Consider the following 59,883-nt stretch of genomic DNA (forward strand, 5'->3'; position numbering starts at 1 on the left):
AATTATACGTCACAATATCAATATTTGATGCACAATCATTCATTTAGCTAAATTAGGATTTGTGGTAAAACTCATAGCATTTGCACTTTTAACTCTTAATTATTACTTTTATTTGGAAAATCCATAATAATACGATGTTTAATCAAGTTTGACTACCAAGTGGTTCAATTTCCGTGAGATCCCCCCCCAAAAAAAATAATAATAATTAAGCTTCAATCAAATGTTTCAGCATCAACATTATGTAAGATCTGAAGGCTTTTGCTAAATTATGAAATTAATAATATTTAGTTCAAGCTGAAGATGCTCCACTTGGATTCTGCAAAAAGAATCTCACCTAAGGCATCCTTGGATCACTTCTATTTTTCCATCCGGAACGAGTCACAATTTTAACTTACTCTCTGTCTCTCATTGCTCGAGAAAATTTTGAACATATAACTGTTTTCTCCCAACTTAACTAGCATTTTCAATAATTGGTCACAAATTGCGTTCTCATATCTTGCATCATCTTATGGTACATTGTCACTATATGTTTTCTATACGTCTGTTATGTGAAGGAAGATATTAGTGTATCATGTCTGCTCTGATATTTTACTGGTATTAATAGGTTCCAAAAGATCTTTACTATTCTGATAAAAAAAAGAAAAAAATCTTGGCCCCCCCACCCAATAATCGACTTTTCATTGTCATTTACACGTCTATTCGGGCATCCAAGCTGATGCTCTGCATCAGTTGCAATTTTGTAAGTTTTTTTTAACATCCTGTTTACCAGATAGAACAAAGTAAAAAGAAAAATGCAAAGAGATTCTAGGGGGATTTGAGTTTCAGTTTGTTCCCAAATAAGTATAACTAAGTTACTTGAGAAGAATTTCGAAGTCGGTTAAAGATTTTTTGTAAGTATATGTTTCACTTGGATTAGGAATTTAGGCATTTGAGTTTTAGATAAAATTTATAAGTCGGTTATAGAATACTGTTCTTGCCTCTTTTTGATAGAGAGGTTTTATAAAAGGAGATCAACTCCATATGGGTTTCATAAAAGGATACTATCTCCAGAAGTTAGAAATCAGGTTAAAACTCAAACTAAAAATTTAGAAAACAAGTTTTATAATCTTCGAGGAAAACAAAAGTTGAAACACGATCAAGTTTTAAAAAGCTGGACTTAAAAGGTATTGGTGCAATACTGGGGGTGAGTTATTTCTCCAAACTATCGAATAAGTTAAAATATGTAAAATCAATTTATCTCTAGAGTTATCTCAAAAAAAATTATCTCTAGAAAGCGTGATGACTAGTTTTGAACTCGATTTCAGTTTCTAAATATTACTTATTAGCACTTCACTTTCTCTATTGTAGGAAATTTGTTATGTTTTGATGGAATGTGTACCAAAAGTAGAGCATAATTGATATGGAAGTGGGGAACTTTATGGCCTTTTGTTAATTTCAATAAGAGCCCTTTTTTGACATAAGATTAGAGAACGAGATTATCATATGCTACAAGTTAGTTTTTTTTCTCATATTTTTATTTCATCATACATATATGTTAAATCTTCTGTATATATATTTTGTTTCGCGAGGGGAAGATTTTATAAGTATATTGCAAAATTGTTATTGATTCTCCGTTCTTTTCTAAATATGAACGTAAATTTAAGGCCTTCTTGTTTTTTTGAATCTATGATCACATTCGAAAAGAACGATAATAGTATTCGGATATATATTTAAAAATTTGATTTTTATGAAGATAATAAAACCATATGCTTACAGCTACAACTGCAATTAGGTAATATATTTGATTATTTAATATCAGTTGTAATTGTACTTGTAAGCTTTTATTATCTTCATTAAAATCACGTTTCTTTAAATTTTCTTAATTTTTGTATCAATTTAAATTATTATTATATCTAATAGATTTAATTATAATGCAAAATTTTAGACGCAGGACTTATAGTTTAGGGATTCCGGGGGAATTGATTGAAAATTTGTATATTTTTTTTTACAGTTGTAACTAGACATGCATTTGTTTTCTCATGTACAATATATAAGGTTCCTCTTTGAAATGCTAAGATTTATGTATGTACTTGGTTAAGATTGGAAGTCCATTAAGTTGCTATAAAAATATTGCACTAGTTTATATTTATGTTAAATAAAATAAAATAATATAAAGTTCTCTTGTTATTAAAAATTCAGAAGCAAACTGATCGGCACTTTGAAAAACCGATGGGATTTTATTTTATTTTTTGCGGGTTTGTATAGATGTGCATTGGATGGTTGGGTTTTATTTATTTAGGAGTACTTAAGCTCACTAAGTTGGAGTCTACAAGATTTGGTCATGTTAGTTTGTATTTTACACAGATGAAAAGTTTGAAGATTTAAAAGTTCGCTGACGGTTAGAGATTTCATAAAAGGAGATACAAGGAGAATTAGGATAAACTTTTTTAACATGTGTTGTTTAACTCGTAGAAGGATAAAAGGAGATACAAGGAGCAAAATGAGAAGATGTGAAAAGAAGATACAACACATAAGTTTGGCTAGAGCTTTGAAGGTGTGGAAATGATAAACTTTTTTTTTCCATCATTCTAAATAATGCAATTTTTTCGAATTTTGTTTTGGATCTTGTTTGTCTAGTGGTTATCCAGTAATTAATTGGGAAACTAGTTAAGTTAGGGTCAGGAACTTGTACAAATATTTGAATAAATGTCCCAAATTGCACCTAACAATTATATTAGCTAGATGAAACCCGAGATCTAAAAGAAAGCAGCTGAGATATTCATATATCTATTTAATGATATTTACGTCTATACAAAGAAGTGTCATGCAGATAAATAATTGCCACAATTTAAATTATCCACAAAGGTAAAATGTATAAGCTAAAGTAACCAAAATCTCGGAATAACAATTCTGTGTGTTGACCACAATGGACAAATGCTATCATATAATGAAAAGTTTAGAATAAGGCTAAGGATCAATTTGAAACGTAGGAATATATTTTAGACATCATCAACATCGATGTCTTAAACGCCGCATAATGTTTTAATACATGTAGTGTTTGAAACACTGTACAAGGTTTTTAGCTACTGAGTATATTAGAGAGGTACACAAGCTCGTCAACGCTATTAGATTAGTCAAGAGACGTCTTAGCCGCTAATTACTCGATTAGTTTAACACAAAAATTAATTAATAGGAAATAATCTAACAACGATTTAGATACGAAATTAGTATCGTTAGATAGATCTCGAAAAGTTATGTGAAATGGACTACTCGAACGTGTCATCGGATATGGACGAAGAAGATATCGTCAGACTTGTTGGGTGCCCTTATCCAGCAGAGTGGGTGTATCAGCAAATCTCTTTGGTATTATCTTCACCCGGTCGAGAAGATAAGTCTTCTTTTCTTTTCATTCTTCTTTCTGATTCTTTTTCGTTCTTCTTCTCTCATTTTCCTTCTTCTCTGTTCTTCTTCTTCTGCGATTGTTTGAGAAAATTATTTGTTGAAGCTGAGATGATGAAGATGGTGTGATTATAATCTATAGAGAAGATCAATTGAAGATTGATTTAGTTTCGAGATAACCTGAGAAGAACGATATTAGGGTTTGCTGCTTCTTTGGAGATTAAGTGAGGTTGATGGTAGAATCGATCATTTGATGATGGGTTTTGTTTATTTAAGACAAGGGAGAAGAATTAAATTTTGATTCAAGAATTTTAGTGAAGAACTGAAGAGCTAGGGTTTCTATGTTGAATCTGAAGTTAGGTTCATCTGATTTTTAGATAGTTTGAAGTCGGATAAGCTTGCTGTTTTGACGATTGATGAAGAACAGAAGCGGTTGTTGTTGAATCAAAATTCTAAAGTTGTCTTGATGATTAATTGAGAAGTTAGGGTTCATAAGAAGAACTCATAAAATGATTAGAAGATGAAATTGACGTTCTAGAATAATGAGTTGAAATGGATAATGAGTGAATTGAGGATTTGGAGTGTAATAAGATGAAGCTAAAATCAATGATGGTGATTGAATTTAGAGTTCTGGATGGAACAGAGTTTTGGGGTTCATGGGTTTGAATATTAGATGGTGATGATAGAATTGGTGAGGAGAAATTAAAAGAGGAAGATCTCTGAATCAAATCAAGCTACAGAAAAATCTAATTCAATTGCAGAACTGAAATTATATTGAGGTAATTATTCTTCTCAAGGAATTTGGTAAAGTTAATTCTTTCTGTTGTTTCTTATGTGTTTGTTATGCAACCATGAGTTGAGATGAATACTGAGAATAATGCAGAAGTGGTTGAAAAGAAACTCATATTTGAATGAATGGGTTTGTTGTATGTATATGATATTGTTATGGAGATTACGGGTGGTAGTAGTGGTGCTGATTTGAGATTGAGGTAGGAGGTACGTGATGAGTTTTTCTCAGCTGATGATGGTGATGTTGTTGCAGTAAAAGAGCTGAGAAGTTACAGGTAGCCGTGAATGGTGAATGGTATTAGGACTGAGAGATTGTTGCTAAGCTGAAAATTTGGTGTTGGTGTGGGTCTGTTGAGTTGAGGATTAAATGAATGAATTTTGTTTCAGTTGAGTTGTTGAGATTGTGTGATTAAAGAAGAGTATTCTTGAAGACAAGAACTTGTTATGTAGTTGATCAGAGTTATTTTTGATGTTGTCGAGGAAAGATGGTAGTTCTCAATGGATTGTGGCTGAGCTATGATGGTGGTTAAGATGAAGTGTTGGAGTTCTGGCTATGGAATGATTGCAGGTGCAAGGGAAGTGAATGGAGAGGATAATGGAGTTGGGGTATTGCAGCTGAACCTAGAATAAGGATTGTTGTGTAGTGGAAATGAGAAAATGGAAGATATGTGGAGTTCAGGTTCAAGGGGTGGTGGTTCAGTGAGTAGCTGTGATGTTTGAGTTGATTTTGATGTTGCTTAAAGCTTCAATGCAGGTAGGCATAGTCCTTAATTGTATTCAGATTTGATGTCTGAACTAGAATGATTGATTCGCCGTTGTTTAGATAATAAATGAAAGAATGCTTGTAATAGAGTTTTGGAGTTAGGGTGATGCACCATTATGATGCAACAAAAGCTTTGGCCTGAGCAATGGCTCTGGCCTGCGCAAGAGTTTTGTCCTTGTGCCGTTCAGCCTAGTTAGGTATCTGACTCTAGCTGACTTAGTCCATCTGACTGAGTCAAATCAGTTTGACTCACTGAGTCACTAGACCTGAGTCAGTGACCAGTTGACTCATCTGACCTTGGACTTTGGCTGTTGATCCGACCTTTAGATGTTGACCGTCAGTTGACCCCATGGACTGTTAGTGACCGTTAGTTGACCAGTTGGACCAGGCCTTGTGCTAATGGGCATTGTTTAGGGGACTTGGGATTAGACCTAGTATTCCTATTTTGATTGTTTGGATCCTTATGGTCCAAACTAGCCTTTGGTTTCTTCTACAAGATTGTAGATATTCTTAAGACTTATCAAATGGACTATAGATTCTACCTAATTGAATTAATAAACCTTTATTATGCTAAAGATAGATAATGAAGAGGTGTAGAACATAAATGGGCTTGGAACCATTAGATAATTCACTTAGCCTAAAACTAGAGACTTGTACGAATTTATGTTATGAGCCTGGTGTGAGCCTATTGGCCAAATTTTTAGCGTGCTGGTGTGACTAACAACTACTCTTTTATTAACTACGAACGATTCAAATGATGATCTGGTGGATCGCTGATCTCGAGGTAGAAGTGGTTTGCCTTCAAATCAGGTGGGAACTGTGTAACCTTCTTGTGATCATTGAGTTTTCTTTTTATCTGCGAGCATGATGTGCTTTTACTTCTTGTGGGCATATTTGTGTTTAGTTGAATGAGTATGTGGTGTGATATGCGTTGTCTAAAATCCCCGCAAGGAGTGTCTGTGTATCCCCAGATTCTTGCTAAGTCAAGTAGCGCGAGATGTGCATTATTAGCTAGTAAATCGAGATGTGTGGTATTATTACTTTTTATTTTATGCCTTATTGTTGTCTTCAGTAGCGCGAGATGTGCAGTATTATAAACGAATATATCTGGGGAAATTATGCAAGTGCATGTTTTACTTTATTATTATATTTATATGAGATCTGTGATTGGTGTGAAAGGTGTTGAATATTTTCCTAGATTGTTGTACTTAAATTGTTATGCTTATAGTAGTTTGTTAGTGATTACTTGAGAGTGTTATGTACATAGATGTACAATAACATGGTTGGATCATAAATACTGATAATATCTCAATTATCACGAATCAAGCCTATCGGTTCTGAAGAACACGACCAAAATCGATTAAACGATTCAATTGATTATAACTTGCTTAAGGTTTTCATTACAGGCTCTCACACTTTATAGCTAGGTTTCCCTAACTAAATCCAACGATCACCGACCACACAGATAAGTTACATATTAACCGTCTATTACAATTACTTATTAACTATTAATTAACTCCAATTAAACTACTAATCAATAATTAAGATTACAGACTAGCTAACACCATGATTATGATAAGGGGCACCCTCTTCTTTTATGCAGGTACATGACAATCCCCACTCCTTGGAAACATCCTTGTCCTCAAGGATGTGAACTTTGCAAATCTGTTTCAAAACTAACGAGTAATTTGGCTGCAACACGTTCAGAACTGTCAACTTGATCCGCGCCAAGTAAAACAACTCAGGTAGCATCATCCTTGAACTTGGGAGTAGTGGAACAATGTAGATAGCAGCTTGAATTCCACAAAATGTTACCCTGGGGCAGCTGGCTGAAAAGGGTGTTGACCCAATATAAGAAAAAGTATCGCATGTCGGACAACAGATGGCTCTTCCTCGGCAGTGGGACTCGCATGAAAAGTTGTAGCGGTAGGCCCTTGGTTGAGAATGTAGAATATACATCCGTTGATTGCTCTATAAATGATGTTGGATACCCACTTGTCATCACAAAGTACTTGTTATTACCCTTGCTTCTTACAAACAAACAGAACTGATGAAAAACATGCAGGTCTGGTATACCACCAAAGTCCTTTGACATTGCCCTATGTAGTATCAAAATAGACCAGAGAATATAATCTTGTTGCGGCATTTCAGTAACCAGCTGACTAGCATCACATCTTTCTCCATTTATATCAAACTCGAATACATGCAAGATTCCAAGCCACAGAACCAAATGGTACTCAAATTCCAAAATCATCTCATGAGCAGATTTGCCATCATAAGCATCCGTGAAAATCAACCCCTTACTAGCAATCAAACGAGAAGTAAAGTAGAATTTGGAATTATGTCTATCAAAAATAGAACCTCTTGCTACAGGTGCAATTTCTTTCCCACGATCAAATATGATGTGAATAAACGCAGCAGTAGGTAGACAAGCACATACATATGTAAGCAAAATTAGGTGCATGAAGAAGTATACCTTGCTGAAATCAATTGTGTAGGCTGGAGTATGTGTTAGAAGCATACAGGCATAATCGACATGGAAATTATGATATCTTTTGTGGCAATGCTTCCCCATATAATATGCAACGCTTTCACTAATAAAAAATCTCCCATAGACTGCGATAAGGTGCTGAGAAGCTTTAGTTTCCTGTAATGGAGTACTTCGCAAAAACCCGATGGTGGCAAGGTACTCAACTAAATCAAAAGCTACATCAACCCCAGTAATTTGTTGCGCACTTCAGAAACCAGTTGAATGAAATTTAGTAATACACATGAAATAAGCCACCATCATCCATACATTTAGAAATTGAAACACTATAAACAAGAATTGAGTTTCCATGCTCCGTATGAAAGATATGGTACAACTATAATGCACCCTTGCTTGATAATCCAAGCCCCACAAGTAACGGAAACCATGAAGGAAGTAGATTGACGAATGAGAAAAGTATATTCCCACCACATGGTTGTAACCAGAAGGCAGACAAGGAATGCAGTTAAATTGTCTCAAATAAATTCAATGGGAATGCAAAGTTTTCGTCAGAAGCGTCAGAAAAACATAAAAACTTGCATAGTCTACCATAGGTTTTGGCAACCATATCTCGTGCCCCTGTGCACCTGCACTAACCTCCAAGAAGTCAACAAGTACGAATGTTGTAGCCTCACTACAATTTAGTCTCTCCACTACATTCTCAACCAAGAGAAGTCCAATTCTCGCAGCCATTGTAATAGTCAGTTTTCTCTCCTCGAAAATGTCAGTATCAGTAACACATATTAAAACAATGAATTGTATAGACAAAAAGTCTGAGTGATAGCCCAAGCTAGGAAGCCACAGAAATATCAAATGCTCATAAGAGAAATCACCAGCTGAACTGACGACGAGAATTATTTGCGAAGATACATGCAACAGATCAAACCAACTTATACTAATCTGGACAAACCAATTACCCTGAGCCTTATGAAACAACAACGCAAGATGAAAGAGATCCCGTAGTTGCAGATATAAGAACCCATAGTGAAGTATGATTACAATATTGAACATAATAAACTCATAGATACATGCAAAACTCCCTAAATGAATCTGAGTGACTACCAATAATCCGAGAGAATAAACTGCAATCCCATGACCCAAACCACACTTCAGTTGCAAACGAAAAAATACTGGTTTCCACATCTCAAGCATTTGGACCAACACTTGAAAATCCATTTGAAGAGTAACTACTCTAGCCAACAAAATTTTATCTGTCTCTGTCACTTGAACAAATACCCACCGCTCACAATGAATTTCAACAAAATTAGCACAGAAAAGAGCAACCGGATTTATAACCCTAAAATCTAAATCATACCCAAGTTTATGAATCAGTTGAAAAATAAATTTCTCAGAAGAAATCGACGAGATAATTGCAGATTTACCTCGATCAAATAAGCATCGAGTATCATCAAGATGGATAAAAAAGCAATCCATAGAGAGTAACTTGTTGTGATGCAAGAACAACTCCTTCAAGTACTCAGGATTTTTGCAAAGCTCCTCAAAAAAATTGAAGCAATTCAGCATTTCAAAATCTTTCACGTCGTCGATTTTGGCTTGAATCAACTTGGAGAAGACATTCGTATCTGATTTTGCAATTTCCTCAAATTGTACCCTCACACCTTGAAGTGAATCAACACCTTCGTTTTCAACAAAGAAAAATTGGAGAATTAAATCCAATTGGATAGAATCATTATCTTCTTCAAAGAAATAAGAAGTAATTAACTCCAAATCTGAAGATTCATCACCATCTGTAGAAGCGAATTTGACTCGGCAGGGAGATGGAAGAGATGGAGCAGTATCCCTAAGGAACAAGATATGCTCCAATTTCTTTTTCTCCATATCTAACCATTTAATCCTTCTCCCAAGCCAATAATCACGAGATGGACAGTTAGTCGTTTCCAACCACAGTTTATACATCCTCCTACACATATCTAAACCTTCTCTTGCTAACGTTTCTAGCTTCATAATTGGAACAATTTTTCCATTCATTTCTACCCATTTTTCACTTGACAAATTCTGAATTTCAGAGATCTGTTGAAGTTCCGCCATTGATAAATGATACTCAGGAAAGTGAATCTGATACCAAATGTTATGTACCTAGATGTACAATAACATGGTTTGGATTATAAACACTGATAATATCTCAATTCTCACGAATCAAGCCTATCGGTTCCGAAGAACACGACCAAAATCGATTAAACGATTCAATTGATTATAACTTGCTTAAGGTTTTCATTACATGCTCTCACACTTTATAGCTAGGTTTCCCTAACTAAATCCAACGATCACTGACCACACAGATAAGTTACATCTCAACCGTCTATTACAATTACTTATTAACTATTTATTAACTCTAATTAAACTACTAATCAATAATTAAGATTACAGACTAGCTACCACCAGGATTATGATAAGGGGCACCCTCTTCTTTTATGCAGGTACATGACAATCCCCACTCCTTGGAAACATCCTTTTCCTCAAGGATGTGAACTTTGCAAATCTGGTTCAAAAGTAACGAGTTATTTGGCTGCAACACGTTCAGAACTGTCAACTTGATCCGCGCCAAGTAAAACAACTCAGGTAGCATCATCCTTGAACTTGGGAACAGTGGAACAATGTAGATAACATCTTGAACTCCACAAAATGTTACCCTGGGGCAGCTGGCTGAAAAAGGTGTTGACCCAATATAAGAAAAAGTATCGCATGTCGGCCAACAGATGGCTCTTCCTCGGCAGTGGGACTCGCATGAAAAGTTGTAGCGGTAGGCCCTTGGTTGAGAATGTGCAATATACAGCCGTTGCTTGCTCTAGAAATAATGTTGGATACCCACTTGCCATCACAAAGTACTTGTTATTACCCTTGCTTCTTACAATCAAACAGAACTGATGAAAAACATGCAGGTCTGGTATACCACCAAAGTCCTTTGACATTGCCATATGTAGTATCAAAATAGACCAGAGAATATAATCTTGCTGCGGCATTTCAGTAACCAGCTGACTAGCATCACATCTTTTTCCATTTATAACAAACTCGAATACATGCAAGATTCCAAGCCACAGAACCAAATGGTACTCTAATTCCAAAATCAGCTCATGAGCAGAATTGCCATCATAAGCATCCGTGAAAGTCAACCCCTTACTAACAATCAAACAAGAAGTAAAGTAGAATTTGGAATTATGTCTATCAAAAACAGAACCTCTCGCTACAGGTGCAATTTCTTTACCACGATCAAATATGATGTGAATAAACGCAGCAGTAGGTAGACAAGCACATACATATGTAAGCAGAATTAGGTGCATGAAGAAGTATACCTTGCTGAAATCGATTGTATAGTTGAGTAACACATACATATGGGTTACTCAACTCGATAATGATTTAATTTAAGTAAATTTTGTTTTATGCTTTTTTTATTTTATACAAAATAATAATAAAAATGTTATGTAGCATAAACTTAATCATGATCTTAATTTTTATGTCTAAATGCAGTCAAAATTGGCACCCAAGTTTGAAAATAAAGAGAAATGACATTAGACACTCATTAAAACATAAAGTGATTCAGGTCCATAATGTATGATCAAATAAAGATCATATCTTTCAAATTTTTTTTAAACATGTGAACTCAGATCACCTGTGGGTAATTATTGTTCTAATACGTTTAAGCAAAACAATATTATGAGCACTTGACAATATAGTGATTATGGCTCGAAAAATTATTTGAAATCACTGTGGTGAACAAATTAACAATAATTTCATCATCATAGAAGTTCTCATAAAAATTCGATAATCGTTAAACCTTACCCTTACGGTTTGGCGAATTTGTGCTTAAAATAATATTATGATTATTGCTATGATAAAACACTCTAGTATCACTGTGGTGATAGCTAAAGAGTCTCGACATAATATCTTAAGCACATAATCTTATTATCAAACAATCAACACCGAGGGAGAACAAACTCAAATCATTTCATAATACATACACAAATTTAATGGTTTAAAAATTAATTTGGATCATAAAATTTGTCATAAAATCATTCGATAAAAATCGGCTTGGATTGTGCATTAATATTTTCGATAAAGCGAAAGCGTAAGTTAATTTACAATAAAAATTGGTTCCATTAGTTTTAAACTTAATACTGTCTCATTATCTTAACATTAACTAGCACATATACATGCCCAGAAGAAAATATTAATGTTTCCATTTTTTAATGTCTTAATAACCATTCACGTGACTATAGAAATATTATGTTTATCTTCATTTTCTTTGGAGCACTTATTGATTCACGTCATAAAGATATAATGCCTTTAATAAATATTTCCTCATTTATATCATATCTCCAATTTACCTCCCTTTCACATACAAGGTAAGTAGAATATGGACTTTAGTGAAATAATTATGCATGTTTATGATTACATGATGTCGACATTCTTCCATTTCAGTTATCATCATTATTACGTTGATTATTACCTCATATGCTCATTATATGCCATTATTAAAAAAAAATATTCTTATAAAGATTTTTCTATTATTTACATGCCAAAAATAAACTCATTAGGCCAAAAATAAACTCATTTGGCAAGAAATGTTAATTATTTACATGCAAGGATAGGACATTAGTATTAAATTAAAATATATTTTCCTACAAACTAAGTAGGTCATTAATGTTGAAATATATTTTCTTCCAAAATCAAGAGAGAGTAATATAAAAGTATAAAAGAAAATCATAAGCAATAATGACCACACGATCTTAAATTTTATAATGGTGCTGCTTACAAGATAGCTCTTCAGAAATTTACTCAGGTATGTGATTTTCCTTCTACTTATTGCTTCGATGACACTGCCCCCCCCCCCCTCCTCTATGCACTCTCTGGCAGTTACTTATTTCGGCGCGGTCAAGAAGCGAATCCCTATCCAGTTTACTTTATCTGCTAGAGATTCAATGTTATGGCAGTGTAACCAGATCAAGCATGCTCGGGATTATCTCTTGGCTGTCCCTATTAGTGGACTTGGTCAGTGCCTTGGTCCCCGACAGTTCAGGGCTGTAGTTTTTTATCGTCCTGGTATTCCATTGTTCGTCGAAGGTGGGTTATGCTCTTGTTGCAATAAGCCTATGGATATTTTCGGCGATCATGCGCTTCATTGTGCTAAAGATGTTGGGATTAAGTTCCGTCACGACTTAGTTCGTGATTTAGCTAGCGATATCTGCTACAAAGCTTGTGTACCTGCACGCAAGGAAGCAAACCTGGGTATTCTATCAGATGATAACAAGGACTTACGCCCAGCCGATATCCTTGTACTCAATTGGGAAAACACGCAAGATGTTTGTATGGATGTCACAAGAGTCTCTCCCTTCACTGGTGATGGTGTTCGTGCCTTTATTCCGGGGCAGGCTATTTCGAGAGCAATCTCGCGTAAACGCACCAAATATTTGTCTGATTGTGTTGCTCATGGTTATGGCTTGGGTGTCTTAGCTTTTTCTACTTTAGGAGAGCTTAGTGATGATTTTATTTCCTTTTTCAAGCGTCTAAAGAATTATTTGGTTAGCAATGACGCTGGTAGTGGTTTAGGCAGCTTTATTTTCCATAGGTTGGGTGTTGTTATTCAGAAAGGGGTTGGAGCTCAGCTTGTTGCTCGGCTACCAACCAAAGGTGATGTAATCTAATTAAATTCCATAAATATGTAAACAAAATCTTGGAAAAAAATTGTATAATATATCATAATTTTCAACTGATTTAATTTTGATGAGATAATGAAAAAAAAATCACACATGAACATGAAGTGTGAGCATGATATGGGTCATGATAGTTAGATGCGAAAAGTAATGCAATTCCATAAGAACGATTATGTTCACAAAAGGAAAAAATAAAAATAAAATATCAAACCCAATTTTATTGTATTATTGCATAGATTAGCGGACGATCATGAGTTCTAAACACAAGCTCTAGATGCCAACTATAAGTTGTAATTTTATAGATACTTAATTACGATCGTGAACTTCATGATAATCACAAAATAAATATGAAAGAATTGTATATGAGAAATACCTTATAGCGCAATCCTTAGATTGTGATCAATTAATCAATCTGGAACAGTGGTAATACCTTGTGGATGTCATGGTTTCTCTCTCTTGACCTTAAGCATAATGTGTAATTTCTTAGATACAATAGTAATGGTTATTGTTTCCCTTTCATAGGTAGAGAGAGCACCAAGTTCCTAGGGTTTTAGTATTAGACATTAGATCTCGACCGTCCATCAAGGAAGAGCATATTTAGGAAATAACTCCTTAATTAAACCCAATATGTTTAACAATATCAAGATTAGCCCAGAGTTATCACATGGGCCCAATGAGATAATTCCATGTTATAGAAATTATCTAACAAAATTCGATTTACCCTCTTCTTTACTTGGACTGCAACGTTGTTTTCTATCTTTGTTTTCCATTGATTATAATCAGACGACAATGTATGTGCAGTTTCTTGATCAACAAGGAATAGGAGTAACTCTTTTGGTGATAGATACGTTAACCTGTGTGTGTGCGTGTATAGAGAGAGATAGATATTGAGACAGAGATCATAAAGTGTTATTAATGAAGCGAATCACCCCTTTTTATAGGCGCAGCGGGGGAACTAGATATGACGGTTGTAGTATTTGAAATATTTGATGCTAAAAAATCAAATACTCCCCCGTTTGCCCTTTCCAAAAAGCCTCCGGTAAATATCCACCCTCTTAAGAAACCCCCTTATTTGAATGTCTGCTGCTGGTACTCATACCTATTGCACCGTTAGAACATTATCAAAAATTGGATCCTAGCTCGGCATAAGCTACTACTAGTTATGTGAAGCATTTTTTTTTTAATCATCATATTTTACACTTTTGGTGCGGTTGTTGGTATGCAAATGTGTATATGATAATCATCAGCTAGTCAAGAGACGAGGGGGTGTTTCTTGAAGCTGCTTTTACTGAATATGGAGTTTATTCAGCAATAAAAGATTTTGGTCATGATAAAGCTCCTGGACCAGATGGATATCCTATTTTGTTCTTCTTGAAATGTTGGAATTTCTTGAACAAGACTTAATGGCAGTTGTTCATGAGTTTTGTACAAGTGGAAAGATTGATACTAGACACAATTCTATTTTCATTGCTTTAGTTCCTAAAAGAGATTATATTGAGACTATAAGAGATTGTAGACATATTTGTCTACTAACTAGTGTTTACAAAATCATCTCTAAGGTCCTAGCTACTAGATTGTGTTTAGTTATGGATAAACTAATATATCCAGTGCAATGTGCCTATATTCAGGGAAGACAACTAATTGATGGAACTCTCATTGCTAATGAGATGGTAGATTCAAGAATTAGCTAAGGTATACCTGGTTTAATCTGCAAAATTAACTTGGAGAAGGATTTTGATAGAGTTAGTTGGTCTTTTTTAGAAAACATGTTGAAGAAAATGGGTTTTGGTCACAAATGGGTGAGATTTTGTTACTCCACTACTTCTTTCTCTGTTATCATTAATGTGTCTTCTTTTGGTTACTTCAACAGCTCAAGAGGAGTAATGCAACGGGATCCTTTGTCTTCACTGCTTTTTAATATTGCAATGGAAGGATTCTCTAGGTATCTAGACAAAGTTGCAGCAATGGGTCAATTCAGTGGTTTTTCTAATGTGCCAAATGAAATTGTAATAAATCACCTACATTATGCAGATGACACAATTTTCTTTCTCAAGAACTCAAGAGAGGAACTTCAAAATTTATTTTTCTCCTTGAAGTGTTTTGAGTTGATTGCAGGTTTGAAGATTAGCTGATTCCAATTGGTGATTGTCCAGATTTACAAACTTGGGTTGTGGTGCTTGGGTGCATCACTGATAACTTGCATTTTATCTATTTGAGTATGCCACTTGGAGCAAAAGCTAATTCAAAATCTATTTAGGATCCAGTTCTTACAATATTTGATGACAGGCTATCCCATTTTAGTAAGATCACAGTTTCAAAGGGAGGGAAACTCACAATTTTGAAATGTATTATATCTTCTCTTCCATTATTCTATTTCTCTCTTTTTAAAGCTCCCATTTCTATTATTCACCAACTAGAACAGAAAATGAGGAACTTCTTATGGGGAAGTTCAAAGACTTCGAAATTGGTTAACTGGAATTTGGTTCTAGCTGCCAAAAATAGAGGAGGTCTGGCTGTCTTAAATCTCAAACAAATGAATATTGCCTTACTAGCAAAATGGGTTTGGAGATTTGGAGTGGAAAAAGATCATCTATGGTGTAAGATCATTACTGAGAAACACGGAGCAATGTATTCTCACTGGATACCTGGCAGAGTCACTAACACAAGTGGTATTTCTTGTTGGAAATCAATTGTGGAAACTAGTTTTTTGGTAAATACCAATACTTCTATCACTATTCACTCAGGAACAAGAGTTTCTTTCTGGTTTGATAATTGGATTGGAGTTGATTCTTTAAAAATATATTTCCCTGATCTTTTTAGATTGGCAAAAGATAAATATTCTTCAGTGGCTTCTCACATTTCAAATGGAAGTTGGGTATTTGATTTCAAAATAAGACTAGTGGACAATGAGGTGAATCAGTTTGCTACACTTCTTCTCAGAATTGGATCATTACCTCCACTTTTGAATAACTTACCAGATACAAGAAGATGGTCCTTGGGCAATAACAGAGTGTTCTCTTTTAAGACTCTTTACTCTCAATTAATCAAGACTGATGGTGCGGAAGATTTTCCTTTTCGGTTTGTCTGGAACTCAAAGATACCTCCTAAGGTGATTTTTTGTGTGTGGTGTGATGTTCATGTCAAGCTTAACACCAAGGACATGCTTTTGCGGAAGGGTATGGACATGGACAATGGTTATAAATTTAGTACTAGGTTTTTCTTTTGTTTCTACTGATGTAATTGATGTTGATGTTATCATGATCCCAATTTGTGGAATGGTGATTCTCCACCACTATGCATCCCTTCAAACCTCAATTTAATGAGGTAATTTAATAAACTATGGGTCTTGTATCTATCAAGTGTATCATGTTTCAATACAACATGTCGTAAGAATAGATGGGGGATTGAAAACTATTATGTACCTCTAGAACTTGCTAACAACGCAGTTCTAAAATATAGTATGTATAGAAGTTAAAATGAATTCTTGGAAATTGCAGCAGGTCTGTCCTTATTGGTCGACGATCTTGACCTAGAATTAGTGACTTATCTACTTTAGGAAGTCGAAGTCATGATGGTATTCATTCCCTCGTTCAGGAGAGTTCTGTTGCATGGTACTGGAACCCCAACGAGTGGTTTGTAACTATTGATATAATGCCTGGGTTTTATCTGCTTTAGGCTGCAAATAACTTGCATCAGATTATGAGTACCACATACTCAAATAGATGATTTAAAACAAAGAGGTACCTCTATAACTTGTTGATGATGCTATATAAATTCTTTGAAATTGTTGATGCTTTAGCAGGATGATACGATTACTGCGATAAGGATTGCTTCTCAAACTTGGTTGCTCACCGTCTTTATCTACTATTATGTTTTCCGTTGCTCAATAACTTTATGTTCCTTTGCTAACAGATGGTCTGTTGTTCTTATACTTTCAGCTAAACTACAAAACAAAACAAAACAACATAACATTATTACAAATTCAAAGGTGCAAGTCATCGCTGAATTAGAAAAACTAACAATTCAGGTGTGGTTTTCTGTCTGGTATATTGAAATCCCCTCTCACTAGACATCTCAACATACTTTATAAAACAATTTGTTAGAGCATAGCTCGGTCGACCTCGCATGCGTTTCTATATCAAGCATGTTTGTCAATGTTAGTGATCAAAACTATGAGTCTTGATTTCTAGTCTATTATAGCTAAGTCTCGGACTAGGATAGAAAAGTGTAGTTAATCTCAAGGACTTCATGGAGATTCATCATACAACGACGAAAATCTACTCAAGGAACCGTGGAACTTCATCAACAAAAAGGTATGTGGAGACTTGAACTTATCTGTCACTCAAAAGTCTATATATTCTATCTCCTACTTCTTATGAGAAAAAAGTCGTATGCTATATAGACTAGATCATACACATTTGACATTTCGAGCTGAGTATTCACTACTTATATTTTTCTCGAAATCGTGTGTTGGTAAAGCGTTTCGCTTTGATCAAGTTTATCTTCACCTAGTGACGAAAGTCATGAAAAGTTTCAATTACTTTGAGAATTGCTATGACGTGAAACGGTCTGTGAATAACGACTATATAACGTCCTCTGAGAATGTCTTAACGATTGGAATGAGAGTTTAGATTACATAACCATGTATTCCTTAATCCGAATTTTTCGAACTTTGTCGATTGAGAGAAACCTGAGGAATTGGATTTGCCAAGTCCGTGAACGCAGTCCGTGAACTGATGGAAGTTCTCTTACAGAGAATTTCTGCTGGGATTTTCCAAAAACTCGTTTGCGTGTTTAGTCCGCGAACCTAGTCTGCGAACTGGCAGAAGTCTCTTTGCCGAGATTTTCTGCTGAGTTTGGAAAACTCTGCCGGTTTCCTTAAGTCCGCGAACTTGTTTGTGAGCTTAAGTGGTTATGATCTAAAGATGTGCTCTGAACATGAAACTTAAATTACTAAGGAATGCTTTATGCAAACCGTGCCTATAAAGTTCATGAGCCGATTCATCGAATCGAATCATCTTTGTTTCAATTGTATCTTGTGTAGTTACATAAGATCTCATAGCAATTGAACAACTCTCTAACTAGTTCATTTGAGTCAATTGAACTAGTTATGGTGAAGAAGAACTAGGTTAATATTAATTGCTCATATGGTTAACCTTTTTGGTTACTATGTTGAACCAACATACACGTACACGTTTGGGCACGGTTTTCACAAACCCAGTAAACGTCCACCCAAGTGTGTATGACAAGCTAAGTTTTCTATCTAACGGTTGAGAAATATTAGCTTGAATCTGAATCAGGTTTTCATCTAACGTTGAATATGGATTGATTTGTAACTAAGGCAAAACCCTAATTTGAAGGCTATATAAAGGAGATATCTAGCATTGTGCAAAACTAATCCCCACACGTCTTTGTGATACTAGTGCGCTCGCTAGAGTCGATTCTCCTTTAACCTTTGGTTTTCTTCTCTAAAACCAGGTTAACGACTTAAAGACTTCATTGTGATTGTGAATCCAAACCGATACTACTTTTATCGTAGTTGTGTGATCTGATCTTGCATCTTCTATCGTACGAGTACAATCTTTGATTGGCTTGAGATCGTGAGAGTTCTCCGATAGGCAAGATAAAGAAGTCACAAACATCTTCGTCTCACTGTTTATGATTTCTCGACAAACCGCTTGTGTAGTCAAGAAGGATTGTTGAGAGGTGATTGATTAATCTAGGATGTTCTTCGGGAATATAAGACCGGATTATCAATTTGTTCCTGTTCACCTTGATTTTATATCTTAAGACGGAACAAAACCTAGGGTTTTTTGATGTGATTTTCAATTGAGTTGTAGTAAGATGATTCGTTCACTCAGACTTGTTGAAATTGTTTTTAGGATTAATAAAGGAAAAACACTAAAAATATACAAATTATGTCACAAGATGAAGAGACGCTGAGATGCGGGATTCCACTACTTTTCATATTGTTATGGTTCAGTCATTAACTCTATACAATATAGCTCAAACAAAAAAAGTTGTGACTCTAGTTCTTTGCCAAAAATAGATTTCGTAAAATATTATTTGTAAGTTAAAAGCATGACGCATCTAAAGTATTTAGAACTAAGCATGCGGCATCTAACAAAATAACAAATAATTAATAGAAATCATAAAGCAATTAAATCTATGAAAAAAGTCAATAAAATAATTAATTCATTTACCACAATCATGAAAAGTTGCTTCCTCCGTTGTCCCAGTGATGGGGTCTAGCTCATCATGTTGTTGGAAACACGCTCAAAAATCATTATTATTTCTCAAAGGGTGTTTACAAATGATGAAAAGGGAGAAATAATTCAAAACCGGGTTTGTAACAATTATATTTGTTACAAACCAGAGAACTACGACCCTCGGCCGTGGGTCGTTACCACTGTAGCATATAAGACTGTCTTGCGACTGTCGTATTCACTGTATCATAAACGACTGCTTGTGTGGGTCAATGTTCTTCGTCTTCTAGGGTTTCTGCAGCAGCAGAACCAACTCTGCAACTCGATCAAACTCCTCTGTTTTCTTCCCCTAACTCTCCATCCTCTCTCATGACCCTCAGCACCCTTTATATACTCTCCAGAATAAAAAATACTCGCCAATAACTCCGAATAATCTTCATTACTCGATAATATTCTTCACTGCCAGTCACGGGATTTCTTTCCTTTTTACAGCTTCTCACGCGTTTGTATCCATCCAACAGACTCTTAACAGACTCATACACGTCATAGAATAGGATATACATGCTCTGACCTCGTGCAATCTTTCCAAGAATAAAGAAAATCCCGAGAATAACTCATGGGGATATATGATGCTTTGTTTTCTTCCAATCTGTGATACAACCGTACTTTGACGAGTCTAAGAGGATTACCAGCCTTGTTTGCGGTTAACAGGCCCAAACCAAGCTAAAACTTCGATTGAATTTCACCAGAAACTTTCCAAACCAAATCCAGAATATTTTTCCCGTGAACACGCAACTCTGTTTCCTTCTCGGCGATTATCTGGTCCAACTGGATTGATTTTGAATATCACACCACGTTTGTTAAGCCCATATGAACAAATCCAATCAAATTCAGCCGTTTAGTCTCATTGAAACGAGCTCAAATCGCAACCCTAATTTCGGCAGATGAAGGTTGGTTTTTCTCGCCGGTTTTCATAATTCAAATGAAGAAGAAAGGGTATCCCCCTAACCAAACTGGGGGTGAGACCAGCAGGTGCCCAACTGAGGTGCCCCTTAGTATTTTAGGTGCCCCTTAACCAAAATGAGAATCCGCATAGCACGTGTCCTCCGGGTGCCAAAATCAACTTTTCGAGCCGAATTTTCCAAAAATGTTTATTTCCCAAAAATGCCTACAAACACATAAAATAACAAAATTAGTACAAATTCGAGTACCAACAATACGAAATAAAATTAGGACAAATTATACACATAAATGCGTCTATCAAATACCCCCAAACTTATTATTTGCTAGTCCTCGAGCAAAACTAAAAAAAATAAAACCGAGTTAATCTCGGGAGGGTTTACCAGAGGTGTACCCACAAAACCATGACTTCTACTTGGTCACAAGTATCCAAAGAGCTATGAGGACATACATTTTCTCAACCTATCTCCAAGTAACTAGAATGCTAGAGAAATTAAAGGTGCCAGCTCTAAAGCTGGCTAAAGAAAAGGGGAGACACATCCGCAACACTTCTAGATAAAGAGATATCCGCTACACAGCTAGATAAACATTGTAAGATGCGTCCGCTGATTTACATATGGATAAGATTAGGAGAGAGATAAAGATGAGAGGGACATCTGCTACACAGCTGGACTAATTACGTGTGATGAGTTAAACCAGTGCTAGAAAGATCTTGTGCCAGATTAGTGGACTAACAAAGGAACCAAATGTATCTTTCTTCGACTCTCTCATAGTGCTCAGTAGAAACAACGTCTTCTTAGGTCTTCAACTGTTGATGATAAACTATCGAACCTCATAGAACCTGGACAATTAACTATTCTCTTCGATTTCTTGCTTGATTTATAAATTTCTACTTCCCTTTGGCCTTATTGAACAAAACGTAACGATGATTTTTTTTTTATTTTTTTTCAACACAAAAATAACAAGACAAAATTTAAATGGCCATGATAGAAGGACTTTAGAACTTGGATCTTCGCAAGTTGTGATGTCTTGGTATCATGAACTTCAACAACTTATATCATTTGCTCTTATAACTTTTTTTTTTTTTTTGAATTATTCTTTTCTATTGTTGCTTCTAAACCTTAAACGTCTTCAACTTTCTTCATAAATTTTGATGTCGCTCTGCTTGTTGATGATGATAAGTTTCTACTGAGAGAGAGTCGTAATCCAGTAACTAAGACTACATTGTGAGGTTGCTTTGTCTTTTTGGCATTTCCTGACCTACTTGCCTTTCCATCATGGATGGTTAGGTCCATCACGGTTACCCTCTAAAAGGAACAAGTTCTCTCCTGAATTTCAAGGATCTCAATGTCTTTTTCTCTAATGTCTCAATAAATTGTTATCTATAGCATTCCAATTTCTATCTTTTCGGTGAGAAACAGTATGTAAACTTAGCTAACCGGATACAATGTGACGCTAGAAGTTTCAAAAATGCGACTAAAATACCCCCAAACTTAAATCTAACATTGTCCTCAATGTTCTAAAGATAAAATTAAAAGCATGAACAAGGAGAAACTGTTACCACTTGAAGAAAAAAAGATAAGGAAACATATTACCGTGTCGCAAGAATATTGGGTTACCTCCCAAGAAGTGCTAAGTTTAAAGTCTTCAGCCAGACATTGGAAGAATTAGTCACCTCATAGAATCATATAGAAGTAGCCGGAATAACTGTGGGTCATCTGGATCAAAAAGTATTACCCACAAGAAGAGGAAACAGTAACAGACCAAAAAGATACCGAACATACCCTTGTTTAAGACAACTACATCTAGTTGTGGCTCAGGTTCAGGTTCTATAACTGGGTCTAGATAAAAGGTTTTCATCGGTTGGATTTCCTCAAAGCTAAGATCCAGTTCAGGTATTAGAGTCTGGAAAAACTCAACTAAGAACTTAGAAGCACATAACAACAACCTGAATAATTGGGGATCCTCTAAGTCAATTAGATTTGACTCACACAGACCACAATGAAAGAGGTGGTCTTCCTTAAGAATATGTGTCGACCCTAATATCCTAAAGTGATTAGGTTTAGTCTCAAAACTTAATAACCGACACATCTTAAAATAAAAAATTCCCACAATTGGAAGAAAAGTTTTTGGTGGGAAAACAAAGTCAATCTTGGTATCATAACCTGGGTTAACCACATCAACCAGAGGATGGGTTTCTAACAACTGAGCTTCTTTCTGGACATCATTAGGTTCGGGAAAACGCGTATGAAGATAATTTTGTAAGATGGTTGAGGCACAAATGTCAAGTCCTACAGAAGGGTACTTTCTAAGAGTTAAAGCACACGGAGAATGATAATCACCCCCAAACTTAGAGTTTTCTGTGTCTCTGGAAAGACTAGTCACAACTTCCCTAATTTCTAGGTCATCAGATTCCTGGAAATGGTCAATAGATTCTTCTAAGTTGGGTTCATCCTCACTCACTTCTATGAGTTTATCATCTTCTAAGACTAGTGTTTCTAAATCGCTAGATTCTAAAACAGTATTCTCAGGGTAAACTCTTTCCTCTAAACCATCATCACAATCATATAAAGGATTATCAGAGAAAGTTTCATATAAAGGCTCATCAACTAAGGTTTTAATCATAGTTACCTCCTCCGATTCACTGATAGGCACATCAAATAATGGATTATCCAACATACTGCAGGCTAAAGGATCATGAACTACATCGTCTAAAACGATGGTATCTCTAGTCAAATCCACATCCTTTTGAATAGGTGAATAATTATTAAAATTATTTGGATTTGTACTAGAAACAACACTATCATTATAAAGCTCAATCAGAGTAACAAATTCCTGATCACTATGCCTACATATTTCATGTTCTTCATCAATACTATCCTCATCATAATCATCACTATAATAACATGAAAATGATCGAACCTTATCAAAACAAGTAGTGTTACCAATTCTAACCTCGTCATCTTGATTATGTGAATAAAAACTATCCTTATTTTTGAGGGTGGTATTGGGAAAACTACACTGGAAATTAAGACTATCCTGAGCAAGTTTTTCCATAATCCTATTTGTATTCTCAGTAAATTGCTTGAGGGTCTCTTCTAGAGATATCTTAGTTGACCGCTCTACGGACTCTTCTGGGAGAAGAATATTATAAGTATCTTTCATAAATAACTTCCGTGCTGACTCATTGAAACTCTTGAGAGACTCTTCTAGAGAAATAGAAGGATTGTTTTGCTCGTATGACCTGTGGGTATGTGGATAGTAATTGGGCTCAAAATGGTATGGACCATAACCTTCAAAGGTTTCACGTTCCCAATCACTATTCACACTATGGTCATAAAAAGGATAATGTCTAAGATGCTCAGTCGGATATTCATTGTATTGGCTATTATAATACCAGTTCGACATCCTAACTGCAAGGGAATTCTAAACAAACACAAAGAAGTCTGACTCGACCACAACAAGCCTATTTTATCTAGCAAACAAAAATCATGATGGATCCACTTAGATTGTTTCTAGACCAGCTTTTAATCCTTCGAAAGGGAATTCGTTACAATTTGAGCAAACCCCTATGGAATCAATCCGAGTCAAAGTAAGTTGAGTAGAGGCGAGGGAAGCTGCGTGGAGCTTTGATACCCAAGGCCTCACCGCATTACAAGGCGGCGCAGTCACGCATTCAACTCACAGAAACCATCATGAACTTCGAAGTATGCTTAAAAGAGGAACCAATATTTCTCGAATGACTTTTCTATTAAGCTCGTTACCCTATCGGTCTCGTTCTAGTCAAAATTTTAGGCTTAGGTTCGCGTAGGTTACGTGTTCCTAAGGCGGGCAAGAAGGAAATGGTGATGAAATCCGAGTCCTTATCTTGATTTGGCCAGGTCTTGCCCTTTACTAGAAAATTAAATCCGATTTCAGGTCCTCAACATATAGGCATACAAAATCATCCAGTAAACCCGCTGACAGGGGATTCGCGGGTGTTTAGAATTCTTACCTCCCGTTCCAGACGGGGGATGAACCGTTGAAGTCGACTCGGGCCACCGACTCCAATGTCAGTGTACGAACCCGAGGGGCCGAGACGATATCGTAATCGTCGTCATTCTCTGCACAAAGTTTATATTTAAAACTACCCTTCCGTAGGGTTTAAAAAATAAATAAAAAATAAAAATTTCCAATGTCCAAAAATAAAACTTTACAAAAATAAAAAAAACTTAATTACAGTTTCTAAAAAAATAAAATAAAAATTATTTACAAAATCTTCTTCTTCACTCCTTTTGGATTTCTCTTTTTTTTCCTTTTTGGGCTTCGCCTTTCTTTTCAGCACTTCTCTTTTTCTTTAGCTTAGCTCCAAATTTGAAAGCAAATAAAAGTACCAAAACGCGTAAAAAAGAACAAATAAAATAAAACCTAAAAACAAATCTATAAACAAATCCGCGTCGGCGGCGCCAAAAATTGATGTGATTTTCAATTGAGTTGTAGTAAGATGATTCGTTCACTCAGAATTGTTGAAATTGTTTTTAGGATTAATAAAGGAAAAACACTAAAAACATACAAATTATGTCACAAGATAAAGAGACGTTGAGACGCGGGATTCCACTACTTTTCATATTGTTATGGTTCAGTCATTAACTCTAGACAATATAGCTCAAACAAAAGAAGTTGTGACTCTAGTTCTTTGCCAAAAATAGATTTCGTAAAATATTATTTGTAAGTTAAAAGCATGACGCATCTAAAGTATTTAGAACTAAGCATGCGACATCTAACAAAATAACAAATAATTAATAGAAATCATAAAGCAATTAAATCTATGCAAAAAGTCAATAAAATAATTAATTCATTTACCACAATCATGAAAAGTTGCTTCCTCCGTTGTCCCAGTGATGGGGTCTAGCTCATCATGTTGTTGGAAACACGCTCAAAAATCATTATTATTACTCAAAAGGGTGTTTACAAATGATGAAAAGGGAGAAATAATTCAAAACCGGGTTTGTAACAATTATATTTGTTACAAACCAGAGAACTACGACCCTCGGCTGTGGGTCGTTACCACTGTAGCATATAAGACTGTCTTGCGACTGTCGTATTCACTGTATCATAAACGACTGCTTCTGTGGGTCAATGTTCTTCGTCTTCTAGGGTTTCTGCAGCAGCAGAACCAACTCTGCAACTCGATCAAACTCCTCTCCTTTCTTCCCCTAACTCTCCATCCTCTCTCATAACCCTCAGCACCCTCTATATACTCTCAAGAATCAAAAATACTCGCCAATAACTCCGAATAATCTTCATTACTCGATAATATTCTTCACTGCCAGTCACGGGATTTCTTCCCTTTTTACAGCTTCTCACGCGTCTGTATCCATCCAACATACTCTTAACAGACTCATACACATCATAGAATAGGATATACATGCTCTGGCCTCGTGCAATCTTTCCAAGAATAAAGAAAATCCCGAGAATAACTCATGGGGATATATGATGCTCTGTTTTCTTCCAATCGGTGATACAACCGTACTTTGACGAGTCTAAGAGGATTACCATCCTTGTTTGCGGTTAACAGGCCTAAACCAAGCTAAAACTTCGATTGAATTTCACCAGAAACTTTCCAAACCAAATCCAGAATATTTTTCCCGTGAACACGCAACTCTGTTTCCTTCTCACCGATTATCTGGTCCAACTGGATTGATTTTGAATATCACACCACGTTTGTTAAGTCCATATGAACAAATCCAATCAAATTCAGCCGTTTAGTCTCACTGAAACGAGCTCAAATCGCAACCCTAATTTCGGCAGCTGAAGGTTGGTTTTTCCCGCCGGTTTTCATAATTCAAATGAAGAAGAAAGGTATCCCCCTAACCAAACTGGGGGTGCGACTAGCAGGTGCCCCTTAGTATTTGAGGTGCCCCTTAACCAAAATGAGAGTCCGCATAGCACGTGTCCTCCGGGTGCCAAAATCAACTTTTCGAGCCGAATTTTCCAAAAATGTTTATTTCCAAAAATGCCTACAAACACATAAAATAACAAAATTAGTACAAAATCGAGTACCAACAATAAGAAACATTGAGGACAAATTAGACACATAAATGCGTCTATCATTTTTCTGTGGGAGACAGATTTATCCTTTGGTAGACATTTATGTGTGAGACAGATTTTTTTATTATCAAATCTGCGATTTTGGGTTGCAGCAACTCTTGGTTGTGGGTGAGATCAGCTAAGGGAATCAAGTGTGCAGTATCCTGGTGGGATCAGAGGCGTAGGAGTACAACTGTACCTTGAATTAGTGGGAGACTGATTGGGGTTCAACTATAGTCCAGTCCGAAATTAGATTGGAGTAGGCTAGTTTCTGTAGCGGCTTAATACAGTGTGTATTCAATCTGGACTAGGTCCCGGGGTTTTTCTGCATTTGCGGTTTCCTCGTTAACAAAACTTCTGGTGTCTGTGTTATTTCTTTTCCGCATTATATATTTTATATAATTAAAATAATACAGGTTGTGCGTTAAAGATCATCAATTGGAAATCCAACCTTTGGTTGTTGATTGATATTGATTGATCCCTGGACATTGGTCTTTGGTACCGTCCAAGTTATCTCTCTTTGATAAAGACTCGCAGATTTCCATTTGCTTGAGTAAAGATCAAATCGATAGATTGAGATATAAACTCTTTGATATATCTTTTTATTGATTGAGTCTAACTGTCTAGCTGATTCTCATAAAAGGTATATTGGAGTTTGTCCATACATATTGCTAAGCGAAATATTGGGTGTTGTTGTTAGACCCCCGCCTTTTCAATTGGTATCAGAGCAGGCAAACACTTTTAAGGACCTCAAAAGTATGTGTTTGTGGCGATCTAACTATATGGACCATAAAGTCTCAACCGATGCTTCACAAGGTTTAAAAAACAACCGTAGGAAAAGGTCTGATAAACTAGTTACTCTTCAAAAGAGATTGGAAGAAAAAATCCGGATCTATTCTGGTCTTGTTGAAGAAATTGCAACTCTTAAGGATTTGATATCTAGTAAGAGTCTCTCATTAAATCTGAGAGAATCCAGTTGTTCCTTTCTAAAGATTTGTCACCATTCAGATAATGTTCAACAATCGCATGTTGAGAAAACTAATGTGACTGGGAACCACTCAGACAAATGTCAAGAGTCTGGCTTATATGGATGCTCATCCGATCATCCTCAATAAGCATGTATGTCTTCTTTAAGGAGTCTGGAGGCTGAAAGTAATCCTTGCAAGAATACTTTGCAACCTTGTGTTACTCAAAAAGGACATACAATTCTGTCAGGAAATTCCTAACAGAAAAGTACTGATAATATGAGTAATCTTTCCTTGTGCTCTACCTCTTCCCTTCAATGGTGTAGTGGCAGTCGTTGTGGTCTTTTTCTACATGTGCTAGGCGATTTTCCACTGTGTGTGTGGTCTATCGTTTCTAAAAGAGGAGTAGACTCTACAATCAGAACAAAAGGAGAACTTCTGATTGGTTGTTATTCTTCTCAATTAGAACCAGAATATATTGATACAACTCTAAACAACCTCTCTTGGAAAAAGACAATGGATGATGAGTTAGATCAACTTCATAGACAAGTTGTGTAGAATCTTGTACCGAACAAGTCCAAAGTCTATAATATTGGTTCTAAATATGTTTCCAGGAATAAGGGAGATTATTTAGACAGTTTCAGATATAATCTCAAGCTCATTCCTCAAGGACACTCACAAGTTGAAGAATTTGAGTCCAAAGAGACGTTTGTTACTACAGAATTCTCCTTGTCCTTTCAACCTTCTTATATCGGTAGCAAGTCCTATGTGACAAGCAATTCCAGAAAAAAAGAAGAAGAACCTATGCTCATGTGTCTTACCTTAGAAAGTCACTGTGGGATAAACAAGGGGAGCCTTTTGGTCCCATCGTTTCTACCTAACCCTAGACGTTCGCGTCCCCATGTTTGTCTTGAGAAAATGGGGATTTGCGTCTTTTTGGCTCAAGGAGTGTATTTTTGGTTATTGTTTTTATATATATATATATATCTACAAAAGCTTTTGTTTGTCCAGGGTTTTAGTCGTTCGCAAACGGAGAATCTCAAAAATTTCTGTTCCATGGCACCTGTTACTAGATGCAGCACAAGCAGGAACGTAACTCTGGCAGCTAACGTACGTCGGTGTACTAGGATTCCCTCCACAAGTTTGAAGAAACTGAAGACTACAATTAATGGTAAAAATCCTTCCTTAAACTGGTTCTTTTCTTTTTATCAAAGTGATGAAAATTTCAGGAATCTGGTAAAAGATTTCATCAGCAAAAGAAACGGCTTAAAATCTCGGATCGCTGCATCCTTAGATGATATAATTCACTATGAACGAATGATGTCTCAATCTACAAACACTGTACGAAAACTAGAAAAGGAACTTAGTAAATTGACAGTGTTTTCAAAAGATTTGGAGGAGTTGAATGATCCCTTTGTCAATGGACTTTTCAATAACGAGAAGGAGTTCTCTGAAGAAACTTTGGAAAAGTTCATTAATGCCTAGTATGTCTTGTTTTTGGATTAGCTGGAAGAATAACTAATGCTTTGAATAACGAAGATTGTGATTACACATAGCTATTTTTGTTTTCATCTTCTTATGTTATTTTTTAGGTTTATTGGTTTTTAAATTCTAAAAATATTTGGAGGATGATATTATTGCAGTATTAATCTGTTTTGAAGTATTGCAATATTTTTATGGGATATGTATTGTTTGCGTCCGTGAACTTGAAGGTCCCATATTGTGTCAAAATTAAAGTCGTTCATAAATTGATATTCGTATTGATGAAAGGACGAATGGATTTTTGACAATTACAAAAGTTATGCCTATGCAGTCATTTATTTGATGGAAAATATGATGAAATCTTTTGTTTGACAAGGATAAAGTCTATTATGTCGTTATGCAAATAGTGATGGAAAATAAAATAGATCCTTGTATGTTATCCATGGTATTGATCTTCATTGATCCATTTTGTTATGTTTTACCGTGAAGGCTCCATTGTGTATCTTATGTTGAGCACCTTACAACTATGTCGATTAATATTGGCCTTGTTGGTTGCTCCATGAGATGCTATATGTTGAGCATTCTTGAACTAAATTAATCATCTTGATTGGTTATTGAGTTATTTGCTCCGAAAGTCTTCTTTTGTCGAGCAAAATCTTTTGACAATTAAATTGATTGCTTCAGTGATTATTTTGGTTGTGTATTCCAATTAGATTAATTATAGGTTATCTTGTAATTAATCTAGTTGAGTTTTTCATATATTCCACAAGTTCTTGTGTTGAGTATATGAACGGCTATACTAATCATGTTTTATTGGTTGATGTAGCCATATATTTCGTAAGGTTTTCCTTATGTTGAGTATTTGAACGATTAAGGTAGTCATCTCCGTGTGGTTATCTTAGTCGTAGCTCCGTGAGTTTTCTTATGTTGATCACAATCAATTAAATTGATCACTTTTGTGGTTTGATTTAGTTGCGTATTCCGATTAAATTAATCATGGGTTTACTTGTGATTAATTTGGTTGAGTTTTGGATATAGAAAATCATTTCCATGGTTTTTGGTGTCCAATTAAAAAATCCTTCTTTTCTTTCGAAATTAAGGTCGCTCTTGTTGTTCTTTCGGGAATAACATCAAATGGGGGAGAGTTCTTTTGAACTTGTGCTTAATGGTAATATCTTGCGGGGTATGCGGCTGTGGAATTTTATAGGGGTTTTCTTGTATCTTAAAAATCCTTGATGAATGCATTTAGCTTCGGCTTTATGATTGCATCTAAATTAAGCTGGTATGTATTTTTTATTTTAGTCTATGAAATGTCTCTTGTGGAAATTTCATTATGATCCCGTTCTTTTACCTTTGCCAATTTTATTGACAAAAAGGGGGAGAATAATGTAGTTCACACTACAAATACATATGGTTTTCGGATCATTGTGTAAGGGGGAGTGGTTTCCATGATCGATATGGAGTATTGACTAAGGGGGAGTGATACATATCACCACAGTATTGTTGTTAAAGTCGTGATGCAATTGAACTAGAATGAACAGCTTTTTTCCTGATTCGCTTAGGAAATTCCGTTATGGTCCAATTCTGAATGGTAATAAATACCGGGGCTTTGCAATATTTGATTGATTACAATTCTGTATATTCCATTTACTATAAAGGTTCCCAGGGAATTCATTAGAGGAATGTTTCCAATAAATATGGTTTGTTCTTGTATATCCCTACCGGTTTTCCAAATTAATCCCGCAGGTACATATAATTCAGAAGAATATGTCAGTGATTCATACAAAGCATCTCTTTCTTTTATCAAGGGTTCTACCAATTGATAAGTTTCCACAAATAATTGAAATTCAATTTCTTGATCTATATCTTCAATTTTTGGAAATTTATAAAGTTCTTCCATCAAGCCCTGATCAATGAACCTACAAAACCCCTCAAATTGTATCTGACTAAACCCAGGTATTGTAGACATTCCCTCATTTCCATCCCGGAGCATCTTAAGCTTCCCATTTATAGCAAAATCCCATTATTGGCTCATTCTTCATCGAACCATATGGATCGATCTAGCAATGATGGAATGTATATTCTGTTTACTGAATCACATGAAATTTTATCCATCTTCATACCATTGAGCAGAGCAATAAGGATAATTTTCTATTCAAATTTGAATTTGCAACAGGATAAAACATTCCTGGAATCATAATTATGTCGATTATACTTTTTTAGAGTCTTGTATAAAATATCAAAAGTAATCCAATTTCTACCTATTATTATGATATTACAATCCGGTTGGGTACCCAAAAAAGAAATGATTCAAGGTTTGATCCGTTCTCTATGAATGAGAGAAAAACAGAAAAATCAGGAATAATATAGAGTTTCTTCTTTTTTTGCGAGGCACTTTTACCCATAGCTCTAGCAACCTATCCATCCGGATATTTCCTATCCCAGCTATACTTGGGGCAACACAAGAAGTGCTATATCATAATTTCTATTTTAGATTCAAAAAAAGAGAAGCATGATAATTCCTTATAGACATATATGGCTAAGATACCTAATTAGGATATCTTTGTAACAATCTCTGTTCTGGGGTTTACATATATATATATATATATATATATATATATATATATATATATATATATATATAATTGTTGTTATAATGTAAATTTAATTGGAAAAGATTGATTATTGAAAAGAATTGATACTGATAAGTATAAGTTGTGTATCAACTTTATTTTGATGCCGTTGTTAAGTAAACGAAATTTGAGGTCCAAGAACTCTTCATGGATTCGAGTCAATAGTTAATGGTTCCAATTTTCTCTGCATTTTTCATTCTGTAACTGAAAATGCACATTTACATTTGTTTTTGAAAGATAAAAAAGGGGGAAGTTTTTAGGTGTTGTTTATTTTGAGAGTTGAGATATCATACAATCCATCAAAGGGAATTAACTGGGTTAAAAAAAAGGTTTTGGGGGGTTTAGGAAAGGGAGAAAGACAATGAGATTCAAGAAATAATAAAGAAGAGAGCGTTCCATCTATTTTATAGCCGTTTGTTTGGCGGCATGGCCGAGTGGTCAGGCGGGGGACTGCAAATCCTTTTACCTCAGTTCAAATCCGGTGTCGCCTCATCTACAAAAAATGGGAAAGACTTTCTTTTTTTTTGCTCAGCAGAAGCAATAGATTCTAGAGGAAACTAAAAGTAAAAACCATATTTTGGAGAGATATGGGGTAGGTAGCACTGGATTGTATATTTTATGCTTTTTGCTTATGAAGGGCAACAAAAGAAACTAAACAATAGGCCTTATTATTCCTACATCTTCCATTAAAAAATATTTCCTTGGTAATACAAAGAAAATCCCTGTGTTGTGTATCTTGCTTGTGGTTAATCCTTCCCTATTCTACCAGAAATCATATAGGAACTTGTTGTGGGTGGATTTTTTGGATAGTTTGATCAATAGCGTTTGGTCATAATCCCTTTTTGACTCTGCACCATAGATTCCACTATTATTAGTGATCAATAATGGACGAATTCCTTCATATTCATAGAGATAGGGGACATAATTCACATGGATATAGTAAGTCTTGCTTGGGCCGCTTTAATGGTAGTCTTTACATTTTCCTTTTCACTTGTAGTATGGGGAAGAAGTGGACTCTAAAAGCACTACTAATTGAGTTGAGTAATCAAACTGTAGCCATTTTTTCATATATCGTTCTTCAAAGGGATTTTAAATATTAAATATCCATTTCAAAATTATATTGGATTACAGTAATGGACTATATTAAAAAGAATCTTTCAATCAAACAAAGAAAATAGATGCAAGGAAGAACTAGAATTGGGGTGTTAGTTACATCATGTACATCACATATATGAAATTTATAGATATGTACATATATGAAGATACAAGATACATCTTGTAGATTAATCTAGATGAAGCCTATACCTCTTTATACAGTACCAGTACAACTTAGACAATACAATAATAGAAAGTATGGTCGAAAGAAATTGATATCTTTCTACCATACTACCAGATCTCATATGATGTTGATTCTAGTCCGCTCATTTCATTTAAGACGTGGAATGAAAATCCCTTTTATTTCTTCAATCATTGATAAGAAAAAAGAAGTAAAGCTTCATTCGAATCAATTATTTTGACTGACTGTTTTTACGTAGATAATAAGTAAAAAAGCAGTAGGAACTAGAATGAATAGCTTATCGTTAGGCCATGCGGGTTATCGTTAGAACCGTACTTGAGAGTGACTTATCGTGGGCTTTACCGGGACTTCTTTCCTTTTCTCATTGGAACTTAGATAATGAAGATCATCGGGATACCGATCCACCAAAATCTAAGGCCTTTTACTAGTTAGTCCTGGTAAAGCCCCCAGACGACGTATTTTTTTTGAAACGAGGCCCTCGGTAATGAGACATAAGAACTCCTTTTTTTATTTACAGAATAAACCTAAATTAAGACTGAACTAAACGATAAACGAAAAAAATATACTGAAGTTAAGTACTGTACTACAAAGAAGAATGAGATGAATTGTATCAATATTCAGACTCTTTTGTATATATAGAAAGGTAAGGAGACTTTGTCTTAATTTGTTCTGTAGAAATCTAACCAACCGCTGGAATCTGTTTTTTATTCATAGTTGGAAGTTCTTACAACATAATAGATCCGTTATTTTTGAGAAAAGGAAAGAAGTATTTTCAATATTCCTTGAGTTCAAGGAGACATTATTAATCATGTAATAAAGTATAAAATAGAACAAAGAGAGAAAATCCGGCTATCGGAAATCGAACCGATGACCATCGCATTACAAATGTGATGCTCTAACCTCTGAGCTAAGAGGGCTCACATAACAGAAATTGTGTTGTGCATAGGAATTCAGTCAACTACTTATCTCTTAGCTATTCAAAATAGATAATGAATATGAATAGAGAAAAAATGAATACTGAATAGAATGTTATTCTATAACAATATAATATAACATACAAATTAATATAACGATAAATAGAGTGATATATGATATCAAAATTTTCAATGGGAAGAAATTCTACATTTTTCTTTTCCACGATTCTCTTTTATATTTATAATTTATATGAATATGATTATCAATATCTTAATTCTAAATTATTAGAAATTAAGAAAAATATGGCATTCTAAAAAAAGAATCGAATGTTCAAGTGTTTCAAATCGGGTAGGAAAATTGCGAGGAAGAGAGGAATATATATGTGGTATATATCCATCCATATTGAATTGCGGATACATCAATGATAGAGTCATTTCTGATTAAACCAAATATAGGTCCTTCAAAATAGAAAAAGGGGTAAATAAGAAAGAAATCAAAGAGGAGTAAAGAGAGAAACTTTTAGATAAATAAGATGTATCTAATGAATCCAACATAAATGAAATAAAGAAGGGGATGGCATCCCAGCGAGATCTTCGGATCAAACTAAAAAGGGGATATGGAGAAATCGGTAGACGCTACGGACTTGATTGAATTGAACCTTGGTATGGAAACCTACTAAGTGATAACTTTCAAATTCAGAGAAACTCTGGAATTAAAAATGGGCAACCCTGAGCCAAATCCTGTTTTCAGAAGAAAAAAAATTAGGGATTTCTGAAAGCGAGAATAAAAAAGGATAGGTGCAGAGACTCAATGGAAGCTGTTCTAATGAATGGAGTTGACTACGTTGGTAGAGGACTCCTTATATTCAATTTGAATTTAAACTCCATAAAGAATGAGGGATAAACCTACGATACGTACGTATACGTACTGAAATATCAAATATTCTATTAATGTCGCCCTAAAAATAAATTTACATAAAAAAAAGGAATGATTTTTGTGAATCTATTCCAAGTTGAAGGAAGAATCGAATATTCAGTAATCAAACCATTCACTCCATGGTCTGATATATCTTTTGACGAACTGATTAATTGGACGAGAATAAAGATAGAGTCCCGTTCTACATGGCAATATCAATACAGACAACAATGAAATTTATAGTAAGAGGAAAATCCGTCGACTTTCTAAACCGTGAGGGTTCAAGTCCCTCTATCCCCACAAAAAGGCCCGTTTTACTCCCTAACTGTTTATTTATACTTCTACTCTTTTTTCTTTCCGACAGCGCCCGAAAATTAGCTATATTTCTCATTCACTATATTATTTCACAAAAGGATCGGAGCAGAAAAGCCTCTCTCGTATCACAAGTCTTGTAGTATATATGTACAACGGAAACTCTATGATCAAGGAATCCCTGTTGATGTTCTGCTACTTGGAATGCGATGCTGCAAGTAAGAGAAGAAATGAGAGAAGGATGTTGTTGGTCAATAGTAAATGGCGAAAACATTGATATATGGGAAGATCCATGGGTGCCAGGCATTACAGCAATGAAACCACAAAAGAAAGAAAGCGGAGTCAACATTGTGAAGAAGGTAAAATAACTCTTTTTACAGGGAGAACGGAGATGGGATGAAAACAAGATGCAGCAGCTCTTCACACACACTGAAGTTACCAAGATAAAGAATATTTACATACATGTTGTACTAGAAGAGAGAGACAAGGACAAAATGTTGTGGCTTCATCACCCAAAAGGTGAATTCTCAACCAAGTCATTTCTTAAAACACTCCACAATAAAGCTTCTTCCACTTCGACATCCGATATTTTTCCTTGGAAGAAATTCTGGAGTGTGAAGAATATACCCCCTAAAATCCAAATGTTTGGATGGAGATTGCTCAATAATGGTCTCCTGTAGCTAACAACATTACTAAGCATGTGCAAGGAGTTAATGAAGAATGCAGGTTATGTGACAGAAGCACTGAATGCATGGAACATCTGTTCTTATACTGTCAGATGACACAAAAAGTTTTGTTTGCATCTCCACTGAGCCTCAGAACTGGAGAATTCCCAAATTTGAAAGTTAAAGACATTATAACCATGTGGATGGAGGAAGGATGAGATTATGCCAAACTGAAAATGGGTTTGTGTGTGTTCTGGGCAATATGGAAGGGGAGAAATGATGTAGTCTTTAACAGAGATAAGTTTAATGTCAGTGGGGTAATCCAGGAGGTAATGCACTGGTACAATATGAAGATGGAAGTGGATATTGATGTAGAACAACCAACAGAAAATGATGTGTTAGAGGCGCAGCAGGAGCAATGGGAACCGCCAAATGGAGAGAAGATAAAGATCAATTTCGATGGAGCTGCAGGGAAAAAGGGGTTTGCTTGTGGGGCTATAGCTAGAGACAGTACAGGCAAAGTCCAGTGTTGCCAAAACAGAATAGTAGAATACTGCACTCCAGTTGAAGTTGAAGCGTATAGTGCATAATTGGCAGTTGAGCTGGGGGTATACAAAGGCTTCAGAAACATCATCTTAGAAGGAGATTCACTAAATATGATAAATTATTTGAGATACAAGCACTACAACCAAAGTTGGAGGATTCAGAACACTATCGGCAGAATCCGTGAAGAACTGAAGAAATTCAATTCAGTGGAGTTTAGATACATCAGAAAGAATGCCAATCTAGTGGCACATAACTTAGCAGCTCTAGCTGCATCGACACATGCTTCGAATGTGTGGTCATCTTCCCCTCCCCTTAGTATTGTTCATCTCATTGAGAGAGAACAGACTGCTTCTAGCTAGCTTTGCCTTCCTGTTTGTTTTTTCTTTTTCTTGTTTTTTCTGCCTTCAAAAAAAAAATAAAAAAAAAATCAAGGAATCCCTGTTTGAATCATTCACAATTCACATCATTATTTTCAACTCTAAAAGTTTTCTTTTTTGAAGATTCCGGAAATTCCATGGCCTGGGTAAGATTTTGTAATGTTTTTTTATTCTCTTGAATTGACATATACCCAAGTCCTCTAGTAGGATGGGGATGGTGCCTCAAGAAGGGTTGGGATAGCTCAGTTGGTAGAGAAGAGGACTGAAAATCCTCGTGTCACCAGTTCAAATCTGGTTCCTGACATTGAGTATCTACTGTTAAGTTCCTGCCATTGAGCATCCATTATTAACCACAGGTTAATAATAGATACTCATACAAATTCGATATGAATCAACATACATACATGCTTTCGTACGAATGTCTAGAGAGAGAAAATCCTACCCTTTTTCTTAAAGTATGTATAAAAAAAGGAAAAGAATAAGGGAAAAGAAAAAATACAGGTTGAGTAAGAAATTAGGCTAAAGATAAGAAGTGGGCCTTTATTATATGGATCTAGTCGTTCTTTTTTTGATTATATGGCATGGCGGGTTCCTCCTAACATTCTAAATATTAATAGTGAAAAAAATAATTACAATATGAAGTTAGTTGCTTCTAAAAACCCGAGACTATATATAGTCTTGAGGGGTGTGGAAAGATCCATTTTTCAAAAATAGATAATTTTGTATCTAATTGTATAAAGGCAGGCGCGGATCCATGAATAGGAGATGTTGTGCGAGTATCTACATGACCTAAATTATCAACATGCTCTCCAAGAACGTTGAAAATTCGTCCGAGAGTAGCCCCACCAACCGGAACACTTAGAGCAGCTCCCGTGTCAATAACCTCCATTCCTCTCTTAAGACCATCTGTAACACTCATAGCTACAGCTCTCACTCGATTATTTCCTAATAATTGTTGTACCTCACAAGTGACATTAATTAGCTCGCCGTCAGTATTTTGGCCCTTAACTACCAAAGCGTTGTAAATATTAGGCATCTTACCCGGGGAAAGGATAATCTAGCACCGGACCAATGATTTGAGCGACACGCCCCAGGTTTTTTTCTTCAAGTGCGGAAACCCCGAGACCCGAAGGGGTAGGATTTGTTTTCATAATAATGATAAAGTGAAATATGTAGAAATTCTTTGCATTTTGTAAACCGAAGAAAAAATGTCCAATAGCAAGCAGGTTGATCGGTTAATTCAATACAATAATAAATAGGAGTTAGTACTTGATTTCGTTGGTACCATTCAAGCGACTCCAATTTGATTGTTTACTCGTTCAATGAATGAATTTTCAAGTTTCACAACCTAAAAAATGAGGTAGATGGATATAAACCATGAGGGAGCGTTTCAGTTCTCTAGCATTATAGACAATCCCACCCATATTTTCTATGGAATTCGAACCTGAACTCTATTTATGATTCATTTTTTTTTCATATTGGCCATTATTTCTTATTTCAGCATATATTTTTCCGCCTCTTCTCTACCTTTTTAGGGACGAATTCCGGATAGTTTTACATCTAGGATTTACATATACAACATATAGCACTGTCAAGAGTGAATTTCCTTTTTTTGATAAATTTAGATTAAAAAAAGTACGGGATTCGAAACTTGAAAAATAGGGATTGGGTTGCGCCATACATATGAAAGAGTATACAATAATGATGTTGATGTATTTGGTGAATCAAATACCGTGGTCTAACAACCAACCATTCTGATTAGTTGATAATATTTGTTGAGAATTTTGTGAAAGATTCCTGTTAAAGGTTTCATTAACGGATAATTCATGTCAAGTAGACCTTTTCGTTGTGAGAATTTTTAATTCATGCGTTGTAGGGAGGGACTTATGTCACCACAAACAGAGACTAAAGAAGGTGTTGGATTCAAAGCTGGTGTTAAAGATTACAAATTGACTTATTATACTCCTTACTATGAAACCAAGGATACTGATATCTTGGCAGCATTCCGAGTTACTCCTCAACCTGGAGTTCCACCTGAGGAAGCAGGGGCCGCGGTAGCTGCCGAATCTTATAATGGTACATGGAAAACTGTGTGGACCGATGGACTTATCAGCCTTGATCGTTACAAAGGAAGATGCTACGACATCGAGCCCGTTGCTGGAGAAGACAATCAATATATTTGTTATGTAGCTTATCCTTTAGACCTTTTTGAAGAAGGTTCTGTTACTAACATGTTTACTTCCATCGTGGGTAATGTATTTGGGTTCAAAGCGCTTCGCGCTCTACGTCTGGAGGATCTGCGAATTCCTGTTGCTTATCTTAAAACTTTCCAAGGACCACCTCACGGTATCCAAGTTGAAAGAAATAAATTGAATAAGTATGGTCGTCCCTTATTGGTATGTACTATTAAACCCAAATTGGGGTTATCTGCTAAGAACTATGGTAGGGAGGTTTATGAATGTCTACGTGGTGGACTTGATTTTACCAAGGATGATGAAAACGTGAACTCACAACCCTTTATGCGTTGGAGAGACCGTTTCTTATTTTGTGCCGAAGCAATTTATAAATCACAGGCCGAAACAGGTGAAATCAAAGGACATTACTTGAATGCTACTGCAGGTACATGCGAAGAAATGATGAAAAGGGATGTATTTGCTAGAGAATTGGGAGTTCCTATTGTAATGCATGACTATTTAACGGGTGGATTCACTGGAAATACTAGCTTGGCTCATTATTGCCGAGATAATGGCTCACTTCTTCACATCCACCGCGCAATGCATGCAGTTATTGATAGACAGAAGAATCATGGTATCCACTTCCGTGTACTAGCGAAAACATTACGTATGTCTGGTGGAGATCATATTCACTCTGGTACCGTAGTAGGTAAACTGGAAGGGGAAAGGGAAATAACCTTGGGCTTTGTTGATTTACTACGTGATGATTATATTGAAAAAGATCGAAGTCGTGGTATTTATTTCACCCAAGATTGGGTATCCCTACCGGGTGTTTTGCCGGTGGCTTCAGGTGGTATTCACGTTTGGCATATGCCTGCTCTGACCGAGATCTTTGGAGATGACTTTGTACTACAGTTCGGTGGAGGAACTTTAGGACACCCTTGGGTAATGAACCGGGTGATGTAGCAAATCGAGTAGCCCTAGAAGCGTGTTTACAAGCGCGTAATGAGGGACGTGATCTTGCTCGTCAAGGTATGGAAGGAAATCAAATTCGAATATGAAGCAATGGATACTTTGTAATCCAGTAATTACCATTCGTTCCTTTAATTGAATTGCAATTAAACTCAGCCCAATCTTTTACTAACAAAGGATTGAGCCGAATAACGAATAAGGTTCCTATTTCATTTTCCAGGCATATATACATACTGAATTTCGGTATACAAAATCTTAAATACAAGATCTAAGACTCAACAATTCAAATCCTTCTGTTGTTGGATCCATAATTAATCCTATGGATCCTTGAGATGGGATTAGTAGAATATTTTCTATACCCCTTAATCCGGACTATGGTCGAATCGAGCCAATGGTCACAACGCTTTATCCTCGTCCCGTATATTGTCCTTTTCCTTACGCATTGCAATAGAAACTTATTATTCTCCAAAAATGAATTCTTCCTAGGAGAGAACAAATCTTTTCGATTAGAATTTGTACACGGCACGGGATAACCCTCGCTTTCTATTCTAATTGAAGAAAGGGTTCCATCATATAGATTGATAGTGAAGTGATATCCAGATTCCCACAAAAAAGGAATCTTTTTTTCAAGACTCATCCATGATTAGTTAATTATTCTATTGGATCTATATGCTTATTCCGAGAGGATTTATTCAAATGATTATTCATCGAATGACTATTCTTCTATTGTATTTACATTCAAATAGGGGGGCAGACAAGCTCTATGGAAAAAGGTGGTTCCATTCGATGTTATTTAACGAGGAATTAAAACATAGGTCTGGGCTAAGTAAATCAATGGATAGTCTTGGTCCTATTGAAAATACCAGTGGAAGTGAAGATCCCGTTATATATGATAGGGATAAAAATATTGATAGTGGGGACGATAGTGATAATTCCAGTGTTAATAATATGAATACTTTTTTTCGATGTCAGGGACATTCGGAGTTTGATCTCCGATGACATATTTTTAGTTAGGGATCGTAATGGTAACAATTATTCGATATATTTTAATATTGAAAATTTTATTTTCGAGATTGACAACGATCGCTCTTTTATGAATGAACTAGAAAGTTCCTTTTATAGTTATCTGAATAATGGTTCTCAAAGCGACAATCACTACTACGATCGTTATATGTATGATACTCAATATAGTTGGAATAATCACATTTTTAATTGCATTGATAGTTATCTTCGTTCTGAAATCAGTATTGATAATTACATTTCAGGCGATATTTACAATTACAGCGACAATTACATGTATAGTTACATTTTTAATGAAAGTGTAAATAGGAGTGACAACGAGAGTTCCAGTATACGAATTAGCACAAATAGAAGTGATTTCAATATGAGAAGAAGATATAATGATCTCAATATAAATAAAAAATACAGACATTTGTGGGTTCAATGCGAGAGTTGTTATGGGTTAAATTATAAGAAATTTTTTAAGTCAAAACTCAATGTTTGTGAACAATGCGGATATCATTTGAAAATGAGCAGTTCAGATAGAATCGAGCTTTCGGTTGATCCGGGCACTTGGGATACTATGAATGAAGACATGGTTTCTATGGACCCCATTGAATTTCATTCAGAAGAGGAACCTTATAAAGATCGTATCGATTCTTATCAAAGAAAAACAGGGTTAACCGAGACTATTCAAACATGCATAGGTCAACCAAATGGTATTCCCATAGCTATTGGGGTTATGGATTTTCAGTTCATGGGGGGGAGTATGGGATCCGTAGTAGGCGAGAAAATTACCCATTTGATCGAGCATGCGACTCGTAAAGCTCTACCGCTTATTATAGTTTGTGCTTCGGGAGGAGCGCGCATGCAAGAAGGAAGTTTGAGCTTGATGCAAATGGCTAAAATATCTTCCGCTTCATATAATTATCAATCAAATAAAAAGTTATTCTATGTATCAATCCTTACATCTCCTACAACCGGTGGGGTGACTGCAAGTTTTGGTATGTTGGGAGATATCATTATTGCCGAGCCTAATGCCTACATTGCATTTGCGGGTAAAAGAGTAATTGAACAAAGATTGAATAAGACAGTACCTGATGGTTCCTAGGCGGCTGAGTATTTATTCCACAAGGGCTTATTGGACTCAATCGTACCACGTAATTCTTTAAAAAGTGTTCTGGGTGAGTTATTTCAGCTTCACGGTTTCTTTCCCTTAAATCAAAATTCAATCAAGTAGAGCATTCAATTCAGTTATTTTATTTGCGGCGAAGAAGTTTTTTAGTTATTGGTAAAGAAAAAAAAGAAGAGTTCGTTTTCACTACGGGCATAAGATCTATTTATATTGTAAAAAGAATCAGAAGTTTCAGATACTTACTTTTTATTTTTTCCTCCAGATATGTATTTTATACCTATAATTGGTGCTATATTACTGATTAGTAATCAGGAAGTTTCGATCAACAGGATAAAAGAATACATTCTTCTTTTGTTTTAGCAAAATTTTATGAAGAAAAAGAATTTCATATTATCCTCTTACGTATTATAGATATAGAAAAATTCAAATATATAAAATAATAGAATAGAAATCGTACATATTTCAATATTTCCCGTGAGAACATGAAAAACCAAAAGCTCTGCCCTCCCTCTCTATCCAAGGGATGGAAGGGAAGAGGCCTTTGGTTCCCCTCCAGTCAAGAATTGGGGCCTCACAATCACCAGCCAATATAATAAATATGCTTTTATCTCATGCCTTTATTCGTTCATGGTTCGATATTCTGGTTTCCTAGGCGTAGAGGAACCACACTAATCCATACCGAACTTGGTGGTTAAACTCTACTGCGGTGACGATACTGTAGGGGAGGTCCTGCGGAAAAATAGCTCGACGCCAGGATGATAAAAAGCTTAACACCTCTCATTCTTATTACTTATTCAATATGAAAAAAATGAAAAGTTCGTTTTCTTCAAAACCCCAATTATTACATCCCTTATCCCACTTCACACCTCGGAAGGCACCCTTCTTCTAGAGATAAACACGCTTTCCACATCTTCTTAACCCGAAATGAAATGGCCGAGGAAAGGTTCCTTTTTTTAGGGTACTCCCGAGAACAGATCCTGTGGAGACGGGGTGGGTCATGTAGCTCAGAGGATTAGAGCACGTGGCTACGAACCACGGTGTCGGGGGTTCGAATCCCTCCTCGCCCATAACTGGCCCAAAAGGGAAGGACCTTTCCTTTACCTCTGGGGGTAGGAAAATACTGATCGGGATAGTGGACCCAAAGTTATGTAATTTGGGTGTGAGTCTTTTGTCGAAACAGAATGGTCTTACTTTTTCTTTTTTTCTTATTTATCGCGAATGATTCCATCATGAAAAATTTATGCCCGGCCCGAATCCATCTTCTTCCTCAGTCAGGCTTGGGCTGACTAGCAGAGCAAGTACAAGTATTAGTAGCATAGCAAAAAAGCGTGACTTTTTGGGGGTGGAATTTGTGACGTCAACCTATAGGTTTTGCAGTTTTTGTAATTTCTTCCCTAGCAGAATGTGAGAGGTTACCCTTTGATTTACCAGAAGCCGAAGAAGAATTAGTAGCAGGTTATCAAACCGAATATTCAGGTATAAAATTTGGTTTATTTTATGTTGCTTCCTATCTAAATCTACTAGTTTCTTCATTATTTGTAACAGTTCTTTATTTAGGGGGTTGGAATCTTTCTCTTCCGTACATATTTCTTCCTCATTTCGAAATTTCTGAAGTGGGTGGAGTTTTTGGAATGAAAATTGGTATTTTTATTACATTAGTTAAAGCTTATTTGTTCCTATTCATTCCTATTACAACAAGATGTACTTTACCTAGAATGAGAATGAATCAACTATTAAATCTTGGGTGGAAGTTTCTTTTACCTATTTCTCTAGGGAATATATTATTGACAACTTCTTTCCAACTCTTTTCACTCTAAGGGCATACAATATTCTATTCTCGATTTAAAACTTCTCTCAAACAAGAGAAAGAAACTTAAAATTATTCATAGATATTCACGATATGCTCCCTATGGTAACTAGGTTCATTAATTATGGTCAAAAAACAGTAAGAGCTGCAAGATATATTGGTCAAATTTTCATGATTACCTTATCCCACACGAATCGTTTACCCGTAACTATTCAATATCCTTATGAAAAATTGATCACATCAGAGCGTTTCCGCGGTCGAATCCACTTTGAATTTGATAAATGCATTGCTTGTGAAGTATGTGTTCGTGTATGCCCTATAGATCTGCCCGTAGTTGATTGGAAATTGGAAACGGATATTCGAAAAAAGCGATTGCTTAACTATAGTATTGATTTTGGAATCTGTATTTTTTGTGGGAACTGCGTCGAGTATTGTCCAACAAACTGTTTATCAATGACTGAAGAATATGAACTTTCTACATATGATCGTCACGAATTGAATTATAATCAAATTGCTTTGGGTCGGTTACCAATGACAGTAATTGGATATTACACGATTCGAACCATTATGAATTCTACTCAAAGAAAAAGAGCCACGGGTAAACTCCTTGGTTCAAGAACTATTACTGATTACTAAAATTCCGTTTTAATCTAAAGGAGCGGGGCTTCTTTTATTTTGTTCGGTTAATAACTAAAAAAAACGCGCTCTTATTGATTGGTGGTTTGCGAGAATCACGACTTACTATTCGCGAGAATTTCTATATATAAGCAATCAGATAGAGAAATGGAATGAATTAATCTATCTACATCAACCCACACCCCGTATAGGATTAAATTAAATAAGTAACTTATCATAAAAATAGGGTAACTTTCTTTTTCTGGTCTAGTCAATAAGATTATGAAACATTTCGACTTATTTATCTCTTATTTTACATATAATGGATTTAACTGGACCAATACATGATTTACTTTTAGTTTTTTTGGGATTGGATCTTATAGTAGGAGGTCTAGGAGTGGTATTACTTACTAATCCTATTTTTTCTGCATTTTCATTGGGATTGGTTCTTGTTTGTATATCCTTATTTCATATTCCATCGAATTCCCATTTTGTAGCTGCTGCACAACTCCTTATTTATGTGGGAGCCATAAATATCTTAATTATATTCGCTGTTATGTTCATGAACGACTCAGAATATTACAATGATTTCAGTCTTTGGAATGTTGGGGATGGGGTAACTTCACTGGTTTGTACAAGTATTTTTGTTTCACTAATAACTACTATTCCAGATACGTCATGGTACGGGGTTATTTGGACTACAAGATCAAACCAGATTTTGGAGCAAGATTTGATAAATAAAGGTCAACAAATCGGGATTCATTTATCAACTGATTTTTTTCTTCCTTTTGAGCTTATTTCTATAATTCTTTTAGTTTCTTTGATAGGTGCAATTACTATGGCTCGTCAGTAATAAATACCGAGAAAAAAATAATTATTTTGTTCTGGCTTAGCCTATCCATTTTCCTTCAATTCCATGGTCAGATTTTTCAGGTATAAAATGTAAATTTTTTCTTTTAGTTCAATCTATTACCAATATCTTCCTTAGTTCTGTACTTGTTAGATTCGAGTCAACCAAATTCGTTAAGGTTGAATTGTTGTTCATATTTAAATTAAAGAAATTCAGATTGAGGAGGGTTTGGTTAATGCTGCTTGAACATGAACTTGTTTTGAGTGCCTATTTATTTTTTATTGGTATTTATGAATTGACCACAAGTCGAAATATGGTTAGAGCACTTATGTGTCTTGAGCTTATATTGAATGCAGTTATTATGAATTTCGTAACATTTTCTGATTTATTTGATAGTCGTCAATTAAAAGGAGACATTTTTTCCATTTTTGTTATAACTATTGCAGCCGCTAAAGCAGCTATTGGGCCAACCATTGTTTCGTCCATTTATCGTAACAAAAAATCAATTCGTATCAATCAATCGAATTTGTTGAATAAATAATGGTAATTAGATTAATGTGTTAATCATACAAATAACGAATAAAATATTTATCAATGCAAATTAATATTATATACGACAGAAGCGACTATGCTTGCTAAAGAGTAATAAATCAAAGTATCTTGGCCCTCTCTCATGACCAAATATATAAGTTTATTTTTTAGAAAACAATTTTAGTTAATTATTGATTTGCATGGTGTCTACAATATATGATTCCGTTTTTTTACTAGATCGAAAATTTATGATGTTCAAAAAGTGGATAGATCCAATGTCACATTCAGTAAATATTTATGATACATGCATAGGGTGCACTCAATGTGTACGAGCCTGCCCCACTGATGTATTAGAAATGATACCTTGGGACGGATGTAAAGCTAAGCAAATAGCTTCTGCTCCAAGAACAGAAGACTGTGTGGGTTGTAAGAGATGTGAATCCGCTTGTCCAACAGATTTCTTGAGTGTCCGAGTTTATTTACGACATGAGACAACTCGCAGGATGGGTCTAGCTTATTGATGCGTTCCAGAAAGCTCAACTTGAATCCATTTTTTTATCTTTACCGACAAAACCCCGTGCTCGAAATAGGCTATTTTCTCGAGTACATGGTTTTCTGGTCAAAGTGTATCTTATCTTGTCTTTACTACGAATTTTTTTCCTTGGTTAACAATAATTGTTGTTTTTCCGATATTCGCGGGGTTTTCCATTTTCTTTCTCCCTCATATAGGAAATAAGGTCATCCGATGGTATACTATATCTATATGCGTATTGGAACTACTTCGAACGACCTATGTATTCTGTTATCATTTCCAATTGGACGATCCATTAATTCAATTAGAACAGGATTTTAAATGGATTAATTTTTTTGATTTTCACTGGAGACTCGGAATTGATGGAATTTCCATAGGACCCATTTTATTGACGGGATTCATCACAACTTTAGTTACTTTAGCGGCCCGACCAGTTACTCGGGATTCACGACTGTTCCATTTCTTAATGTTAGCAATGTACAACAGTCAAATAGGACCTTTTTCTTCTCGAGATGTTTTACTTTTTTTATGATGTGGGAGTTAGAATTAATTCATGTTTACCTACTTTTATCCATGTGGGGGGGGAAGAACGTTTTTAACAACTAAAACTGTTGTATCGGTACAAGTATTTTTGTACATTTTTCTCTTAATGGGAGTTCTTGGTATGGGTTTATATGCTTCTAACGAACCAACATTGAATTTCGAAACATTAGCGAATCAATCATATCCCGTGGCATTAGAAATAATATTCTATTTTGGTTTTCTTATTGCTTATGCTGTCAAATCACCAATTATACCTATACATACATGGTTACCAGATACCCACGGAGAAGCACATTACAGTACATGTATGCTTCTAGCCGGAATCTTATTGGGAATTTATTTATTATGGCTTGGCCCTTTTATGGTGGATATAGGTGCGCAGACTCCTTTCTTCTATATTTTCAGAGAGAGAGAATTGATATATGATCTATTCGAAGCTGCCACAGGAATGCAAATGATGCATAATTATTTTCGTATCGGAGGAGTAGTTGCTGATCTACCTCATGGCTGGATAGATAAATGTTTAGATTTCTGCGATTATTTTTTAATCGGGGTTGCTGAATATCAAAAGCTTATTACGCGAAATCCAATTTTTTTAGAACGCGTTGAGGGGGTAGGCGTTGTTGGTGGAGAGGAGGCAATAAATTGAGGTTTATCAGGGCCAATGCTACGAGCTTCCGGAATACAATGGGATCTTCGGAAAGTCGATCATTATGAGTGTTATGACGAGTTTGACTGGGAAGTACAATAGAAAAAAGAAGGGGATTCATTAGCCCGTTACTTAGTCTGAATCGGTGAAATGACAAAATCCATAAAAATTATTCAACAAGCTTTGGAAGGAATTCCAGGAGGGTCCTATGAAAATTTAGAAGCCCGACGCTTTGATAAAGCAGTGGATTCTGACTGGAATGATTTTGACTATAGATTTATTAGTAAAAAAACATCTCCTACTTTTTAATTGTTAAAACAAGAACTTTATGTGAGAGTAGAATCCCCAAAGGGGGAATTGGGGATTTTTCTGATAGGGGATCATAGTGCTTTTCCTTGGAGATGGAAAATTCGTCCTACGGGTTTTATCAATTTGCAAATTCTTCCTCAGTTAGTTAAAAGAATGAAATTGGCAGATATTATGACGATACTAGGTAGTATAGATATCATTATGGGAGAAGTTGATCGTTAATATGATAATTGATACGACAGAATTACAGGCTATCAATTCTTTTTTCAGATTGGAATCCTTAAAGGGGGTCTATGGTCTTATATGGTTGCTTGTCCCTATTTTTACTCCTGTATTAGGAATCACGATAGGAATACTAGTTATTGTGTGGTTAGAAAGAAAAATATTTGCGGGGGTACAACAACGTATTGGACCCGAATACGCGGCTCCTTTGGGAATTCTTCAAGCTCTAGCAGACGGGACAAAATTACTTTTTAAAGAGGATCTTCTCCCATCTAGAGTGGATATTCTTTTATTCAGTCTCGGACCCTCTATAGCAGTCATATCCATTTTACTAAGTTATTCAGTAATTTCTTTTGGATATCGTCTTGTTTTAGCTTATCTCAGTATAGGTGTTTTTTATGGATTTCTATTTCAAGTATTGCTCCTATTGGACTTCTTATGTCAGGATATGGGTCAAATAATAAATATTATTTTTTGGGTGGTCTACGAGCTGCTGCTCAATCGATTAGTTATGAAATACCATTAACTCCATGTGTGTTATCAATATCTCTACGTGCGATTCGTTGGGGCATGAACTTTTACCTCATTTTTTCTAGGAAAGAAGTTGAATGGAGTGAATAGAGATCCTCGTTTTTTTATTCGTCATTCGGGGTGATGACCTAAACCAGATAGTTATATGAGTGAAACAAAACAACTTCTAAATTAGCAGTAAAAAGGTTGAGACTCATTCCCTATGTACAAGAGTTAAGCAAAAAAAGAGAAATTACCCCAAGGTTGGTTGATTAGTCATCACGGTTTGAAGCAATTAGAAAAGATCAACTGGATAGAGTTTTGTTTTAACTATTCTATTATATTGTATGTATTACCATACCGGGGATCGAGCAAAAATGAGTGGACGGTTAGGAACACCAAAATACACAAAGGATTAGTAACAGAGATAATGTAAGTTACCAAAAAAGGCATTTCTGCATAAACGGAATCATAATGGGGCTTTAAGTTGGTAGCAACGATAAAGTAGTACTTCCCCCCGATCCCGATCCCGAGTATGGTCCTATCCACAGGTGAAATAAATAATTATCAGGAACGAAGTAATCCTTTTTTTTTAGCCCACTTTTACTTTACTTAGAAAGAAGAATAGGAACGAAATAAATAGGTTGAAATACCTACTTAGACAACGAGTATTTTATTCAAGGATTAAGTTATTACTGAATAAAGACAAACTTAAATTATAAAGGATAAGATCAATTCGGAAGCACCCTTTTTTTCTATTATAGCAGACGGAATTGCATTGGTTTAATTTGTGACTCCTCGATACATCTTGATTATATCTAACACATATCGAGATAATACCGAACAGTCCTTAGATTTAGTTAAGGCCATCGAGGAGCCGTTCTTGGAAGACATAGAGCTGTGATAAAGTTGGATTCAGGTATAAAATATCTCGTTTTTTTATAAATGTACTTTTTGGAGTTTACTCCTGCTTCGATAGGACTCCTTCATCAAAGAAAAAACAAGAGAGAGAATAAATATTATTCATTTCCTTATTAAGAAGGGTAGGGCAGATCTTTCTTTGATATATCTTTTATTAAAAAAAAGCTTCTTTCCTTGGATTGAAACCGGAACATATATCATATCCGAAATTCAGTACGGAAGTGAGATAGATAGATTGTTTCCAATTAGGAATTGAGGTTCCCAAAAATAGGAGCTAGAAAATAAAGAGGTGGTTTTAATAGAATATAAAAAGGATTCTGGCGCGCCAACTCTGTTAAGGTCAAGTTCATTTTGTATCACACGATGAAAGAATCCAATTTGTATGTATGCTCTCGGGAACCGAGTGGGTATTATATTGAATTCCATGGATCAGAACCAATATAAAAAGTAAAACCTGTGTGGTATCTCTTGAAATTCTGAATAGGACCCTACCACCAATTGTGCCAATCTAGCTCTCCCCACAAATCAGTACTAGTCGAGAATGAATTTAAATTCTTGTATTACTTCGATGATAAAAAAGACTTCCGGCGGGAATTATATTTTTCTTTCAGTCCTCTCTCTTCACCGAAAATAGAGAAATGAGTTGACGGATTCATCGGATCCTAGGTCGGGACTGACGGGGCTCGAACCCGCAGCTTCCGCCTTGACAGGGCGGTGCTCTGACCAATTGAACTACAATCCCAGGGAAATAAGATGTACATGATACATATTTTTATTATTAAATTCATAGCATATTTCTATTTAGAATCGCTGTGTTGTAACAGAGATAGAAGCGATATGTTGATATTCACATGGGTATGGGCTTTAGTGAGAACGACACATATTACTAGTAGTCAAATCATTTCATAATAAATCTTTCAGTGAAAAAGAAAAAATCTTTTTTCCTTTACCTTCCCTTATATATTAAGGTTACAGACCAGATCATTAGAAAGTATAATCTATGGGAATAAATAAATTAAGGATATAGCGTAAAAAAGTATTCTTTTCTTTCTTCGTCTGGTTTCTGGAGGCAGAATTTGTTCTATTATCTCATGATGGATCGGAGGATTTTTGGGCCGAGCTGGATTTGAACCAGCGTAGACATATGCCAACGAATTTACAGTCCGTCCCCATTAACCACTCCGGCATCGACCCAGGAAGAATCCATTTTAGACTTATAGATAAATCCATGATCAACCTCCTTTCATAGTACCCTACCCCCAGGGGAAGTCGAATCCCCGCTGCCTCCTTGAAAGAGAGATGTCCTGAACCGCTAGACGATGGGGGCATACCCGCCTGATCGCCTACTATACTGATAGTATGAACAGTTTTTTGTAATTGTCAATATAATGTAATGCTATGACTAAATTCGAAGAATATTTTCTGCTTTCATTATTCCATCTAATTTATTTTTCTATAAAAATTGCAGGGTACGTGTCGAATCTCTTCATCAATGATTCGATGAAATATCTTGGATCTACGTCGAATTGTGTCTAAATCAAATGAATCTCATTCTGATGAGGGTAAAAAAAAATCTTTTAGGGGCGGTCTAGGAAAAAAGCTTATTTATATTTTATTTTATCAATATTAATGTACTACATTTTTTCAAGACTTCTTAAAAAAAATCTGAAGTAATTTTTTTTTTGATTGGTCCTGAATGGGCCGAGATCTATCTATATGATGTATATTATATACATAGGTACATACAGTAGACTCATAGTGACTGTTGGTTCATTCAACAATTGAATCAAATGAGCCCTTTTAACTCAGCGCTAGAGTAACGCCATGGTAAGGCGTAAGTTATCGGTTCAAATCCGATAAGGGGCTTTTTTTTTCACAGAACTCTAATCTAAGTCTTCGGTTTGGGGCGGAAAATAGAGATATTTTTGCTTTTTGTAAACTCAATGGAAAAAAAGGAAACATCCACATAAATATAAAAGAACTTATTATTATATAATAAGTTCTTTTATATATTTATAGTAGTATAGTTATAAAGTGGAACATTTGTCTTGATTATCATGATCAGTCATTCCGCTGAGTAGAAGAACTACTATGTCACTTTAGAAGTCAACAAAAGAAAAAGTAAGTGGATCTGACCCATTGAATCATGACTATATGAGTTATTCTCATATTAAAATTCAATAGTAGAGAGAAAATTGTAGCAGTGTACCCCCTTTATTTCTTTTTTATTTACTTGGGATACGGAAGAATTTCTCGATATTTCTGATTTAATGTTCTTGTTCCTGAATACTTCATAGGAATAAATGGCTATTCTGTTCCTATATAGAAAAACATTTCTTCCGAGTCACAAAAACCGTCTATTTTGGAATATCTTTTCTGTGATTCCAATATTTCTATTATAAATCTACAATTACAATCTACATCAGATCGTAGTTTCATGTACCAAATATTTCCATATCAAGGCATCCGATCTTTTTGGTTCGACAATGGGATAGAGAACGGATGTGAGAAAGAAAGAGACTTTCATTTCAAGTTTACATAACATAGAAATCACACATGGAAAGGGTTGACAATTAGCTAGAGCAGCAGGTGTTGTAGCGAAACTGATTGCAAAAGAGGGTAAATCAGCCACATTAAAATTACCGTCTGGGGAGGTCCGTTTGATATCCAAAAACTGCTCAACAATAGTGGGCAAGTGGGTAATGTTGGGGTGAACCAGAAAAGTTTGGGTAGAGCCGGATCTAAGCGTTGGCTAGGTAAGCGTCTTGTAGTAAGAGGGGTAGTTATGAACCCTGTAGACCATCCCCATGGGGGTGGTGAAGAAAGGGCCCCAATTGGTAGAAAACAACCCACAACCCCTTGGGGTTATCATGCGCTTGGAAGAAGAAGTAGAAAAAGGAATAAATATAGTGATAGTTTTATTCTTCGTCGACGTACTAAATAGGAGAGAAAATCGAGAATATGTTTCTTCGTCCTTACAAAAGAAAAAAAGATAGGAGTAATTAGCTGTGACACGTTCACTAAAATAAAATCCTTTTGTTGCTAATCATTTATTAGGAAAAATTGAAAAGCTCACCATAAAAGGAGAAAAATAAATAATAGTAACTTGGTCCCGGGCATCTACCATTATACCCAGAATGATCGGCCATACAATTGCTATTTATAATGGAAAAGACCATCTGCCTATTTCTATAGCAGATCGTATGGTGGGTCAAAAATTGGGAGAATTTGCACCTACTCTAAATTTCCGGGGACATGCGAGAAGCGATAATAAATCTCGTTGTTAATGTTAATAATAATAAAGTGAATATGGGTGATCGTCTTTCATTGGTGGGAGGTTAACCTTATGATAAAGAGGGACCCAGATGTAGAAGTATCCGCTTTAGGTCAACATATATGTATGTCTTCTCGCAAAGCACGAAGAGTGATCGATCAGATTCGTGGGCGTTCCTACGAGGAAACACTTATGATACTAGAACTCATGCCTTATCGAGCATGTTATCCTATTTTTAAATTGGTTTATTCGGCAGCAGCAAATTCTAGTCACAATATGGGTTTCAAGGAAACATATTTAATCATTAGTCAAGCCGAAGTCAACGAGGGTACTATCGTGAAAAAGTTAAAGCCTCGAGCTCGAGGACGTAGTTATCCGATCAAAAGACCCACCTGTCATATAACTATTATATTGAAAAATATATCTAAATATCAAGACTATTTCATATGGTTAAGAAAATATGGATATGTATATATAGATAAATATACAGATGTTAGAGAGAGGTATCTATGTATGGTAGAGCATGAAAGACTAAAATGGGCTAATGAAGAAAGCGAGGGTGTATGGGACAAAAAATAAATCCACTTGGTTTTAGACTTGGTACAACCCAAAAGCACCATCCCTTTGGTTTGCACAACCAAAAAGTTATTCTGAGGGTCTACAGGAAGATCAAAAAATACGGGATTGTATCAAGAATTATGTACAAAAAAATATGAGAATATCTTCGGGTATAGAGGGAATTGCGCGTATAGAGATTAAAAAAAGAATCGACCTAGTCCATGTCATAATCTATATGGGATTTCCAAAATGGTTAATAAAGGGTAAACCGAGAGGAATTGAAGAATTACAGATCAATGTACAAAAAGGTTTTAATTTTGTGAACCGAAAACTCAACATTGCTATTACACGAATTGCAAAACCCTATGGAGACCCTAATATTCTTGCGGAATTTATAGCTGGGCAATTAAAAAATAGAGTTTCATTTCGAAAGGCAATGAAAAAAGCTATTGAATTAACTGCGCAAGCAGATACAAAAGGAATTTAAGTACAAATTGCAGGACATATTGACGGAAAAGAAATAGCACGTGTTGAATGGATCAGAGAAGGTAGGGTTCCCCTACAAACCATTCGAGCTAAAATTAATTATTGTTCGTATACTGTTCGGACTATTTATGGGGTATTAGGCATAAAAATTTGGATATTTGCAGACGAGAAATAATCAAAGATTTCTTCTTTGACTTTTCTATCTAGCACATGACCAAAAAAAACAAAACCTTTCATTATTTTTCCCTTTAATCTAAAATGATCAATTTCAAATCTTTTAATTCTATAGGGTTAAATAAAAATTAGATTGGCCCTTTGGTATAATTGCTATGCTTAGTGTGTGACTCGTTGGTTTTTTTTTAGTTTAGATTAGATTAAAAAAGGAAAGGACGGTCCCCTAGTCTGAACTAAGAACTATGTAACTAATAACCATCTCATTGCTTCGTATTATCGGGATCCAAAGAAACAGTCACTATATGATGTACTGATCATATCGTTGTAGCAACTGAAATCTTTTTAATATTATACATAAAAGAAAAACCAATCTGATCATGGATTGTGATATGAAATTAAAAAAAAGGATGTGGATAAACGGAAGGGGGAGAGAAAGAGAGAAGGAGAATATCAACGATATATGATTCCAACATGTATGGTCTATGAATAATCTCATACCAAGGCAGTGTAATAAAGCACCAACATGGATTCGGCCATAATCATAATTAATCATTAAATGAATCCGGTTCATAGGAAAAATAAATACAAATAAAAGAGAGCTTCGAGTCAATAAAGACTGAGTAGATTGACTCAGAAACAACAAATTGAATTAGGAGTTCCGTTGCAGAGTTCAGGCCTAGCCATTAACCAAGAAGTGATGGGAACGACAGAACCTATGACTGCAGAAGATTCCATTGAAAACGAATCCTAATGATTCATTAGGTGGGATGGCAGAAAGAACCAGGAACCTATTCATTTTTTTCTGAGAGGTCAAGGACTGCCCCTACGAATTAAACAGATATTGAAAGAGTCAATATTCGCCCGGAATGCCTTATTGAATTGCTAAGTTTTTTGGATTCAATAAAGGTCAAAATAAAGATTCGTAAAAAAATTCTATATTCTAGAGGTATATTTCCAGTTGTAGATAAAACCCAAGATATATAAATTTTTACGTCACAGATTAGGTCTCAAAAAATCCTACGATTCAGTCTATTATAAATTCAATACATATTCGTAATATCATGGAATCATTTCACTCGCGAGGAGCTGGATGAGAAGAAACTCTCATGTCCGGTTCTGCAGTAGAGATGGAATTGAGAATAACAAACAACCATCAACTATAAACCCCAAAGAACCAAATTTCGTAAACAACATAGAGAAAAATGAATGGAATATCCTACCGAGGCAATCATATTAGTTTCGGTAGATATGCTCTTCAGGAACTTGAACCCGCCTGGATCACATCTAGACAAATAGAAGCAGGGCGACGAGCAATGACACGATATGCGCGTCGTGGTGGAAAAATATGGGTACGTATATTTCCAGACAAACCTGTTATATTACTACCTACGGAAACGCGTATGGGATCGGGGAAGGGATCTCCCGAATATTGGGTATCTGTCGTCAAACCGGGTCAAATACTTTATGAAATGGGTGGAGTATCAGCAATTGTAGTCAGAGAAGCTATTTCAATCGCTGCATCCAAAATTCCTATACGAACTCAATTCCTTATTGCAGAATAGGGATGTGCAACCAAAGGAAAAGAGTCTTTGTGATAAAAAAACAAAAAACCGCAGGCCTTTTTTTCTGGACAAAAAATATTTCTTTCTTCTTTTGCCCTTTCTTTGCATTGAAAGAAACGATAAAAAATAATGATATGATTCAACCTCAAACCCTTTTAAATGTAACGGACAACAATGGGGCTCGAAAATTGATGTGTATTCGAATCATAGGATCTAGTAATCGTCGATATGCTCATATTGGTGACGTTATTGTTGCTGTAATCAAAGAAGCAGTGCCCAATATGCCTCTAGAAAGATCAGAGGTGATCAGAGCTGTAATTGTACGTACATGTAAAGAACTTAAACGTGACAACGTTATGATAATACGATATGATGACAATGCCGCAGTTGTCATTAGCTTCCGAGGTATTATAAATACTATATAGAATAAAGATTAATAGACAAGCCCGTGATATGATAGAGTAGGGTCTTCGGAATGGATTAAATTAATTTAGTAGATTATGTCTCTTAACTTTATAATTAATAAAAAAAACGAGCATGTTGATTATATTAAAACTCGGAGGCACCAATAATTATAGTTCATCATGGGTAGGGACACAATTGCCGACATAGTAACTTCTATACGAAATGCTGACATGGATAAAAAAGGAACAGTTCGAATAGCATCTACTAATATTACCGAAAACATTGTGAAAATACTTCTACGAGAAGGCTTTATCGAAAACGTGAGAAAACATCGAGAAAGTAACAATTTTTTTTTGGTTTTAACCCTTCGACATAGAAGGAATAGGAAAGGGCCATATAGAACTATTTTAAAATATATCAGCCGGCCTGGTCTACGAATCTATTCCAACTCTCAACGAATTCCTATGATTTTAGGAGGAATGGGTATTGTTATTCTTTCTACTTCTCGAGGTATAATGACAGACTGAGAAGCTCGGCTAGAAGGAATCAGAGGATAAATTTTGTGTTATATATGGTGATCTTTCTTATATCTGAATTGAATTGGTAACTTCCTATATTGTGAAAAAAGAAAAAGAAGAAGGACTGGTTGCCTAATACCACTCCTCCTCCATTAGTTGATACTTCAAGGGGGTTACCTGAAATGAAAGAACAAAAATGGATTCATGAAGGTTTAATTACTGAATCATAAAATACTAGGCAATGAAGATCATCGGGATGTTACATAATGATATTATGACACTGTATAATAATGATTTAGAATCTCGATTTCTGTCATTGTTATAACTACGGATCTTCAACAACAGTTGGGCTAAACTTACAACCTTTTGGATCATTGGAGTACTTGGAAGAACGAAGATTTCAAGGAACGCTGAAGATTAGACTATGGAATAGGAGCCACTAAAGTTTATCTTTTTTGTATTCCATATGTATTAATAGTTTTGTCACTGAAATTGACAAAGGGGGAGATTTTTAGAGCATAGCTCGATCGACCTCGCATGCGTTGCTATATCAAGCATGTTTGTCAATGTTAGTGATCAAAAATATGAGTCTTGATTTCTAGTCTATTATAGCTAAGTCTCGGACTAGGATAGAAAAGTGTAGTTGAGCTCAAGGACTTCATGGAGATTCATCATACAATGAAGAAGATCTACTCAAGGAACCGTGCAACTTCATCAACAAAAAGGAATGTGGAGACTTGAACTTATCTATCACTCAAAAGTCTATCTATTTTATCTCCTACTTCTTATGAGACAAAAAGTCGTATGCTATATAGACTGGATCATACACATTTGAGATTTCGAGCTGAGTATTCACTACTTATCTTTTTCTCGAAATCGTGTGTTGGTAAAGCGTTTCACTTTGATCAAGTTTATCCTCACCTAGTGACGAAAGTCATGAAAAGTTTCAATTACTTTGAGAATTGCTCTGACGTGAAACGGTCAGTGAATAACGGATATATAACGTCCTCTGAGAATGTCTCAATGATTGGAATGAGAGTTTAGATTACATAACCATGTATTCCTTAATCCTAAGTTTTCGAACTTTGTTGATTGAGAGAAACCAGAGGAATTGGCTTTCCCAAGTCGGCGAACCCAGTCGGCGAACTGACAGAAGTTCTCTTACCGGGAATTTCTGCTGGGATTTTCCAAAAACTCTTTTGCGTGTTTAGTCCGAGAACTGGCAGAAGTCTCTTTGCCGAGATTTTCTGCTGAGTTTGGAAAACTCTGCCGGTTGCCTTAAGTCCGCGAACTTGTTTGTGATCTTAAGTGGTTATGATCTAGAGATGTGCTCTGAACATGAAACTTAAATTACTAAGGAATGCTTTATGCAAACCTTGGCTATAAAGTTCATGAGACGATTCATCGAATCGAATCATCTTTGTTTCAATTGTGTCTTGTGTAGTTACATAAGATCTCATAGCAATTGAACAACTCTCTAACTAGTTCATTTGAGTCCATTGAACTAGTTATGGTGAAGAAGAATTAGGTTAATATGAATTGCTCATATGGTTAACCTTTTGGGTTCCTATGTTGAACCAACATACACGTACACGTTTGGGCACGATTTTCACAAACCCAGTAAACGTCTACCCAAGTGTGTGTGACAAGCTAAGTTTTCGATCTAACGGTTGATAAATATTAGCTTGAATCTAAATCAGGTTTTCATCTAACGGTGAATATGGATTGCTTTGTAACTAAGGAAAAACCCTGATTTGAAGGCTATATAAAGGAGACATCTAGCATTGTGCAAAACTAATCCCCACACGTCTGTGTGATACTAGTGCGCTCGCTAGAGTCGATTCTCCTTTAACCTTTGGTTTTCTTCTCTAAAACTAGGTTAACGACTTAAAGACTTCATTGGGATTGTGAAGCCAAACCGATACTACTTTTATCGTAGTTGTGTGATCTGATCTTGCATCTTCTATCGTACGAGTACAATCTTTGATTGGCTTGAGATCGTGAGAGTTCTCCGATAGGCAAGATAAAGAAGTCACAAACATCTTCGTATCACTGTTTGTGATTCCTCGACAAACCGCTTGTGTAGTCAAGAAGGATTGTTGAGAGGTGATTGATTAATCTAGGATGTTCTTCGGAAATATAAGACCGGATTATCAATTCGTTCATGTTCACCTTGATTTTATATATTAAGACGGAACAAAACCTAGGGTTTTTCTGTGGGAGACAGATTTATCCTTTGATAGACTTTTCTGTGTGAGACAGATTTGTTTATTATCAAGTCTGCGACTTTGGGTTGCAGCAACTCTTGGTTGTGAGTGAGATCAGCTAAGGGAATCAAGTGCGTAGTATCCTGCTGGGATCAGAGGCGTAGGAGTACAACTGTACCTTGAATTAGTGGGATACTGATTGGGGTTCAACTATAGTCCAGTCCGAAGTTAGCTTGGAGTAGGCTAGTGTCTGTAGCGGCTTAATACATCGTGTATTCAATCTGGACTAGGTCCCGAGGTTTTTCTGCATTTGCGGTTTCCTCGTTAACAAAACTTCCGGTGTCTGTGTTATTTCTTTTCCGCATTATATTTTTTATATAATTGAAATAATATAGGTTGTGCGTTAAAGATCATCAATTGGAAATCCAACCTTTGGTTGTTGATTGATATTGATTGATCCTTGGACATTGGTCTTTGGTACCGTCCAAGTTATCTCTCTTTAATAAAGACTCGCAGATTTCCATTTGCTTGAGTAAAGATCAAATCGAGAGATTGAGATATAAACTCTTTGATATATCTTTTTATTGATTGAGTCTAACTGTCTAGTTGATTCTCATAAAAAGTATATTGGATTTTGTCCGTACAGATTGCTAAGCGAAATATTGGGTGGTGTTGTTAGACCCCCGCTTTTTCACAATTAACACAAGATGCTATAAACTTATATTGTATGGAAAGGAGTCCACCTTATCTCTACTTATGCATAGTTTGGTTCGATAAAAAAAGAGTAATTAAGTTTAATGCATTCTATGCATGTTAGTATGAAGGAAGGTCCAATTGCATTGTTAAAATCGTGTTAGAAACTTTTTATTTGTAGATTGATCTTTTAAATGTGTACATATTCTCATAAAAGAAAACGGCCATGGGGATATGTCTGTCATCTAGATTTGTTATATATTAGTCATGTTGGCTTTTCTTGGTGGTGTTGCTGCATCATTATCAATTATATCAAGGAAGACGACCTTTAGCAAACGAGATTGATCGTGATGATATTTTTTTGGGCATATTACTTTCTTTACATGGAAGCATTTAACATATACGATATTAATTATCAAGAATCAAAAGATCAGGAGTCAAAATGCTTTGAATTCATAACCATTAGAAGGATCTCAGCTTCGTTGACAAAATGTAAAGTCGTACAATTTCGATTTTCCATTTCTTCAAGTTTCGAAATCTGTAAATTTAGTACTAGGTTTTTATTTTGTTTTCTACCATTGTAATTAATGTTGATGTTATCATGATTCCAATTTGTAGAATGGTGATTCTCCACCACTATGTATCCCTCAAACCTCAATTTTAATGAGAAAATTTAATCAACTGTGGTTCGTTAAAGCCCGTCTTTTCTTAAAAAAGAAAAAAAAACCTAATCAAATAACATATATATATTAACAAACTTAATTCAAAT

General features: G+C 35.5%; 2 protein-coding genes and 3 non-coding genes across 5 annotated transcripts; 4 read left to right on the forward strand and 1 right to left on the reverse strand.

Annotated features, from left to right (window-relative positions):
• Positions 1-15,551: 15,551 nt before the first annotated feature.
• Positions 15,552-16,361, forward strand: LOC113312399. Its single transcript, XM_026561149.1, has one exon. The coding sequence runs from the start codon at positions 15,552-15,554 to the stop codon at positions 16,359-16,361; it is 810 nt and encodes a 269-aa protein (XP_026416934.1).
• A 19,420-nt stretch (positions 16,362-35,781) lies between these two features.
• Positions 35,782-36,135, forward strand: LOC113312400. Its single transcript, XM_026561150.1, has one exon. It carries the CDS (start codon positions 35,782-35,784, stop codon positions 36,133-36,135), a length of 354 nt encoding a protein of 117 aa, XP_026416935.1.
• A 564-nt stretch (positions 36,136-36,699) lies between these two features.
• Positions 36,700-36,772, forward strand: TRNAF-GAA. Its single transcript has one exon. It is a non-coding gene; the product is annotated as a tRNA-Phe (tRNA).
• Positions 36,773-42,741: 5,969 nt separating this feature from the next.
• Positions 42,742-42,815, forward strand: TRNAR-ACG. Its single transcript has one exon. It is a non-coding gene; the product is annotated as a tRNA-Arg (tRNA).
• A 7,090-nt stretch (positions 42,816-49,905) lies between these two features.
• On the reverse strand, positions 49,906-49,979 carry TRNAD-GUC. The gene has a single exon. It is a non-coding gene; the product is annotated as a tRNA-Asp (tRNA).
• Positions 49,980-59,883: the final 9,904 nt, after the last annotated feature.

Source organism: Papaver somniferum, chromosome 9, assembly GCF_003573695.1.
Source record: "Papaver somniferum cultivar HN1 chromosome 9, ASM357369v1, whole genome shotgun sequence".
In the NCBI taxonomy this organism is placed as follows: Eukaryota; Viridiplantae; Streptophyta; class Magnoliopsida; order Ranunculales; family Papaveraceae; genus Papaver; species Papaver somniferum.

Coding starts and splice junctions, on each gene's coding strand:
- LOC113312399 (XM_026561149.1), top strand. CDS start 15,552: ATGAGGAACTTCTTATGGGGAAGTTCAAAGACTTCGAAATTGGTTAAC.
- LOC113312400 (XM_026561150.1), top strand. CDS start 35,782: ATGGGTTTGTGTGTGTTCTGGGCAATATGGAAGGGGAGAAATGATGTA.